Raw genomic sequence first — 72089 nt, 5'->3', positions numbered from 1 at the left:
ATACATCCCACCTGAACCTTACAAACCCACCCTTCCCTACCCTCAAAGATTCATCAAGCACAAGCTAGACAAACAATTTGGCAAATTCCTTGAAGTGCTAAAGAAGTTGTATATCAATGTGCCATTCACTGAGGCACTATCCCAAATGCCAAGTTATGCCAAGTTTTTGAAGGAGATTCTTTCCAACAAGAGAAGGCTAGAAGATTATGACACCATCAACTTGGGAGAGCAATGCAGTGCTATAATTCAGAAGAAGTTACCTCCCAAACTTAAAGATCCGGGTGTGTTTTCCATTCCTTGTCATATTGGTGATAATTGTGTGGCAAATGCTTTATGTGACCTTAGAGCTAGCGTCAGCCTAATGCCTCTTTCAATATATGAGAAGTTGAATATGGGAGAATTGAAGCCCACAAACATGTATCTTTCATTAGCTGACCGTTCAATTAAGTATCCGGAAGGCATTCTTGAAAATGTGCCTATCAAGGTTGGGAAATTCTACATTCCGGTGGATTTTGTCATTTTAGATATGGAAGAAGACACAAAAGTTCCTATCTTATTGGGAAGACCCTTTTTGGCAACAGCTGGTGCATTAATTGATGTGAAGGGTGAGCAATTGACACTTAGAGTGGGAGATGATCAAATGATATTCAACATCAATCCAGCCATGAAAAGAAAACATGAAGAAGTTGAGTCTTGTTTGCGGGTAGACATTATTGATGAGATTGTTCAAGAGCATTTCAGACAAAGCTACCCACAAGACCCACTTGAAAATTGCTTAGCCCATGGTGGGAGCATTGATGATGATAATCACAACATAGCTGCTTTTGCACAACACTTGGAGAGTTCTCCACCACATCCTGAAGCCACAATTTTTCAACTTGAAGGAGTGCAAAATTTGGAGATCAAACCACCATCATTAAAGGTAGAGGATGCCCCAAAGGTAGATCTTAAACCTCTTCCTTCCAACCTCAGGTATGCTTTTCTTGGACCCAATGAAACATATCCTGTTATAATTAATGCATATTTGACTGATATTGAGATTGACAAATTGTTGAGAGTTTTGAGAGAATATAGAAGAGTTTTGGGTTATGCAATTGATGATATAAAGGGAATTAGTCCAGCAGTTTGTATGCATAGGATTTTCCTTGAGCCAAATAGTAAACCTTCCATTGAACACCAAAGAAGATTGAATCCTACAATGAAGGATGTTGTGAAAAAGGAAATCCTAAAATTACTAGCTGCTGGAATTATTTACCCTATTTCTGACAGTGAGTGGGTTAGTCCTGTGCATGTTGTACCAAAGAAAGGTGGGGTGACAGTTGTTAAAAATGAGAATAATGAATTGATACCCACTAGAACTGTTACAGGTTGGAGAATGTGCATAGACTATAGGAAGTTGAACAATGCCACAAGAAAAGACCATTTTCCCCTTCCTTTTATGGATCAAATGTTAGAGAGATTAGCCAAGCATTCATTCTTTTGTTACTTAGATGGATATTCTGGTTTCTTTCAAATTCCAATACATCCTGATGACCAAGAGAAAACTACCTTTACCTGTCCCTATGGCACCTTTGCCTATCGAAGGATGCCATTCGGATTGTGTAATGCGCCTGGCACATTTCAAAGGTGCATGATGGCCATTTTTTCTGATTTTATTGAAGAAATTATGGAGGTCTTCATGGATGACTTTTCAGTATATGGCACTAATTTTGATTCATGCTTGACTAATTTGTCTAAAATTTTGCAGAGATGTGCTGATAATGATCTGGTGTTGAATTGGGAGAAATGCCACTTTATGGTCCAAGAGGGGATCATTTTAGGGCATTTGATCTCCAATAGGGTCATTGATGTTGATAGAGCTAAAATAGAAATTATTGAAAAAATGCCCCCTCCAACCACTGTCAAAGGAGTGCGAAGTTTCCTTGGACATGCTGGGTTTTACCGGCGATTTATTCAGGATTTTTCTAAACTTGCTAAACCCTTAACAAATCTTTTGAATCATGATGTTAAATTTGATTTTAATCAAGATTGTATGGTTGCTTTTGCAGTTAAAGACGGCATTAACAACTCTCCTATCATGCAACCCCGGATTGGACTTTGCCATTCGAAATCATGTGTGATGCAAGCGAGTTTCTCGTTGGAGCCTTGGCCAATAAAAGATAGAAAACCTTATGCCATTTACTATGCAAGCCGAACCCTTGATGAAGCCCAAGTCAATTACGCCACAACCGAAAGGAGTTCCTTGCGGTAGTATTTGCACTCAATAAATTTCGTTCTTATTTGGTCAACTCAAAGGTAATTGTTTTCACCGATCATGCAAAGAATAAAGTATTTAATGAGCAAGAAAGAAGCTAAATCTAGGTTGATTAGATGGATATTGTTACTTCAAGAATTTGATTTGGAAATAAGAGATAAAAAGGGTGTTGAGAATGTGGTGGCTGATCACCTTTCTAGGATAAAAGCGAAAATAAAGATGATGAAATTGTGCCAATTGATGAATTTTTCATGAATGAGCAGTTGTATGTGTTGAATTCTGCACTTCCATGGTTTGCTGATATTGTGAATTTCTTGTCTTGTGGTGTCTTGCCACCTGATTTATCTTGGCAGCAAAAGAAAAGATTCTTGCATGATGTTAAATTTTATTCTTGGGAAGAACCTCTTTTGTTTAGGAGATGTAATGATGGAATAATTAGGAGATGTATACCAGAGGAAGAAATAAATGATGTTATTTACCATTGTCATTCCTCTGAATATGGTGGTCATTTTAGTATCTCAAAAACTGTTGAAAAGGTCTTGACATCAGGTTTCTATTGGCCTAATATGTTTAAACATGTGAGAGACTTTGTAAGCAGGTGTGATAGGTGCCAAAGGGTAGGCAACATTTCCAAGAGAGATGAGATGCCCCAACAATCCATATTAGAAGTTGAATTGTTTGATGTGTGGGGAATTGATTTTATGGGGCCATTTCCATCTTCTTATGGAAATAAATATATCTTGGTAGGGGTGGACTATGTATCTAAATGGGTAGAAGCTATTGCTACACCTACCAATGATGCAAAAGTTGTGGTGAAATTTCTGAAAAAATTTGTTTTGACCAGGTTTGGTGCCCCACGTGCCATAATCAGTGATGGTGGTAGCCATTTTTGCAACCACCAATTTGAAAAATTGATGAGAAAATATGGGGTAAAGCATAGGATTGCCACACCATATCACCCTCAAACAAATGGCCAAGTAGAAATCACAAATAGAGAAATCAAGCAAATCTTGGAGAAAACTGTCAATAAATCCAGAAAAGATTGGTCCCTTAAGTTAGATGACACTCTTTGGGCATATAGAACAGCATTTAAAACCCCCATAGGAACTACACCTTATAGGTTAGTTTTTGGGAAATCATGCCATTTGCCCGTAGAGTTAGAACATAAAGCTTATTGGGCCATAAGAGCAATCAATTTTGATTTACAAGCTGCTGGACACAAAAGACTTTTGCAACTTGATGAGTTAGAAGAATTGAGACTTGATGCTTATGAAAATGCTAGGATCTATAAAGAAAGAACAAAAAAATGGCATGATAAGCATATCAAGAAAAAGGACTTTAAAGAAGGAGATTTGGTTCTCTTATTCAATTCAAGGTTAAAATTTTTTCCAGGAAAATTAAAATCAAGGTGGTCCGGCCCATTTAAAATTGTGAAAGTTTTACCTCATGGTGCTGTGGAAATTTTTGGTGAAAAATCTGGTAATTTCAAGGTAAATGGACAAAGATTGAGGCACTATTCAGTTGGTGAGCCAATCGAGAAGATAGCAACTTGCTATCTCTCTCATTCTCCATAACATCTTGAGTGAGTATGGTCAAGCTAAAGACCTAAACTTAGCATTTTTGTGCATAACTCCCAATTTTTCTTTCATTTGTTTTAAGTTTTTCTATACTCCTTATTCAGAGTTTAACATTGTTCTAATTTCCTTGTGATGGGATGCAATTCATTGCAAGCAAATGAGCAATAAAAATTTTATTTAGCTTTAAATTTTAGCTTTAAATTTTAGGTTTTTAATTTGTTCACTTATAATTTTCATCTCTCTTTTGTTGAGTATTTGCTGGTTCATATTGCTGGATTCATTGCCCTTTTGGTTAATTTTAAGAGAAAAATTTTTCAAATTTTAACATCTTGGTTTAACAAGAAAATTATTTGAAAATGGGTGTGTGAATTGGTGCTTTGAAAAATTATTTTGTGTAAGTATTTAATGAACATAACAGGTTGAACAATTAGAATTCATGTTATGAAGGTTTAATCATTTGAAATCTAATTTTGTTTCAATTTTTTTTAGGTGCTATGAAATTTGGTCAAATTGGGCAGCAGATTACATAACCGGATTTTGCTTGTGTCGCCGCTTGTGTTCGCTGGGCACCCTTTTGGAATAAAAACTCTCTTCACCGGAATGGGCCAGCAGCAAACCCAAAAGCCTATACCCAAGCCCACAACCCAAACCTAAAGACCCTAACCCGATAGCCCATTACCCTCATCTTCCTCTCGACATCGCCCCCGACACAACCCTCCCTGCCGTAACCTCCATTTTTCCCGTCACCTTCACCGGCCGCAACTCTTCCCATATTTCTCTTTCCCCGATCACGACCCTCCATTTCGCCATGACCGACTCTCCATTATCATTCGAAAACTCGCCTCCCCACTCCCCACACAACAACCCCCAAACCTCCCCACCCATGCACGCCGACCCATCGCCGGCCCATTCTGCTAATGCTCCGATCGCCACACTCAAAAAGAAAAAGGCGAAAAGTATCAAACCTCACAAATCGACGGCCGGCGTCAAGCGGAAACAACCCGAACCAGCCGCACAACAACCCCCAAGCCCGCCTCCAATGCCCGCCGCGCCTGCTGAACGACGTGGCATTCCGAAATCTGCACAAACGCCTGTACATCTAGAGGTAACCTTGCATTCCCTTCCTCTTTGCCTCTCGCTACACATTGGACACTACCATCACGAAATGAAGAAAAATAAGGCAAGGGTTGCAGCCGACAAATGATTCAAACAAGGTATTTGGATGTGTCTACACTTAAAACCTTGAAGATTTATGATGAAATGCGATCTGTTAGATGCTTTAGGTTGGGTGCGATTTGCACATAAACAGGAACTGGTCTACCCCATTTTAGTGCAGGAATTTCTGGCCTCCCTGTCCACTAATAAGCATAAAATTGCTTTGGACAATGACTTGACGATCCATTTTAGATGCCTTGGTCAAGATAGGGTGCTGTCTATGGATAATTTTCACCATATATTTGGCTTTCCACCTGATGGTCTGTTCAAAATACCTACTAACCAATGGGACTATAATGCGTATGAATTTTGGAAGCGCATTGCACCTTCAGCAGGCAATTTCAAACCAGGACACAGTAAGGCCTCCAAAATTGAGAATCATGCCTTGAGATTGCTTCAGCGCCTAATTGCAAATACAGTTTTAGGCAGAGGATCCAGTGTTGGCACAATGTCACAATATGATCTCTTCTTTTTGTGGTGTGCAAAAACTGGCAGAAAGGCTTCCCCTGGTTATTATTTCTGCCGCCATGTGATTCGCCAGACCACTAGGGGTACTGGTAGTATTGTCTTTGGAGGCTTGGTCACACCTATTGCACATTATTTTGGGTTTAATCCTCAAATGCACAAGTGTCCTGCTCTTCCAATCGGTTTGTTATTTTTGGATGGACCTCATCTAGCCAACCAAAAATTTTGTATCAAAATGAAGCTACCAAGCGATGAGATTCTGCACTAATGCAGACAAACCACCTGGTTCTCCCACCGCCATTAGTTCCTCCTCAAAGATCTCGAGCGACCATTTGTGCAGACCTCCCACACAACCTTCACGCCGAGCTCCACCAGCTCAACTCGCTTCATCAACGACCTGGACCATCCATAGCAACTCTTTTGACATTCATGGAGAATCTCGGTGATGAGATCTATTCTTTCGGCAAACTACAGAGGTCAATTTTCGGACACTACGAGATTTAGTGACATATATTTGGATCAAGTCTGAAATGCAAGATGAATTGAAAGTCGTGGCGAGCTAAGTCGAGAAGATCAAACAACCCAAGCAACGATTTTGAACATTCTCTCTCCACAGCCACCACAAGCACCACCACCGTCACAAGATGGCAAGGGCAAAGGACTTCTCATACCCGTGACGACTTTTATTCTCCATTTACATTTCATGTCTTTAATTTCGTTAATTAGTATTTTGAACTTGTTAATATTTTGCTTGTGTTGTTTTTATTTTAACCATTTACTTATTCAGTTTTTTTTAGTTCCTCATAACATACATTTTTCTTTTATATCTTTAGTACAATTGCTCACTTGCTTTGATTTGCTATTTCGGATTTACACTTGATGGCTATATTTTTGCGCTTAACTTCCTATTTCAACTTTTTGAGTTTAATTGATTTAATGGATTCCATTGCACTGTTTCTTTTGTAATGAGTGCAGCAGCTGTCCAAATTTTACCTAATTAAATTGGCTGCACTTCAATGAGGTAACACTTATCTCTCACTTGTGTCACTTTCAACACAAGTTGTGCTATCGCTTATGCAACAGGGTAATAATTTCTCTATGCACATATAGCCAAATTATCCCATTCCTTGCACATTTTTAACATTGAGGACAATGTTCATTCTGAGTATGGGGGAGAGGGTAAATTTTTTGCAAAAATTATTTTTCCTTTTTCATTTGCATATAGTGACACACTCATTACTTCATACTTGTACATATTCACATATATACACTGCATATAGCTTCATATATACTTAGTACTTAGTTGCATATAGGTTGACTATACATTTACACTCATGCATTTCATTTAAAATTTTTGGATTTTTAAACCAGTCTTTGAACTACATAAGCCACTTATTCAAGCAATCCAACTTGCCTTTAGATGGTTAGTGGAATGAAAGTTCCAGCTGGGTACAAAGTCTTAAGCATTATTCTTTCTCTTACTTAATAGCTGAAAATTAATACATTCATCTAGGTATGCATTACGATTAGTTATTTTGAGTTTTGAGTGTCTGGATAAGCCTTTAAGGAAGAAAATGGTCCTTGTCGTCTCACCATTCCTAGAACAAGCATCTTAGATCTTTCAAAGCGAAATTTTTAACTTGCATTTGATAAGAATATGATTTAGGCATTTATTCATATTTTAAACCTCGCATTTAGCCTTAACCTACCTTAATCTCATTTTAACCCTTGCAAACCCCCTTGAACCTTAATTCCCTAATTTCTTTGGAACCCAAATCATTTACCTAGCCATTAAACCTAAACACTACCACCTATCTATGAGAATAGTATTTTAGCAATTAAGTGCATAAAAAAATGATAATATAAAAATAAAAAAAAAAAAAAAAAAAAAAACTTGGAGGATTGAAACATCTTGAAAAGTGCTAGAGTAATTGTGAAAAGTTGATAAAAAAAATAATAAATAGTCACAAAAATATCCCAAAGGTAATTTTGGGTGTGACGTGAAATAGGGACACATACAAAATAAAAAAAATATATTATAAAAGTAGTCCCTTTATTGTGTTAGCACTTAAGATTCATTGTGAATTTCTTTCCTCTTGATAAAAAAAATTAGTATTATAAAAAAAAAAAAAAAAAAATGGATGCACTTTGAGTTTCATGATTAATATTATTCTCATATTTTGTTTACCTTATTCCCTTTCTTTGTTAACCACAATTTTACCCTATTAGACCCCATTACAACCCTTAAAAAAAGACCTAATGATTCTTTGAAAAATGCTTGTTACATTAGTAGAGTTAGATCTTTTATGCTTGCATATGGGTTTGGCAATATAATCTTCCATACATTACTCACCATCTATTTGAGACACATTGGCTATCTATTTCATTTAGGTTTGTTTTGGCACAATTGACTCTTGTAGTTGGTTGGTATTTGTTGCTTGGGTTGATTAGTTAATTCTTAGCTATTCTGTAATAGTTGAGAGTGCTTGCTTCATTCTTTGTGCTTTTGCTGGTGGGAATTTGGAATGTTGGTAGCTAGAGGTAAGTTGGTGGTTTGGATTAGTGAATTTTGTGTTTTCAAAGACTGATTCTATTCCCTTCCAAATGAGTTTTAATGAAATTTTGCTTGAGGACAAGCAAGAGTTTGAGTATGGGGGAATTTGATGCATGCATTTTATATCATCATTTAGGTATAATTTTTGCATATAATTTACCCTTATTCATAGCTATTATTTTAGATATTAGTATATATTTAGTCAATTTTACAATTTTCACATTTCTTAGTTTAATTTTTGGAATTTATTTGTTTTGTAGGTTAAATCTGGAGAAATTTGATGTATTTTGATCAGAGTAGCCATTTGGAGGAGATTAAAATCGAATTGCAAAAATTTTGAAGTTGAAAAAAAAAAAAAAAAAAAAATGGCCGAGAGCGACACAACCTGCAGCACAACCGAATTAGCTCATGTCGCAGGTTGTGTCGATCGTCAGATATTCACGCCGAGAGCGACACAACCCGCGACACAACTGACTCGGCTTATGTCGTTTTTACTGGAAAATTTTTGACGTGGCATTTCCGTTACTCCACCTTTTACCTCACTTTCTGGATCCGTCCCCCTTTTACCCATTCTAGAACAGTCCCCTTGCCTATATAAAGTGCCCTTTATTACTTTCTTTCCATATAGAGAGCAAGGGAGTCATTTTTAGAAAGATAGAAAGAGGGAAAAGGAGGAGCACTTTCTGCATCTTCTTCCAGCAGCAGCAAGGATCAAGTTTCTGCACTTTTCTGCAGAGATCCTGCAAATCTGCTGGTATTTTCTACCCCTTTAAGCTTACATTTCCATTATTTCTTCATTTCTTCATTTGGGTTTATTTTTAAACAATGATTTGTGAGTAGTTGATTGAGATTCTAGAGATGGGTTTGTAAATATTGATTTGTTTTGTGGTTTTGAACTGATTTAGCCATTTAAATGAAGATTGTTATATTTTGATTTATTGCTTGTGTGCTTATTTCCTTGCTTGATGAATGGGCCCTCATTAAGTTAAGTTTTAATCCTTAATAGATGGACTGAAAAGTGAATATTGGGGATGGATAATCTTGCAATAAACTTTATTTTCTTGGTGTTAGAAATAAGCTAAGAAGATTAAGGGGAACTTTCCAAAAATCAATTAGAGCATTAATTGGGTTTTTGTTAGATTTGAAATACCGTGAAAACAGGGTTTGATTTAATGAAAATCAATTTTGAGATGCTTGAAAAAGGTTTCAAAAATTTAAAAATTGATTTCCCTCAAAATTACAATTCTCATGTGTTTGGCTAAATTAGGGAAAAATCACATGCAAACAATATTGAAAATCCAATCTCTAGAATCAATTTATTTTTCATTGAAATTAGATATAAATTCTCCAAACCTCATAAATAGCAATTTCAATTTAAATCCAATTTAAATTTAATTCCAATTTAAATCCAATATCTAGAATTACTTTATTTTTTTTTAGATTTAATTCTTCTTAATTTCATAAATAGAAATTTCAAATTAATTTTTGGTAATCTAGTTTAATTAATTTTAGTTAATTGATTGATCTAGTTTTAATTCCTCAAATACCAATTTTAATTCCAAATTTCATTTTACATCTTTAATTTTTGTCTTAATTTTAATTTTTAGATTTTATTTTTAATATCTTTTAATTTTTGTCATTCTAATTAGCTTATACTTTTATTTCCAATTTAAGCACAATTCCCTGTGGGATCGATATCAATTTTTAAAACTATACTACTGTGACCCGTGCACTTGCGGACACACCGTATCAAAAACACAAGTTTATACCATTGAATTCAAAAATTTTCACCTAGGGTCACATGCATCATGCAAGATTTATTTTTATCTATTTGATTTCAATGATAAACAACATATTAAAACTCTTTTAATATGTTTTTGGATATGTATTTGCCATTTAAGATTTTAAAATTAATCAGATTAATTTTAGAACCCTAGATTAAATCAAGAACAATTACACTAACCTCTTGATGTGCTGCAGCGTGTCTGCGCCTTTGAGATTCGTCTTCAGGACACCAAATGTTGTCCCTCTAGCTTGTCCACACCAAGAACACCTATGGCAGCCCTTGAACAGCTTCTAAAGCCTTTTCTATTAATTAGAAATTCAAGTTCTGCCTTTTAAGAGATTAGAGATGTAAACAGGACACTAGAAACAATTTCTAGCGTTCTTAATTCAAGAGATTGATGGCTAATCTCTTTGAATTGATGAGAGATGAAGAAGAATGGCTGGAGAGGCTCAAAGTGGCGTGACAATTGAGAGGAGAGGCTGCTGGTCATGTTTTCTTTTCATAACCACACTTAAATAGCTAGGTTAACACATTAAACCCTAGCCACATGTCACCTTTTGATTAGCTCTAGGTTTAAGTGACCCAATCACATTGTGCCAAGTGTCAAACCTATATTTAATCTTGATTTTAATCATCTTACATGATTAAAAAAAATTTGGCAAGCTTATGTGTAATCCCATGTGTCACCATCTCATGGTGCCACGTGTCACACTGCAAAATGACCAAAATGCCCCTGTGTCTTAATTTTGAGTTCTCAACCCAAAATAATTATTTTTCTTCTTCTAATTAATTTATATCAAATATAAATTAATTAATTAATCTCTATTAATTAATTTCTCATTAATTAATCTCTATTAATTATTTTCTCATTAATTAAATTCATATTTAAACACTTTAAATATAAATTTAACTTATATTATACATCGAATAATCTAGATTTGGTTTCAAGTCATGCTAGGGACTTTGCAATCTAATTGCAAACCAAACCTATTTAATTAATCAATTAAACTCTTTAATTAATTAATTAAATCATATTTAAATAGGTGATAACTTGTGTATGTGTGTGACTTACTAGGCTCATCACTAATTGGCAATGAGACATGATATCAACTCTTAATATCATCATAACTCTTTCTTACCATAAATGATTTCTCTAAATCATTTTATGAACCTCATAGACCATGGTTAACACCTAGCATAGCATGCCATGGCCACCCAATTAGTAATAAGATTTACCTTAAATGAACCTATAATCATATGTTACCATGCACTATAATCTCTCTGTTACAAAATCCCAACTCAAGCTGGAGTCATGGTTTATGTCAAACTCCATTTGCTATGAATATTATGTTCTCTTTTAATTCCAGTTCTTGATTAAAAGATTTTTCTCATCAGAAACTCTTTTCTGAATAAATCTATCTGTCTGGCCAGAACTTGACACATCAAGAACAAATAAATGAACATAGGATTTTATCTCTATTTACTTAGAGGAACAGATTCAATCTTCATCAACCCCTACCTCCATATATAACTAGTAGGAGCCAACAGATTCCCATATAGCCATACAAAGTATAAATATGAAAGAAATAACAAACTCAAAAAACCTATATACAACATAAATGTGCTATATAATGTCTAAAGATTATATGCACTGATATGATTTATGACAAAACATTGACAAGAGTAAAATCCATTTGCTTGTCATAAGTGTCACTGGTTCGGCCTACTTATCATTTATAAGTGCCTATCATGTTTGTTATATGGCATGAGACTCACCATTCCATCTTATTTATATCTCATATAAATAACTTGGGAACAAACATGAATACAATCTTTCTGGATAAGTCATGTCCTTATTATGAAGTATCCTCGATTGTGAACCTATTTATGATACTTTGTGCTAGAAATATTGTCACTCATATTCTTAACAACTTAAGAATAATATTTCTAACAAAATATCAATGGACCATTTCTATTACACATAAATATATTATGTAAATGGAAAAGTGGAAATGCCTTTTATTAATAAAATATATACAAGATACATACTAAATGATATGCTCTAGGGCATACTACTAACAATCCTAAGTAGCTATAGTAGCTTGTGGAAGTGAGTCATACCACTCTAATGCTGAATCCCGAAGAAAGAATGGAAATAAGGTGAGCCGAATCACTTCATCTGAAACTCCAGGCTGCCTTTGTGTACCACATATTATCAAAAATTTCTTCAAATGAGAATGGGGATTTTCAAGTGAGCGACCTCCAAATTGTGAATTCTGAACCATTTGAATGAGACCAGTCTTTAACTCAAATTGATTAGCTCTAATGATAGGTGTATTATCTCTCACATCTGCACATCTAGGAAAAGCATAATCTAACATGGATCTTCTCTGAGGATCATTTTGGTTAACAACTTTATTATGCCTATTTTGCTCATTTCCTCCATTGTTTTTATCAATAGCTCTATTTTGATTCTCCATATTTTCAATTTTCTCCTCTTGCTCAAACCCTTGTTGTTCTTCTTTTTCTGCTTCCTTTCTCCTCTTAGATTCCTTTTTGTTGGCTCGACATAATTTTTCAATTTTAGGGTTGAACAACAATTGAGTATCACTTGTGCTTTTCAATCGTCTCATAAACAAGAAAAGTACCTGAAAAACACAAAGAACAATAGTGAAAATAAAAGAAAATAAAAATTCTAATCAGCTTAAAACAATTAAAATCCAACTTAAAAATAAACAATTCCTCGGCAACGGCGCCAAAAAACTTGATGTTAGCTGTGAAATAGCTTCCGCAAGTGCACGGGTCACAGTAGTATAGTTTTAAAAATATTGTTCCCACAGGAAATTGTGCATAAATTGAAATTAAAAGAATAAGCTAATTAGAATGGTAAAATTTAAAGATATTAAAAATGAAATTTAAAATTAAAATTGGTATTTGAGGAATTTAAGCTAAATCAAACAATTAATAAAATTAATTAAACTAGATTACCAAAATTTAAATTGAAATTGCTAATTATGAAATTGGAAGGAATTAAATCTAAATTCAATAAAAATTAAAGTGATTCTAGAGATAGGGTTTTTAATATTGTTTGCATATGGTTTATCCCCAATTTAGTCAAACACATAAAAATTGTAATTTTGAGGAAAATCAATTCTTAGTTGTTTGAAACCTTTTTCATGCATTTCAAAGTTGATATTCATCAAATCAAACCCTGTTTTTACTGTATTTCAAATATGATAAAAACCCAATTAAAACTCTAATTGATTTTGAAAGTCCCCTTAATCCTCTTAGCTTATCTCTAATACCAAGAAAACTAAGTTTATTGCCAGATTATCTATCCCAAACATTCATTTTTCAGTCCATCTGTCAATGATTAAAACTTAACTTAATGAGGGCTCATTCATCAAGCAAGGCAACAAGTTCACAAGCAATAAATCAAAATTCAGCAAATCTCATTTAAATGACTAAATCAGTTCAAAAACCACAATACAAAGCAATATTTGCAAACCCATCTCTAGAATCTCAAAGATCTACTCACAAATCATGGCTTCAAGACAAACCCAAGTATAAAAATGAAGAAATAATGAAAATCTAAGCTAAGACAAAGAAAAAACTAGTAAAATGATGAAGAATCTGTTGCTGGAGTGTTGCAGAAGGCGTCTTCTGCTGCTGCCAAAAAACTGATCTCACGTGCTCCTTCTTCCTCTCTCTCTCACTTACAAAATCTCCTTATTTTTCTCCTTATGGAAAGAAAGAGAAAAAGAAGTTTTTATATGGTGCAAAGGTCTGCCCTAGAATGGTGAAAAAGACAGAAGATTCTGGAAAAAATGATGTATTAAATCAGAGGGACAAAAATGCCACGTCAGCAATTTTTATTAAAACGTCACAAGCTGAGTAGGTTGTGTTGTGCCTTGTGTCGCAAGTTGTATAACTTTCTGCCCGAGAAAAACTTCATATCTGACAACGACACAACCTGTGACATAAGCTGTGTCATAGGTTGTGCAACTTTCTGTTTCTTTAACTCAACTTCAAAATTTTACAATTCAACTTTAATTTCTTCCAAATGGCTGTTCTGATCAAAATACACTAAAGTTTTTTCAAATTTAACTTACAAAACAAACAAGTCCCAAAAATTAAACTAAGAAGTGTAAAAAGGCGAAATTAACTAAATATACGCTAATATCTACAGTAATTATTATAAATAAGGATAAATTATGTATAAAAATTATACCTAAATAATGATATAACATCAGATTACAATCACATAATTTGTGCACTATACTTTGTACCACTTATGAAATCTATTTTGAACGTTGCATGAATTTATCTTTTATTAGTGGACCCAAAATTATGGGTTCCTTAATTTCTCATATTTTTCTTGTGTTTATAGATGACTTTTGACCTTGTTACATCAGAAATCGAAAACTTTTTGTTATCAAAAGATAAATAAATGGCTTTCTGTATATTTTTTTATATATTATAAAATAATTTTGTTACAGTAATTTGTTTAACTATAGACATATAAAATTATTGAAAAAACTATAAATTCTCTTATATGTTATATAATTAATTTTTATTTTCTTATAAGTTTATATTTATATTAATTTTAATTATTTAATTAATGTAGATAAAAGATTTCTTAATGTTTAAACTTCCTGTTAAGTTAATATTTCTAAATTTATATAGTTAAACAAGACGAGAACTCTTCTCATAATACATTGATTGACTATAATTAATTTCTATATTAGCTAAAAAAAAAGCTTAATGGAAAAAATAAATTCTTTATCTATCCAAACAAGTGAAAATCGTGATGGTTGGACTTTGAGTTTTATTATTCTAATTTTTTTTTTAATTATATATAGAAACATCAAACACCTAAACATTCTTAATTTATTACTTAAATATTTCGAGTGTTCGTATAAAAGTTAATAAATTTTAATTTATTTTATAAAATTAACTGAATTTTAATTTAATTTTATAAAGATTACCGTGATTCAAAATTAAAGGTTTTCAAGTTAATTTATTAATTTGACAATTATTATACAAATAAAATTATCTTATTTTATTAGTTTATTAAAAAAAAAAAAAAGATGCATAAAATGCATTCAACTATCCACTCGCCATTAAACCCCTCCCTTTTCTCTATTTTTTCTCTATCAATAATCACTGCTTAAGTAATTTTATTTGTAAAATAGTTGATATGTCAAAAGTTAATTTGATAATATTTAATTTTTAATTTCAATTACTTTTATAAAATTAAATTAAATTTTAGTGAATTTTATAAAAAAATTAAAATTTAATAATATTTTAAAAAATATTTATTAAATTAAACGAGCGTGTATGATAATTACCCTAATTTAAGTTTGAAGACTGAGAAGAACTAAAATTTCTAAGACTTTAAACTTTCTTTTTGGGGTAAAAAAAATTAAAACTTTTTAATGTGAGTTAATAGTAAAGATGAAGCTTCTTTAGATGGCATCACATGACAAGAAAGGAGAGGCTTGGCCCACTTTGAATAGAAGAAGGAAAACAGGCTGACAAAAAATTATATGATGCAATGTTAATTTTATATAGGATGGTCTATGTAGGATGATAAATTAATAATAAAATAATAATTAAATTATAATAAATCTTATAAATTTAATTTTATTTTAATTAAAAATATTTTTTTAAATAATAATTATTATTTTATATTTAATTATTACTTTTTAATTAATTTATCATTTTATATATAGAATCACAATTATCCTTATATAATATCTCTCTTTAAAGGGCAAGACCTGATATGGTCCAAGTCTTCGTCGTGTTGAGCCACTTTTTGTTAGAAAAAATAATAATAATAATAACACAGGTATAAATTGTTGACTCTTTTTTTTTTTTTTATCAATATTCAAGTATACGTAATAAATTAAAGAGCTATTTAACAGTTTAAAATATTGTATAAATTACTGACTTCTTTTGATTGCAAGTTTTGGATGTTCAAGTACAAGTAATACCAATGGAGCCTAATAGTGCTCTCATATATTGATATTTGGTAGTTTAAATTTTCCTTTGTCTAGATTGTCTCTCAACATGAGTTTTTAATTTTTTTTTTAATAAATTACCAATTTTCTAAAAAAAAAAAAAAGTAAGATTACATTTGCATCAGAAATCGAAAACTTTTTGTTATCAAAAAATAAATAAATGGCTTTCGATAAATTTTTTTATATATTATAAAATAATCTTGTTACAGTAATTTGCTTAGCCAAATATCTATAATGTATACGTATACAAATATGAATAAAAAAGACATATAAAATTATTAAAAAAGACTAGACTTTCTAAGTCATTCGTGATGATTCTAGGAACACACTTAAATTAATTGATTAATTGATTTTGATCATCACATTATAATAAATATAAGCTTTAATAATATTTTTTTAACATCATTTTACACATAATATTAAAATAATAAATAATATTAAAATAATATATTTTAATATCAAAATAATACATAACATACTAAATAAAATATAATATCATGCATAATAGTGTTGTAAATTAATATAAAAATATTGTTAAAAAATTTGGATTATGAGATTTATAAAAAATTTGCCAATAATTTTTATTAATAATATATTTTAAATTTTAATAGTATATGAGATATATTGTTAAAATCTAAATTTGTTATATTGTTATTTTGATTAAGTATATTTTTTATATTAGATATTTAATTATAATTATTAATAAACTTATGTGTTTTTAAATTATAATATTATTATATTTTAATTTTATTTATTTTATAATATTTTTATTAAAATTTGCAATATATTTACGTAATCAACTGATAAAATGATAGTCAAACGCTCAAACTATACTCAAGTAAAATCTCTGAAATAATTTTCTATTACTCTCCTTTTGTTTCTCTTACTTCCTTTTTCACTCCTTCTTCTTTTTTTGTTTAAGTTTTTTTATTTGATTTTTAGTTTATTGACTTAATTGTTTCCTTTGATTATTTGATTTAATCTATAAAATAAAATTTTCTATTTTAGTAAAATTATTATACAATATGTTTTATATAAGAATAGTAATGTTATTTCATGTCAACTTTAAAGGTTAAAATATAAAATTTTTAATGGAGAGGCCATATAATAATTAAGTAAAATCAAGATATGAAGATGTCATAATTCAAATTTAAAACTATAAAGACCTATTAGTAATTATGGTGATCAAACCTCAAGGTATAAAATAATTAACTGAAAATAAATTTAATTAATAAAGCTTCATTTATTTTACATAAAATAATTTATATAAAAATATTATTTAAAAAAATTATTTTCTATCATTTAACATTAATAGAAGAAAAGCTGTTAATTGTTGTAACATGAATAATAAAGTAAAAAAAAAAGAGACTCCATTTGTTTTGAAAATATAACTAAATCAACATATATATGAAATTTATTAAAAATTAATCAAACCATTAGAATTAGTAATATTTTTAATTAAATAATAATATTGCAATAACTTTTTATGTAGGTTTTTTTATAGTTACAAAATTATAACAGTCAATCCTTTACGAACTAACAACGGATGTCCCATTTCGTTGTTAATTTGGCAAAAAAGTTTTAATGATCATTAACAAAATTTGCAAAATCACCTTTTTCTTTTTTGTAATTTTATGAAAATAGCTATGGATTAATAAATATGTTGCTAAATTTATATTCAAATATTTTCATAATATCAATTTATAATAAATTTTAGCAAAAAATATAAATTTCGTTGCTAATAGCAATAGATTTAAATATCGTTGTTAAAATGTTACTCCATACAATTTTATTTTAAAATGGTAACAAAATTATAAATCGGTTACAAAATTCATTATTATTAACAACGTATTAAAATTGGTTACAAAAATTTATTACTATCTACGATTTTTGTTAATGAGATATTATTATCTGTGTTAATTCAAATTTGGTTGAGCACAAATAATTAATGTCTAGCCCAAGAAAGTTATGATATAAGTTTTTTTTTTTTTTTTTGATAAAAAATATTTTATAGTTGGGTTGCATCAAAATTTATGCGTGACAAAGTTTAAACCAAATTAATTACATTATTTTTTAATTTATTAACTCAGCCCAATTTAATTAAAAAAAAACTCAAATAATTATTTTTTAAAATTTATAATTTTATTAATAAAAATAACTACGAAAAACTTAACAAAATAGGTTCAAATTAAACTTAGTTGAATAATCAACCCATACATCCAATCTAAAATCTAAAATATAAGTAAAAAAAACTTATGCAATATCAAACTAAAGAACTTAAAATGAAGAAGTATTTTTTTTTTTAAAGAAGCTCAATCCCATTAAAAATTAAATATTTTTTAAAAATTACAATTTAATTCATTTGTTTCAATTTTAATAATACAAGTCAAATTGAACAAATTAATTACAATGTTTTTCCACTAATCAAAATTGAGCTTCTCATTTTGTCTAATAGAATAAAATTTGGCTTATAATTTTTAATAACTTCCCATCAATATAATTTTGTTGATGCAAATCAACAAGAATTAAATTAGAATTTAAATTTTAATCTATTAAATAAAATTACAATAAACATACTAAAATTGATCAAATTGAAACTGTTGGATTCAATTGTAATCTCATTTTACCTTTTTCTGTACTTAGGCATTTTAAAAATAGAATTAATAAGAATAAATTATCAAGCCAACTTCAAATGGATTACGTAATTTGCAGTGAGCATTTGTTGTGCGTGTAAGACAGGGCAATGCCAACAACTTTAACAATATTTACCTCTTTACTCTAGGACGATGAAGCTTAACTTAGAAAAACTAACTTATAAGTATATGTTTATAAGGTAATTTAAATTTATAAGCATTTAAAATTTTAAGTAGCTAAGTGATTGATTAAAGTGTTTACAAATAATTAATATACATTTAATAAAAAAATAGCTTATAAGTATATTTATTATTAAAATGACTAAAAATGATATTAAATTATTTTCTCAAATAATAAATGATAATAGATAAATAAATAAACCCTTAGATAAATGACACATGTAAGCTCATAAAGTATTTATACGTATGTTATGAGGGAAATTAGTGAATGTGATATGGAGAAGCGTATGACTGAGAAAAGAATTGGATATCTTTAGGTCAAAAACATATGAACTCTCAAAATAACAAGGACCCATCCCAGAAGAATTTGGACTCTTCTTACGCCAAAGAAACAAAAACCTGCTTAGCAGTACCACTATCCTTATTTCTATGTCACCCATAATCCTAAACCAAAGATGGGCGCTAACCAACCCTCACATCAAAGCAATCGTATAGTTCTATAATAGAAATCACGGACCGTTGACGACCTCTCTAGATGGACTCACCATGACAATGTCAACCCACATTGTGAGTTGATGTCACAAAATTAACGTAATCAGGAAGATATGTAGACATCGGAATTAACATCAATCATTGCCCCGATTTCATTGCGGTCCGCCCATAGAGGCAAGGATTAGAGATTCAGAGCTACATATGCCTAGTTCATGTTAATCTCTGACTTGTTTGAGTCCTACAACATTTCGTTAAAAGGCTGGCACGTGCACTTGTCCAAGGCAAACCAATCGGAAGTGAAGTCTAATATGCTCACTCGACTGGTTAATGTATTTCTTTATTGGACCCTGTGTACCAAAACCATTATTACAAAAGACAGTCCAAGTGAGCTCTCAACCAGATTTCAGTGATTAAGACAGCCTATTTGTAATGACTTTACATGTGTCAAATAAATATGAGTGCATTAGTTCTATAAATAAGGATCTCCCATGCAGGAAAAACATAATTTTTTCGATGAGCATATGGTATCAGCCGGTCAGAATCAACCCCCTTTAATCTCTTAAGATTAGTTTTAGTAGTTGAAAAAATAGTCGCATGACCCTTGAAAGTATCATACCACTCGAATTACTCAAATTCATCTCAGCTATGTATCCTCATCCTTGACACTACCTGAATCCTTATTTATTAATAAATTATATTAACTAAATATTTTATTATAATATTATCAAAATATATGTCAATCATATTACAATATAATTTAATTTTAAAATAAATAAATATTTTATAGGCAATTATTTTATTAAAATTAATAAAAAATAATCTCTAAATTTATTAAAATTCATGTAAATAATTTATTTAAATTATTGCAGGAAAATAATTTTTTTAAAATGAATATGAAAATAAATATAATAATTGCTCAGGTGTGGCCACTTAGTGGAGCTGCAGATCACATCCATATAATGGATGATCTTCTTCTTATTGAGAGTTTGGCCTGCAGGGAAGCTCTCCAGCTCGCCACTTCAAAAGGGTTCAGTAGAGTTATTTTCGAAGGCGATTGTCAGGTTCTTACTAATGCTCTTCAAGACGATCAAATTCCAGTGGAGATCAGTAGCATTGTGCATGACATTCATGAGTTAAGCCTTCTTTTAGACTTCGTTAATTTTCGTTTTGTTGTCAGAACTGCTAATAGAGCTTCTTATACATTAGCACAATTAAAACTACATGATGTGTCATTTTCAATTAACCCTATGTACCAACAGCAAGTTGTAATGGGCAGATTGCCCCGTTGATTTCTTAATACAATTTGAATCTTCAGACAAATAAAAAAAAAAAAAAATATATATATATATATATATATATATATATATATATATATATATCTGTACTATTTTTGTGTTCAAATTCTAAAAAAAAAAAAAATTATCTGCACTATTTTTGTGTTCAAATTCTATTTTTCATTGTTAATCCCAGAATAATTCTGTTATTATAACAAGCCATTCTTATTTTTACTTTATATCTGTAACCTGTAACACTATATATAACTCATAATAATTAATGAAAAATCAAGCCATTTTTGCATATCAATTATTCTACTAGTTTCAATTCTTTATAAGAACATATAGTGAAATTATAAACTTAAATGAGAGTAATATAATAAAATATTTAATCAAACTAATTTGTAAACATCAAACTAAAAAATTCATCTCCCTTGTATTATTTTTCTTTAGCTATAAATTGTAAAAATGTCTTAAACAAAAAAGTCAACTTAAAATTATAGCTCACAGTTGATCTACTTATGAGTTAAGTCAATACTCCATAAATTACTCAATGATGTAAGAATTGGACAGGACCAGAAAGATTTTTTTTTTTAGCTCAAATTCCCAATAAACTTTGAATCTCCAATTTCTTCAGGGATGTGACCGAAAAGTTGACTGTTGAAAATGTTTAACACGGTGAGGTTCTCAAAGTAGTCTAAAGTTGAAGAGATGGAACCTGTTAGGCAGTTGTTGTCCATGTAAAGTTCAATTAAATTGGAGAGCTTTTCAATTTCTTGAGAAATTCATTGTGGTATAATGTTCTACTATTTAATAAAAGGACAATATCTGGTGAGACCTCTCCAGACAATAGATTAATATGCAAGTTAAGTTTGGCAAATTTGCATGAAGTCCTAATTTATGCTGCAAGATTGTTGTGTCGTGAAAATAATATAATATTTATTTTTAGTTTTCTCTTCTATAAAACGAAAGTTAAGCGAGAGAAAGGGATCAAGTTTTCACTCTAAGCCACAATGTATAGTACAAATTCTAGCCAGTATAGGTGAAGTCCGCGTGCCATGTGAATGCTCGGAAATTCATTAAGAATTTTTCTGACACAGTGATCTAATTTTCTAGGTCTAATAATTAATTATAGTGTTGAAAATGGGACGATGAGAAGAATTCACTTATATGAATAAACCTTTTACTGGAAGGGACTAAACAGTAATTTTTCAGCGCATGAGACAGACACGTCACACACTTACTTTTTCCCACTCACGTTTACACATTGAACACGCGCAAGACTTCCTCTCCTTGCACTCGCACGATTGCACGCACTCACTTCCTTTTTCTTCGCTTGCAGTCACGAGATATTTTAGAGTGAACCTGATAAACTAATGATAATAGATTAATAATATATAAGTGTAATTATTAATATTTAAAAAGAAATTGATAGTTATAGGTTTTAAAATTTATTTTCATATATTTATTTATTATTAATTTATCATTCTAAATAAAATCATGATTGGATTCTATTATCACTTAGATATCAGGACACTCTCACAGTCACACCGAAGTGTTCCTCATCTTCTCCGCTTGTGCTCACCAACTCTCGGGACACTTGTGACACCCACTTCTATTTCTAGCCTAAATATGTGGCACCATCTAGCTACTTCTCAAATGTGGGTATAGAGGCTCTCCAAGTCCGTAATGAAATTTCAACAAGCTTCTTCAATGGCGGTGGGTCTAGAGTCTTCGACAATGATCGTCATTTTTTGAATTTTCTGCAGCTTTAAAAATATTTTAGAAGGAAAGAGGAGGTTATGAATTCTTCAATATATAGTACACAGCTAAAATTAATAAAATAAGAATAATTAGAAAAAAAAATAGAATAGGAGTAATGTCATTATTATTAATTTTAATCATTTGGCTTATTTATTTAATTATTATCAGGCAATAATTATTCTCCAGTGTAGGAAAATAATTACTTTGCTATGAAGGGCGGGAATGAGATAAAAGTTGAGTAGCACTAGCTCTTCAGTTGGCATATTTCATGCGTAGTTTGAAAAGACTTGGGATACAAACTGCATAGCCGGCCTGGCTTGTGGGTTCATATGTAAGCATAAAAATGCCAGAGTCATAGTGAACGACAATTTGTCTTCAACTTCATGTGTTGGAGGAGATAGCCTTTGGTCCAACATATTGCTCATCACTACCTCAATTTCTGCAGAATGAGATAAAAATCTAAATATCAAATCCCCTGGATGCTTTCCGTTAATGATTTCCAATGCCAACACTCCAAAGCTATAAACATCGCATTTTTCAGTTACCTTCATTGTGTAGACAAGCTCTGCAATGCCAAAGATCCATGTAATTTATATAAAAGAGAATTTTTAATGCCATCTCAATGTTTAGTGGAGTAACTACACAGTACATCACCTGGTGCTATGTATCCACATGTGCCTGCTAGCGTAGACTGATTGGAAGAGTCTGGGTTGAGAAGCTTCGCTGTGCCGAAATCTGAAACATGAGCTTCAAATTCTGAATCCAGCAGAATATTCTTGCTTGATATGTCTCTGTGAATAATTGATGGTGAGCACTCATGGTGCATGTAGGACAAGGCATGTGCCACACCCTTTAGGACATTCAACCTTCTTTCCCAATTCAATTCTTTTGCAGCTTCATCATTGCTCAAGATTGTGGCCAGGCTGCCCCTTTGCAGGTACTCGTACACCAAAAACGAGTGCCTTGGGTGTGAGCAAAAGCCGTAGAACTTCACGATATTTCGATGTCTTATCTCTGTTAATGCCCTTATCTCATCCAGAAACTCCTTCTGTTTTGCCATCTCACCATGATTTAGCGAATGGAGTTTCTTCACAGCCAAAGTATTTCCTTCTGGCAACTCTGCTTTATAGATCCTTCCAAATCCACCCTCTCCGACGCAGTGCATATCATTAAAATTATTGGTTTGTCAAATAAGATAGAAAATGATAGGAAAGAAAATTGTATGTATTCTTCAAACGTGATGTACATAATTTATACACAGAGACTGCACTAATCAATACATTTACAGCACTAACTACTCCCTTATTATAGGCTAATATAAAGCTTATTACTATATTTATACAGCAGCTAATTTAGGTAAAGATAATTACATAAAGGGTAACAAATATCTTTTCCAATACTCCCCCTCAAGTTGGTAAGTGGAGATCTAACACTCCCAACTTGCTGCGTAAAAATTCAAAGGTTTCTTTGCCTAAGGGCTTAGTAAAAATATCTGCCAATTGCATCTTAGTTGAAACATACGCCGGACGAACAATTCCTGACATCATTTTTTCTCGAACAATGTGGCAGTCTATCTCAATATGCTTTGTCCTCTCATGAAACACTGGATTTGCAGCAATGTGAAGTGCTGCTTGATTATCACAGTAAAGTGGCGAAGGACCTACTTGTGATACTCTTAAATCATGAAGGATATACCTTAACCAAGTTAGCTCCAAACAAGTATTCGCCATTGCTTCGTGATTCTGCCTCAGCAGATGATCTAGAAACATTTGTCTGTTTTTTTGATTTCCAAGATATGAGAGAAGGACCAAGGAAAATACAATATCCTGATACCGATCTTCGAGTTGTTCGGCAACCTCCCCAATCAGAGTCACAAAATGCTTTTAATTGCAAATTATTATTAGATGGCAAAAATAATCGACTGTGATTTCCTTTCACATATTTGAGGACACGAATTGCCGCATTCCAATGAGATTTACATGGCTCATGCATAAATTGGCCCAACACACGAATCGAATAAACAATGTCCTGGTCTAGTCACGCTTAGATAAATTAATCGCCAACTAACCTTCTATATTTGGTAGCATCGTGTAATTTTTCATTGTCATCAAGATCCAATTTGCAATTTTGTTCCATCGGAAACTTCTCCGGTTTAGCACCTGTGAGTCCTGCGTCGTGTAGCACATCCAAGGCATATTTTCTCTGACATAAAAATGCCTTGATTGGAACGGTAAAACTCAATCCCCAAAAAATATTTGAGGTCGCCAAAATCCTTCAAATGAAAGTGCTGAAGTAAATAAGATTAGAGTCTATTAATTTCCAGTTCATCATTCCCTGTAAATAATATTTCATCAACATATAAAAAAATAACAGTAATATATGATGCATTAACTTTGGTGAATAATGAATAGTCAGCTTTAGACTGTATAGCCGCTTCTTGTAGAACATTGGATAATGTAGAGAACCAATTTCTGGAGGCCTGTTTTAAACCGTAGAGGGACTTATGAAGCCGACACACTGTGTTCTCCCCCTGTCGGCGCAATCCAGGTGGCGGTTGCATATATACCACTTCATTTAATTTACCATGTAAAAATGCATTCTGCACATCTAATTGATAGGTAAACCAGTTTCTGGCAGCAGCAACAGTCAAAAGACATCTCAAAGTGGTGAGCTTAGCAGTTGGGGAAAAGGTTTCCTTGTAATCGATCCCTTCAACCTGTGTATAGCCCTTAGCGACTAATCGAGCTTTATAGCGTTCAATAGTTCCATCAGAATTATATTTAATTTTATAAACCCAACGACATCCAATAGGCTTAATACCATGAGGTAAAGGAACCAATGACCAAGTGTGATTCCGTTCTAATGCTTCAAGTTCAGCAGTCATAGCCTTCTCCCATTGGGGATGACCGGCGGCCTGATCATATGTCTGTGGTTCTGTATGAGTAGAAAAGAAAGGAAAGATGAGAGTGGATACCTTGTACCTGTTTGTGAAACCCTTTTACCGGTAGGATCATTGGTTTGAGTAGACAGAATGTAAGAATCATGCCATGCAGGTGGATGTTTATCTCGAGTGGAACGGCGTGGAGGATCAGGTGGTGATATATTGGCTTGATCAATGAGTGGCTGGGCTTCGATAGGTGCAGAAGGATTTGGTGATGGACTGTGAATGGAGGAATCGATATTATTATGGAAGGTATCATCTAAATTTGTTGAGGAAGGATCAAAATTTATTTTTGGTAAGGTGGCAGGATCTATGGCAAGATTTGGCAATAATGGTGGAGGTGAGGATAATGGTGAATCAGTTCTAGAAGAGGAATGTAATTCAGAAGTCATGAATGGGAAGATATTCTCATTAAAGGTAACATCTCGGCTGATAATAATTTGATTAGAGACAAGATCAAGTAATTTATATCCCTTTTGATGATGTGGGTAGCCAAGAAAAACACAGCGTGTAGCTCGGGGAGAAAATTTTTGCTTAGGTTGGACAATAGTGGCATAGCACTCACACCCAAACACACGGAGATGTTGAAGAGGAGGTGGCTTTTGGTATAATTTTTCATAAGGGGACTGATTAGAGAGTAAGGGTGAAGGAAGCCGATTGATTAAATATATGGCTGTTAAAACACATTCTCCCCAAAAATGAAGTGGCACATTTGATTGAAAAAGTAAGGAGCGAGCAACATTTAAGATGTGACGATGTTTTCGTTCAACGACTCCGTTCTGCTGCGGAGTATAGACACATGTATTTTGAAACTCAATACCATTTTTTTGTAGAAAAGAAATTATGGGAAGAAACTAAGTACCATTGTCTGTACGAAGTATTTTAATAGATTTATGAAATTGATTTTGAACAAAAACCACAAATCGTTGTAACAAAGATGTTGTTTCAGATTTATTGTGCATTAAGAAGACCTAAGAACAACGAGTGTAGTCATCGACAATGCTAAGGAAAAATCTCGCCCCTGAATGTGTAGGGACTTTATGTGGTCCCCAAACATCACAATGTAAAATTTCAAAAGAACTTTTTGTAGATATAGAACTTGTAGGAAAGGGCAGACGAGTCTGCTTTGCTAAAGGACAAGTGTTACATTTATTATCAATATTGCTGGAAAGTTTTAAAAAAGATAGAATGGGTGCAAGTCGTGATGAGGATGGGTGACCCATTCGCAAATGCCATAGATAAGAAGACTGAGATGTGTGATATGCAGCTGGTGAAGGGGTTGAAGGATGTATGTAGTAGAGTCCGCCATTCTGTCTACCCGAGCCAATCATCTTCCCCGTAGCTGTGTCCTCAGAAAACAGAAATTTGGAAAAAGAATAACACAACAATTGAGTGCATTAGTGATTTTACTGGCAGACATTAGATTCAATTTGAATGAGGGAACACACAACACATTTTTTAAAACTAGTTGAGAATTAAAAGACATTGTGCCAGTATGTGTAATGTTGACAGTGGCACCAGTTGGCAAATTAACAAGAGGAACAGAAGGAAGCTGAATTTGTGTGAGAAGAGAAGGATCAGAGGTGATATGATCAGTAGCCCCGCTGTCCAGAATCCAAGGCTTAACAACTGAATTTGAAAAAGCATTAAATGGAGAGATTATACTGCGCATTAGCGAATATATCTCCATTGCGAGAATTTTATTTTGATTAATCATCACAAAGCTGTGCTAATTTTTGCAATTGTTCATTGGTAAAATTAACTGGAAATCCGGAGCTTTCCGTACTATTGTCTCCCCCAATTGTTGTTTCAACAGCATTGGCTGAACGTCCCCCAGTTCGATTGTTGCTAGATTGTATGGATCTAGCATTTTGGTTAGCCTTTTTGAGTCGACAACGATCTTCTGTGTGCCCACTATTGTCACAAAATTTGCAATGATATTTTAACTTGCGACACTCATCAATATTATGGCCTGACCTGTTGCAGTGTTCACAAAATTTTTCTTTAGCACCTTTTTGTGTGACTGACCGACTCTGAACGACAGCTGCTACAAAGAAATTCTCAGTGATGCTTGGACCAATCTGTTGCTGGGTTTTTTCTTGAATAATCATGGAGTATGCTTGACGAACGTTGGGTAATGGTTTCATCAGCAATATGTTGGATCTCACAATCTTGTAAGGATCATTGAGCCCCATGAGAAATTGCATCAATTTATCCTCCTCTCTTTCGGTCTGGTGATCATTGGTGCGATTGCAAGTCACTGGTGTACGATGAATCTCTAATTCATCCCACAAAGCTTTGATTTTGATGTAGTAGGCTGCCACGGACATTGTACCCTGAGTGATTGTTGCTATTGCTTTTTGGATTTGGAATATAGCAGCAGCATTCTTCTGAGAAAACTGATCCCGAAGATCATCCCACACTTGTTTGGCTGTCTCGGCATTCATGAGGCCGGATGCTATATCAGGTTCGACTGAATGAGATATCCATGAGAGTATCATGCTGTTACATTGGTTCCATTTTTCAAATTCGGTTGGCTGTTCCGTGGATGATGGCATTTTGATAGATCCATCAATGAAACCCAATTTTTTCTTGGCAATGAGAGCATGCGTCATACTTTTATACCAGGATTGATAATTTGTTCCGTTTAACTTAGTTGGAACCAACAAGTGTCCTGGTTGATCAGAATGGTGGATGTAATATGGATGTGATGGATCCATAATGTCTGATTTGGATTGGTCTGAAACTTCTTTTGACATTGAAAAACGAGCGGAAGAATGTGAACAATTTTATACAGAGTACCAAGATCGGCGCTCTGATACCATGTCAAATAAGATAGAAAATGATAGGAAAGAAAATTGTATGTATTCTTCAAACGTGATGTACATAATTTATACACAGAGACTGTACTAATCAATACATTTACAGCACTAACTACTCCCTTATTATAGGCTAATATAAAGCTTATTACTATATTTATACAGCAGCTAATTTAGGTAAAGATAATTACATAAAGGGTAACAAATATCTTTTCCAATATGGTTGCTTGTATTATTTCTTTATACAATGTTTTTCCATCAAAAATTGACATGGCAAGCAAGCCTTCAATATTCATTTCTATTTCTTTCTTTGAGCCTCTCTTCCTTACTTGGAACCTGACAAGTAGAACAACCAAGACACAAAAAAGAGTTACTGTTACTGAAACAGGGAGTAAAATTATAAGCATAATTTTCCTGCCCTTCCTCGAGACTTGTTTTTGTCCTGAACAAGGCTCCAATCCACTAGCATTGCCGCACAATCCTTTGTTCCCACACAAAGCTTCTATAGAAGCATATTGAAACGCTTTGCTGTTGGGAATTGGACCCTGCAACTGGTTGTAGGACATATCAATTTTCCACAAACCATGCATTTGTTCAAAAGCGTTGGGGATGAAACCAGACAGATTATTATGAGAGAGTATAAGTTCCTCCAAGGTTTGAAGTTTTGTGAATTCTTTCGGAATCTCTCCTGTCAGCAAGTTATGACCCAAATCTAGCTGCGACAGTTGAATCAACTCTCCCAGCTGCGATGGAATTGCTTTTTTCAACTTGTTGTGGCTAAAATTCAAGTAGTGTAGTGTCACCAAGTCCCCTATACTTTCTGGGATTGACTTGCTCAATCTGTTAGTGGACAAGTCCATATACTCAAGATTGGTCAGAGATCCAAGTTCTGATGGTATGGCTCCTGAAAGTTGATTTTGTTTCAGAACCAGCTTCAGCAAAGACGTTAACTTTCCAAATTCCTTCGGAATCTCCCCAGATATATGATTTGAAGAAAGATCAAGTTCGCATAGTTGCGTAAAATTTCCGATCTCAGGTGGTATCATGCCCATTATACTGTTTCCTGCAATCACTATGGCCTCTATTTGTGACCTCTATTTCCATATGTTTGAGATCAGACCAGAAAATTTGTTGCGACTTAGATCCATCCTTTTGCAACTTCGAGTTGACAACAAAATCCTCAAATGGGTTTCCTTCGAGTTGGTTACTATTGAGTAAAATATAAACTAAGCTCGTGCAATTTCTCAAGCTTTCTGGGATTGGACCTCGCAAATGGTTATCGCTTGCATTCAAAAAGCTCAGTGATTGGCCTTTGCAACCATTAGAAGGCAAAAAGCCAATAAACTGGTTTCCAGAGAGGTCTAAAACTGTCAAGTAGCTCAGATTACTCAAGGAAGCAGGAATATAACCACTAAGGTGATTACCACGTAGGTGCAAATGTCGTAACTGGCTCGAGTTACCCAAGGAAGCAGGAATTGGCCCGGAGAGTTGGTTATTACTGAGGTACAAAAATTTTAATTCTCTCAAATTACCCAGGGAAGCGGGGATAGTACCATTAAGTATATTTTGACTCAACTCTAGATCAACAATAGACTTCAAGTTTCCCAGCTCATTAGGAATTGGGCCAGAGAGTTTATTTTCATAGAGATGAAGAATGGTGAGATTTGTCAGACTAGATAGTGTTATGGGAATTGGACCAGAAAGACTGTTGGTATCCATGTGAAGTTCAACCAAATTGGTAAGGTTTCCCAATTGTTGTGGAATAGAACCAGAAAGTTGATTGTCATAGAGAAACAACCGAAGCATCTTCGTCATATTACCCACGGAAGCAGGAATATGACCATCTAGATTGTTGACGTACAAGGCAAGCTCAGTAAGTGAAGTTAACTGGCCTATTTCTGGAGGAATTGAGCCATTTAAATGATTTGCAGCAAGGTGCAGGGTATCGAGATTTGTTAGGAGGCCAATCTCTGGAGGGATGCTTCCAGACAAGAGATTATATGACAAATCAAGATAAATGAGTTTGGAAAGTTGAGTGATTCCAAGTGGGATGGTGCCAAAGAGTAGATTTATGCTAAGATCAATATAAGTAAGATCAGGAAAGGAAGAGAAGGAAAACTCATAGAGCATACCATTTAAACCTGCGTTTGTAAGGTTTAATCTCTCGACCATTCCTTGTACGTTGCAAGAAATTCCAAGCCAATTGCAGGGGCTTGTTCTTGGACTGGAATTGTTGGCATTTTCAGGATGGAGAGGCCATGTTGAAATGTTAGAATCTTTAAAGTTGTGAAGGTTGGCTGCCCACTTAAGAAGAGCATTAGCTTCTTGAGTGGAGTCAGAAGCAACGCTGAGTGAGGAATGTAATAGAATGAATAGAACAAGGGAAATTTGCAAGGCTAGATTTTCCAAGATGAGTCTTGCCATGGCCGCTGTTTTGCTCTGTTTCGGAAATTATACTTCATTGCTCTATTTATGTACAGCTGTGCCTCCCTCTCCTTTCAAGAGCAAGACCCGATGGTCCAAGTCTTCGTCGTATTGAGCCCACCTCCCATATAGTCCAGAAAATAATGGTTACTTATTTAACAATTTTGTATCGAGACTTTGACAAACTTTTAAATTTTATCAAATAAAAAAATAACATTTATCATCAAACTAATTGATTTTTTTTAATTAATTGTAACTTTAATTAATATTCAAGACGCGATAATAACTCATTTAAAACTTGAATATATGTCTCTTATTTGATAAAATCATAATATTTATGTTGTAAAAAAAATGATAGTAAAAATTTTTTGAGTGGCCTGATTCATAATTCCAAAACTATTAATAAAATATTTAATTTATTTTAGGTAATTTTATTATGTATATTTTCTATCATTATCTAATAGTTTACTTTAGGGATAAGTAGAATTGGATTTAAATCTAAAAAACCAACTGAATCAATTTAATTCAAAATTTTGTTCCAATTTTCTCGATAAATCAATTTAATTATTTTTAATTTTAAAAATTAGATCTATTTAATTTTTTGAAAAAAAAAATAAAACAGGATTGAATAGTTTTTTTAATTAATTATTCTTAAATCATAAATTAGAGTTAAAATATGAAATTAATTTTAAAATAAGTTCAAAATGAAAATTTCAACTCAAATAAACTGATTTGATTCGATTTCACTTTTTACTAAAGTAGTGATGCCCCCGTCAAATAACGCTGGGGATGAAGTTCAAACACACTCACGTGCATGCATTAAAATTTCAAAGTCTGCAGTCGTTTGCTTTTGTTAATGTTACTAACTTTTTCATAATTTCTTTGGTCTTTTAGCAGAAAATTTTGACCAAGCAAAAAATTAAAACTTGAAATTTTATTAAATTAAAAATTACGTGAATTAGTTTATTTATTTTTTTATTATTTTTTTGTCTAATATTTATTTTTTTTAATTAATTAAACTTTAGTTTGAATTCAAAATGTGATAATAACTCATTTAAGATTTTAATATCCAAGGTTGTAAAGATATACTTTTAATGCCTCTTATTTGATAAAAACAAAACATTTATGAAGGAAAAAAGATGATATTAAAAAATTATTAGTGCCTTAAACTTTTAGGGGATATTTAATTTATTTTAAATTTGCCCCTAAAACTATTGCGCCACACAAAAAATACAATTGGCCCCAATATTGATTAAAGAGGTAAATTTTGAATTCAAAATTTTTACATTTTGAGTTCATGTAGTTAATTTTGTCACTTTAGTTTCTAAATTTTAAAAGGTAAAAAATTAACACATTTTAATTTGTTAAATTAAAATTTAGAGACAAACTTTTTAGTTTTAGGAAGATAGATATTTGTTTTAATATTTTTAAATTTTTGGAGGTAAAAAGAAAAAAAGTTGCAGTTAAAATAACATATTTATTTGTTTATTGGAAAATTAAATTTATTTATTTTTAACCCTTCCAATTCAATAGGATTATTTGAAATCTTCTTTTCACATTTTTATTAATTCACAAAAATTATCAGATTTTTTGATTGAAAAAACTAGTTAAGAAAAAAAGAGTACTCTGCAGCTACGGTGAATTTATTTTGAATTTCCAATGAATTTATCTTTAATCAGTAGTCTCCTAAACTAGGTATTCCCTTCTCATATTTTTCTTGTTTATAAAATTCCTATAAAGTTAATATTTCTAAATTTTATATTTATTGACTATAATTTCGCTCTTAGCTAAAAAGTATTTTTCTAATAAAAAAATTTAAACTAATTTTTTAAAAAAAATCTTTCTCTTTTATTTGTGAGAAGAAGAAATTATTTTCTAAATTTTGATAATGTTATTAAAGGTTGAAAACACTTATATATATATAGTTATTTATATATCATTATTTTAATACTATAATCAAATAATGAAAAATATTTTCATAAAATATTTTCTTAAAAAATATTTTTCATAAAAATTATTTTTCACTTATAAATTATTTTCCATGAAACAAACTAAGTTTAAAACTCACTTTTCTAATATATAGTGCTTTATACTTTAAATATATTAATATAAAGCTGTAGTTAAAAATATATTTATTTTAATTAAAAAATTTAAAATTAATTTGAAATTTAATTTAATATATTTTAATAATTATAAAATTATTTTTTAATATTTAAAATGATAATTTTTTAGAGAGTTCTTTTTTAACTATGAATCTAAATGTGAAATGAAACTTAAATTTCTGCAGATAAAAAAATGCCTTCCAAGTCATCCGTGACGGTACTGTGAAATAGACTTTTACTAATTTATTTTGATGAGCTTTTTTATTAGGCATATTTTTTTTTTTTATATCAGATATTTAATTATAATAATTAATAAACTCACTAAAAAAAAAATAGATTAGAGGTCATCAAAATCACCCCCTAAAATCTTAAAAATCGTCCCCTAAACTTTAGGGGATGACCAAAATTGTTACTATTATATGTCCTCTTAGCGAGCATCTCATTTCTTTAGAGGACGACTTTAGAGAGTCATTTTCATTTTCAGGGATGAAAATTGATAAGTGCATAATTTATTAATTTTATTCTCATCACATTTAGTATTTTTAGTGTGTTTTTATGTTTAATTCAGATTGGTTAAAATATATTTATCATTTAGACATATTTTTAGATAGTTGTGGAATAATTGTGTTAAATGGAGAAATTTTCAGTATTTGACTTTTGCTGTATTTTTCAGGTGTTTCTAAAGTTGTGGGTCTCCAAATTGAGTGCTGTTTAATCCATTGAAAAGCTAAGATAGAGCACTTCAAAAGATAAAGAGGGACCAAAGCCAAATCAGTCTTCAAGGTTGACAAAATGAGCTATTGATCTATTGCAAAAGCCTAGACTTGATGTGTCACGACTAGTTTCAGTATTTATTTTGTATCTGGAGTTTCAGACGTCCAAATGAAGCAAGCCCAAACCCAATTAAACCTTAAGAGCCACATCTACAACTTCTATGAAGGGCTGGACACAAGATGAGGCCATTTTAATTGTCAAAAATGGCAATGAAGTCGTCACTATGGGTTGGACTGTTTGTCTGAACCAGTCCCGATTTTTGAGCCATAACTTGGGCTGTAGACCTCGGATTTGGGCGATTAAGTACCCGTTGGAAAGCTAAGAAATAGAGCTACAACTTTCCTGAAGAGGGCAGAGGTAGATTCGAAAAGAAAGTCATTGAAAATCAGCCTTAATTTCAGAAACGTGAATGCAGGCTGAAAATCTATCTTTTGAATTTCAAAACTTTTTCTAGTTTGGTTCCTATCTTTGGAGTTAGGTTTTTTACTATAAATACGTCTTTGGGCAACAGCTAAGAGCATCCCAATTCAGACCTTCGTTTTCCATAGAACACCTTCATTCTCCATTCTTTTCTTTTTAGATTTCTTCTTTATTTTTCTTTATTTTTCTGTAAGCCATGAACATGAGTGGCTAAATTTTTAATTCAGTTCAAGGGATTCAAGTTCTTTTGCTTGATTTGTGAGACCAAGTTCTTAATTTAATTTATGTCTTTTTGAATATCTATTGTTTTTGATCTGTTGAATGATTTTCTAAAAAGGCCTATTAGTTAATTGTTTGATTTGATCAATTGCTAGTTCATTTCATAATCTGTAATTGTTGTGTAAGATTGAACATGAGTAGCAATTAGGTTTTATTGATTATGATCCAAGTTTTTGATAATAACCTAAGAAAACAATAGGGTGGATTAAATGATTTATGCTTCATAAATTGTTGTTCAGCTTAACTACTTCCTTTTCTTAAAACAGTTATTAATTTGATGAGGATTGCTTAATACCAACTCAGTTAATAATTAGAGTCAATAAGAGTGCTGGGCTCGAATTGATGAGTATAGGGAAGTTAGGGGTTTACCTCGCTGTTTGGTAAATCTACGTTAAGTATTCAATAAGATATAATTGTATTTCTTTTGTTTATGATCAAATCAATGCATTGGAATGCGAATTACCTTAGGTTGAAGTTTGTTTAATTGGAGAGTTTCTTATTTTTAGATCTTAATTTTGGATTTTTGATTTCTTCTTTGGATTGCGAATTAACCCCCCCAACCTTTGTTTCTTTTTTCCATTACACAAGTGCACGAAATTTAATAATTCATTCTCTAGGGTTCGACCTAGATTTACCACTTACTACAGAAAATATTTCATAATTGGTGATTTCAGTTAATTTAATTTCCGGTGGATTTGACAACCATCAAGAATTTTGGCACCGTTGCCGGGGACTGAAATTTATTGGATTTTGTGTTTTTGGTGTTAGGATATTTTGTTATTAACTCTGTTTGTGAAGTGTTGCTATTTTCAGATTTTCGAAAAAAAAAATTATGGTTTTACTGTTCATTAAGAATTTTGGTTGAATTTGGAGGGTGGCCCATACCTATTTTGAAGGAAACGACGCTCTGATGAAGACCAATATTTTGGCCCCACCCTCTTAAGGCCAAATTCAATTGTTTTCTAGGGTTTTGAGGCATTTTTCTATTTTTACTTTGATTTCTTTTTTTTTATGACAAGAATTTCTCAATCTGGTGAGTTGATCTTAGATCCAGAAGTAGAAAAAACAAGTAAACAATTGAGAAAATTGACTAAGCAAGCTAGGCAGATTTCGAGTACATCTGAAGGAATCCAATCTCTAAAGGAGTTAAGTTTGGATTCGAATTCAGAGTCAAATTCCGAAAACGAGACCTTGACTGCTGCTAGGACTTTGAAAGAGTTGGCTGCTCCTGATTTAAACCAATAGCCTTCGTGTATTCAATACTCTACTTTAAATGTTGCTTTTGAGTTAAAATCTGGACTAATCCATTTGTTGCCTAAGTTTCATGGTCTTGCAGGTGAGGATCCACATAAGCATTTAAAAGAATTTCATGTTGTGTGTTCCAGCATGAAACCTCAAGGAGTTTTAGAGGATCAGATCAAGCTTCGAGCTTTCCCTTTCTCACTGGAGGGCACAACTAAGGATTGGTTGTATTATCTTCCTTCTGGATCTGTCAACTCATGGAATGGGATGAAGCAGATATTTTTGAAAAAGTATTTTCCTGCTTCCCATGCTGCCAATATAAGAAAAGAAATTTGTGGCATTTGGCAGTACAATGGAGAGAGCTTGTATGAGTACTGGGAGCGATTTAAGAAACTGTGTGCAAGCTGTCCCCATCATCAAATAAGTGAGCAGCTGTTGATTCAGTATTTCTATGAGGGATTTCTACCAATGGACCACAGTATGTTAGATGCTGCTAGTGGAGGAGCTTTGGTTGACAAAACACCAGATGAAGCAAGGAGGCTGATTGCTAACATGGCAGCAAACTCTCAGCAGTTTGGAATGCGAATGGATCACACACCCATGAAGGTTAATGAGGTAAGTACATCTAACATTGAGAAACAAATTTCTGATTTAACTTCTTTGGTGAGACAGTTGGCTGTAGGGAAAATGCAAACTGTTAAGGTGTGTGGGATTTGTTCGTGTTCGGGTCATACTACTGACATGTGTCCTGCATTACAAGAGGATGAATCAATGCAACATGTTAACGCAGTGGGAAATTATGGACAGCCACAACACAAGTATGATCCCTTTTCCAATACTTATGATCTAGGATGGTGAGATCATCCCAATTTGAGTTATGGGAATTAACCAGTACAAAACCGATACCAGCAGTAAAGACCACAAGTGAATCAACCACCTTCACCTCCGCCTCCCTCAAATCAAGGTATGTCACTTGATGAAATTATTAAGGCTTTGGCTAACAATACCCAACAGTTTCAACAGGAGACCAGAAATAGCATTCAAAACATAGAGAGGCAGATTGGTCAGTTAGCCTCATCTGTGAGTAAGTTGGAAGCTCAAGGTTCTGGAAAGCTTCCATCACAAACAGTCATGAATCCTAGAGAAAATGCGAGTGCTATACTGTTGCGGAGTGGGAAAGAAGTTGAAAATTAAACTCCACATGAGTCAACGAAAAAGAAGAAGCAAGGAGAAAAAGAGTCTAAAGTTCCTGAAGTTAAGGTAAATACTGAACCTAAACTGAATAAGGTTAATAATTCTGTTCTTCCTCCATTCCCCTGCAGGTTGGCCAAGACGAAGAAAGAAAAATAAGAGAAAGAAATTTTGGAGACTTTCAGGAAGGTAGAGGTTAATATATATTTACTTGATGCGATCAAACAAATTCCCAGGTATGCTAAATTCCTTAAAGAGTTATGCACTACAAAGCGCAAGTTGAGGAATAATGAGAAGATCAGTGTGGGGGAAAATGTGTCAGCATTAATTCAGCGAAAATTACCCCCTAAGTGTAAGGATCCAGGTTCGTTTTCTATTCCCTGCAGAATAGATGATTCTAAATTTGAAAGTACAATGACAGATTTAGGAGCATCTACTAATGTTATGTCAAATTCAGTTTTTCAAACTTTAAATTTGGGCCCTTTGAAAGAAACCAGTGTCATTATTCAGTTAGCTGATCGTTCTAATGCTTACCCATTGGGAGTAGTTGAGGATGTGTTGGTGCAGGTTGGAGGATTGATTTTTCCTACATATTTTTACATTCTGGATATGGAGGATGATAGTGCTCTCTCATCAAATTCAACTTTGATTTTTTTTGGAAGACCTTTCCTAAAAACTACCAAGACAAAAATTGATGTGGATGAGGGTACCTTAACCATGGAGTTTGATGGAGAGACTGTCAAATTTAATATCTTTGATGCCATGAAGTATCCTGCTGATAATCATTCTGTCTTTTCTATGGATGTTTTTGATACATTTGTGCAGGATAATTTTGAGTTAAGCATGGAGGATGAGTTAGAAAGAAAATCACAATTGCATGAATTAGAGGAAATTCGCCTTAAGGCTTATGAGAATTCTAGGATCTATAAAGAAAAGACAAAGGCATTCCATGACAAACTAAGGAAGCAGTTTGTGATTGGGCAAAAAGTTTTATTTTATAATTTCAGATTGAAGCTAATGCCTGGTAAGTTGCGTTCTTATTGTGTTGGACCCTTTGTTGTTACTAATGTGTTTCCTTATAATGCAGTTGAAATTCAAAGTTTAGGAACTAACAAAGTGTTCAAGGTCAACAGTCATGAACTCAAGCCATGTTATGAGGGGTTTGAGGAGCATTCAGTGGATTAAGGAGCTTTGCCATATCGAGCTAACGACGATAAACAAAAGCGCTTCTTGGGAGGCAACCCATGGGTGGCTTGTTAGCCACAATCAGATTTGTTTTCTTTCCCTTATTTTATTTTATTTTCTAGCATTTTTTCTTTTTCTTTTGCATTTGGGCTTTACATTGGGGACAATGTAAGTTTTAAGTGTGGGGGAGGAGAAATTTGTTGCTGTAATTAAAAAAAAAAAAAAAATCGTTCTCATAAGCTTGATTCATTAACTCCTGGAGAGAAGTGCTTTGTCCTTGAAATGACTTTTCTATTTTAAATTGAATTTTTGAGATTTTAGGCAAGGTAATAGTAACTTTAATGATAGATTTTCCCTCTTCTCCATACCATAAAGCAATTTTTTCCTACATAAATCATTTAGGCTTGGTTTAATGGTGAAATGATTAGTTATGTGTGCTTTAAACTAGTGTCATGCATATTTCAGAACTTTGTTTAATCTATTAGGGCACTTTATAATATGTAGATACATAAATTGGGAGAAATAAAATGTAGAACTTAAAAATTGCTCTACTATTTTAGTTAAGCAAACTAACCAGGGGTCTTCATGAACCCCATGTCGATTCTCAGGCTAAAAGCTACCTAAGATATGAGCAAGGTACTTTTCTGAAGGTGATGGTTGAAAAAAAAAAAAAAAGTAACTGTGACAAGAGAGAAGTACCAATTTCAAATACACTTAAAAAAAAAAAAAGCCTATTTCTATCTCCCCTAAGATTTGCAAAGAGCTATAATTATTATGCCTTGATAAATTAGCCTTGTGTTTTGGTATGTAATTTAAAATTTTATGGAACTTTAATTGTGTGAGTTTAATTGATTTCAAGCCTTTTGTTTTGTGTTAGAAAATTGTTGATATATTGGTATGGTGTTGATAGAATTTATTATGATGATTATTACCTTACTTGCCTCTTCTTTCAAACTTTTAATCTTTTGTTAGAGAATATTGTAGGGTGAAGTTAAGGAACTTCTAAGTGGAGTTGATTGAGAGTTTTAAGTCATGCATGAGGACAAGCATAGAATAAGTGTGGGGGAATTTGATAAGTGCATAATTTATTAATTTTACTCTCATTAAATTTAGTATTTTTAGTGTGTTTTTATGTTTAATTCAGATTGGTTAAAATATATTTATCATTTAGACATATTTTTAGATAGTTGTGGAATAATTGTGTTAAATGGAGAAATTTTCAGCATTTGACCTTTGCTGTATTTTTCAGGTGTTTCTAAAGTTGTGGGTCTCCAAATTGAGTGCTGTTTAATCCATTGAAAAGCTAAGATAGAGCACTTCAAAAGATAAAGAGGGACCAAAGCCCAAATCAGTCTTCAAGGTTGATAAAATGAGCTATGGATCTATTACAAAAGCCTAGACTTGATGTGTCACGACTAGTTTCAGTATTTATTTTGTATTTGGAGTTTCAGACGTCCAAATGAAGCAAGCCCAAATCCAATTAAACCTTAAGAGCCACATCTACAACTTCTATGAAGGGCTGGATGTGAGATGAGATCATTTTAATTGTCAAAAATGGCAATGAAGTCGTCACTATGGGTTGGACCGTCTATCTGAACCAGTCCCGATTTTTGGGCCATAACTTGGGCTGTAGACCTCGGATTTGGGCGAATAAGTACCCGTTGGAAAGCTAAGAAATAGGGCTACAACTTTCCTGAAGAGGGCAGAGGTAGATTTGGAAAGGAAGTTGTTGAAAATCAGCCTTGATTTTAGAAACGTGAATGCAGGCTGAAAATCTATCTTTTGAATTTTAAAACTTTTCCTAGTTTGGTTCCTATCTTTGGGGTTAGGTTTTTGACTATAAATACGTCTTTGGGCAGCAGCTAAGAGCATCCCAATTCAAACCTTCATTCTCCATAGAACACTTCATTCTCCATTCTTTTCTTTTTAGATTTCTTCTTTATTTTTCTTTATTTTTCTGTAAGCCATGAACACGAGTGGCTAAGTTTTTAATTCAGTTCAAGGGATTCAAGTTCTTTTGCTTGATTTGTGAGACCAAGTTCTTAATTTAATTTATGTCTTTTTGAATATCTATTGTTTTCTGAGTTAATTGTTTTTTATTTGTTGAATGATTTTCTAAAAAGGCCTATTAGTTAATTGTTTGATTTGATCAATTGCTAGTTCATTTTCATAATCCGTAATTGTTGTGTAAGATTGAACATGAGTAGCAATTAGGTTTTATTGATTATGATCCAAGTTTTCGATAATAACCTAAGGAAACAATAGGGTGGATTAAATGATTTATGCTTCATAAATTATTGTTCAGCTTAACTACTTCCTTTTCTTAAAGCAGTTATTAATTTGATGAGGATTGCTTAATACCAACTCAGTTAATAATTAGAGTCAATAAGAGTGTTGGGCACGAATTGATGAGTATAGGGAAGTCAGAGGTTTACCTCGCTGTTTGGTAAATCTACGTTAAGTATTCAATAAGATATAATTGTATTTCTTTTGTCTATGATCAGATCAATGCATTGGAATGCGAATTACCTTAGACTGAAGTTTGTTTAATTGGAGAGTTTCTTATTTTTAGATCTTAATTTTGGATTTTTGATTTCTTCTTTGGATTGCGAATTAACCCCCCCAACCATTGTTTCTTTTTTCCATTACACAAGTGCACAAAATTTAATAATTCAGTCTCTAGGGTTCGGCCTGGATTTACCACTTGCTGCAGAAAATATTTCATAATTGGTGATTTCAGTTAATTTAATCTCTGGTGGATTCGACAACCATAAAAAATCGCTCCATTTTTAGGACAAGAGTCATCCTTATTTTTGGAGACAATTATCATCACCTAACATGGAGATTAGAGTCGTTCCTATATTAAGGCAACTATTGCCACCTAATAAGGGGACTAAAGTCATCCCATATTAAGGGATGATACTCGTCCCCAATATTGTCACCTAATATGGGAACTAGAGTCATCCCATATTAAGGGATAATAGTTGTCCCCATATTTGGGGACGATTATCATCACCTAATGTGAGGACTCAAGTCGTCTTCCTGTTGTATGGATAATCATCCCTATTGTATATGGAACAATTATCATCCTAATTTATAAGAATGAATGTCCTTTTCTCAGAAGAAGTGATTACTGTTGACCCCATATATCATATTATAAGGGAACACTAGATTTAATTGTCCCTAAATTTAATGTTAATTTAATATATTGGGCATGAATGTTGTCTTTAATATTATTCAATAGAGGATAATTGTTGTTGTCAAATACAAACGTGAATATTCTATTAAAATTTATTTTAATTTATTATACATTTGGTATTAAGGTAAAAGTAATTATCCGCACAATCACAATTGCTATTAGAAGTAGTCCCTTGTAATTGAATAAAAAGTAATAATAAACATTCACATATTTAACAAACTAAATATTTATTAGTAAGATGTTTTAAAAGATTATAATTGTTAAAAAATAGTATCAAAAAAGGGAAATATTCTCATATTCTAAACAAAATGACACAATGCATCTACACTAATTATCAAAGAGAGCTTTACAACTTAACTCAACTGCCTTCACATAAAATATAGTCACAAAAATCTACGAACGCAGACATGATTACTACTGCAGAAGATTTCTCCACACCAACACAGAGAATAGGGTAATACATTTCCTTATCAAATTCTAACAGTTCACTCAAGTCCTGAAAAATTGAAAGGCAAGATTTAGAGTACAAGTAAATGTCAATAAATTTTATGTATTATTTGTTATGCTATCTAACTATGTGGCTCATTAAGTATTAGTATAAGTATCATGAAAAAACACATATAATTAACATTGCAAATAAGTAAAAAGGAAAAATTAAATAAATTCATAATGAAAAGAAGAAAAGGAGAAATTGACCTAATCTTTCTCTAGTAGTTTACAATGTAGTAAAGTTCTCATTGAAACCTCACCAACTCTAATCTAGCTAGTCCTTGCTCGTTGGAAAAGATAATCTCTATCTATTATAGCAAGCATGCAAATCTAAGCACACACACAATTGCATAATCACACAATATGAAAAAGAGAAAATAATAACACATAATTTACGTGGTTATATCGTAAGGTCTATGTCCACGAGCAAGACGAGAAAAAAAATTTTGTGATGAAAAAGAGCAATATTCAATCACTCAAAATTTTTAAACCCTAATCCCAGTGTGTTTTATCAATATCTCACAAATTTACCGTAAATGACAGAATATTACAATATTTATACTGGTCCATACCTCACAAACCTTATTCTAATCAGGTCGCAGCGTTAAACTTTTGTGACGAGTCACAATTCAAGTCTGTAAAGACATATCCAAAATATAGGCCATATTAACATAACACTATCATGTCTTATCTCTCCCTCTCTCTCCCTTTATTTCTTTTCTCTATCCCATTCTCTTCCTATTTTTTCTTTTACGCCACCAGACAACCAAAATAAGAGAGATGCGATAATAAATAGATGACAATAAGGAGTGAAAGTGAATGGGTGATAAAGAAAAAAGAGAAAGTAGAGAACAAATGGAGGAAAAGATGAAAGAGGCAAAAGTGAGGAGTGAGAATAAAAGAGAAAATTTATCCATTTTATTTTGCAAATTTAATTTTAAAAAATAATTGTTTTGATTGTATAAAAAATAATTATTTTGTTTTATAGAAATATAATAAATAGAAACAAAATTTTTGCAAAACAAAGATATTTTAACTTAAATTTTAATTGATTATTTGTAATTGATATCAATATTAATTTTAAATATTAAACTTTGAAATATTATTTTATTAAAAATTTTAAGAAAAATTTCGAAGGTAGATTATATTAATTACTCATTGTTTTCTCCTATTAAAAAAATAAGAATAATAATTTCAATATGCATGCTCGTAAAGGTACGAAATAAAAGTACATGAACGAAATAAATTAAAAGCATTTTTAGATCTCATTGAAGATAATGAAAAGACTCCACCAGAAGAAGTAGGGATCAATGATGTACTTGTTCAAGAAAGTGTTCCTCTTCTTCTTGTTTCTCCTCCTCCTTCTCAGCCTAGCCATATTGAGGTTTCACCTCAACCTGAAGAAACCATGCCTAAACTAGTAAGAGGGAGGCCAAGAACCAAAACTCCTCCAGAATTAAAGCCACACCGTGGCCTTGGATGGCTACGACTTTTTAATGATATACCTTCTTGGCTGCCTTTGGGTTGGAGGGTTATAAAAAAGGTTTGGCAGAATTGTTTGAGTGTAGGACACACTGATAAGGTAATTAAATTGATTTTTGATGGCCTTTCAATTGCATGCATTAATTTATATATACGCTGCTCTGAAATTATGAAATTGCATTTTAATTATTTGAAAATTATTCAATAATTTATTTTCTTTTCTTTAAAAATGAACTTCAAATTATTAGAATATGTACTCACTAATTTTTTTTTTCATTTAATTGAGCTAATAAAAAAAATCAACTTTGAAAATTTGAAGGGGTAGTGGCTCTGTTTCAACCTCAAGTTTGGTATTAGATGAATGCAATATTTAAATATAGGCGTTTGGTATATTTAACTAAGAATTTGAATATTTTTAAAATATTTTTTTATTACTAAAAGGAAAATTAAAAAATTTGTTAAAAATGTGGGATCAAATTTTTTAATTTTGTTAGGTTAATAAAAATTAATTTTTTAAAAATTAAAATATGGACTCATTAATTTTTTTAATTGGGCTGTTAAAAAAATTTAATTTACCAAAATATTGGCTCATTAAATTTTTTTATTTTATTGGGCCAATAAAAAATATCTATTAATGACAATTATAACATTTAGATATATGAGGCTTCTGACGGATATAAAAACTATAGACCTAGGTGCTTTTGTACCTCGCTCATAATTTAATTATTTTTAAATCATATTTTATTATTTAAAATTAAATTTAAAAAATATTCATGATTAATTTTTTAACTGAGTTGGGCCAATAAAAAAATACTTTAAATTATTAAAATATAAACTTATTAAATATTTTATTTAATTAGGTTAATAAGAAAAACAACCTTTTATAATTTTGTTAAGATTTTTTTAAAACTAAATGTAAGACACAGTTAAGAATATACTTACATTTAAAATATTCTAAAGTAAAAATAAAATTTTTAAGGGTCTGTGACTTTGTGTTAACACCCAAGTTAGGTGTTAAACGCATGCAATATTTAAACTTAGACGTTTTGTGCATTTAACTCAAACTTTGAATTTTTTTTAAAATATTTTTTATTACTTGATGGAAAATTTAAAAAATATAGGTCACCAATTTTTTTTTGGTTGTTCAATAAAAACTATTCTTTTAAAAACTAAAATATAGATTCATTAATTTTTTAATAATTGAGCCAATAAAAAAATTTAAATTACTAAAATATAGGCTCATTAAATTTTTTGCTTTACCAAGTGCATATTTTAATAATTCTAAGAAAATACATCAACTTAGCCAGTCCCTTCAAACTGAAGTTTTTTTGGCACTGATATATATATATATATATATATATAGACACACACATAGTTGGCAGATGAGAATGGCCCTTGTTGAAATCCAAAATTTAACAGGGAAAGCCATTTAAAGAGAATTAATTAATCAAATTAAAAAAAAATTAACAATAGAAATTATCCCGGTGAAGACATTGTTTGAGCAAGTTGATTAGTAATTATATTCACCTTTGGGCTACTTGGTTGATAAATTGATGTATTTCCTTGACTAGTATAATTAACTAACACTGAAGATGAGTAAGGTGATGATGGACTTAGATTTAGATAACCCTTGCTTAATTTTGGAATGGTACAATGCTCAATAATCCCATAAAAAATATCATCTTTTAACATTTTCAAGTCATGCCCAGACACACCTATTGTTTCTTTCCTTTTGCTCATTTTTGCACCAAACAGACAGAGATCTAGAGAGAGGGAAAGGGACAGACAAGTTTTGTTTAGGTTGGTGATATAAGGAAATCGATGATAGGATGCAAAATTTAAAGTGAATTAATAACCTTATATAGGCAGGGAGTATACAAGAAATACACATGCCTTTTAATTTTTTAATGAAGATGAGTAAGGTGATGATGGACTTAGATTTAGATAACCCTTGCTTAATTTTGGAATGGTACAATGCTCAATAATCCCATAAAAAAATCATCTTTTAACATTTTCAAGTCATGCCCAGACACACCTATTGTTTCTTTCCTTTTGCTCATTTTTGCACCAAACAGACAGAGATCTAGAGAGAGGGAAAGGGACAGACAAGTTTTGTTTAGGTTGGTGATATAAGGAAATCGATGATAGGATGCAAAATTTAAAGTGAATTAATAACCTTATATAGGCAGGGAGTATACAAGAAATACACATGCCTTTTAATTTTTTACTAATCTTGGACTTGTATAGGTGTCATGGTGAAGAAATTGACTTAGCAGTATCATGGTTGTGGTTTTGTTGGAAACCTAGCTCCATGGTTAAAACCACCCTCGTGAGATTAACTCCACATAATTGCCTTATACAATTAATTCTTGAATTGAGATTATCCTTACCATTTAAGGCCATTAATTCTTTTATTTCTAATTCTAATTTATTCCTTTATCAATTTTGGGGCCAATGACATATGCAATGATGAAAAAGAAATTGTGTGGTTCAAAGAGGCATATGCAAATATATTATCACTCCATTTTGCTGCATATTCATTGTACTTCAACCTGTTCTTAATTATATGCAACTTCAACTTAGCCATCCAAGAAAAAGCTATTCAATTTAATATAATTTCCCCTAATATTTGAACATTCATTTAAAATTATTGACAGTTGACTTCATGACCTCCTATATTTATCATTTATTTTTTAAAATTTTAATGACTTTTTAAAATTTTAAAGACTTTTTAAAAAGATCAAATTGAATAATATTGATTAATAGTTTATATTAATATATCTTATTTAATTTAAATAATATATTTTCCGTAAATTTAAATTATTCATTTAGATTATTCACAATTTAATATTTTTTTAAATTACGTTTTATTATTTAAAATTAAATTTAAAAAATTTTGGTGACCAATTTTTCAACTGAGTTGGGCCAATAAAAAAATGTTTCAAATTATTAGAATATGGACTTATTAAATTTTTTATTTAATTAGGTTAATAAAAAAAACAACCTTTTAAAATTTTGTTAAGATTTTTCTAAGACCAAATGTGTGACATAGTTAAGAACTTACCTATATTTAAAGTACTTTGAAGAAAAAATAAAATTTTGGAGGACCTGTGGCTCTATGTCAACCCCCAAGTTAGGTGTTAGACCCATACAACATTTAAACTTAAGAATTTTGCGTATTTAAATCAAAATTTGAATTTTTTTAAAATATTTTTTTATTACTTAATAGAAAATTTAAAAAATGTAGATCACTGATTTTTTTTTTTATTTTGTTAGGTTAATAAAAACTAACACTACAAGAAATTAAAAATATAGTGACTACAATTACCGACTAAATATATGGTTAATTAGTCGGTAATTTCCGTTACCGACCAAATTGATATTAATCAGTATTTAAGTTGTCGCTATTAATTACCGAATAAATTATTAGTCGGTAATTACCGACTAACATTTAGTCGGTAAAATGTGTGCATTGGTCGGTATTTTTTATAGGCTAATTATTGGCAATAGGGGTTAATTCTACTATTTACCGACTAAAAGTTAGTCGGTAATTACCGACAAAACGTTTAGTCAGTGAAATACAAATTATATTTTAATTTTCATAAGTTACCAACTAAAAGTTATGGTCGGTACTTTTTTTGAATTATTTAAAATTAAATAGTGACATTACAGTTTGTAGGTAAATTTAGTCGGTAATTTATAGATGGTCGGTAAGGAGAGAAAATAGCCACTATTTACCGTCTATATCTTAGTTGGTAATCACTGACTGAATGAAGTTAGTCGGTAATTTATCAATATATATTTTATTTTTAAAAAACGTACCGACTAAAGTTGTGGTCGGTAATATTTTTTATTTTTAAAATTAATTACCAACAATAAAAAATAGGTCATTATGTATTTATTTTAATTTGAAAAAATGTATCAACTATATATTTTAGTCGGTATTTTTAATTTATATATGTAATTTTTAAATTTTCAATTTTTAAAATATTTTAAAATTAAATCAAAAGTTAAAAATTAATAAGAAAATGCTAATAATAATAATAATAATAATAATAATAACAATAATAATAATAATAATAATAATAAAATTCAAAATAGAAATAATCACTACATATAATAAATTAATATAAAATTCATAGAAGTAAAGTAAAGCATACTAAAGTTTAATAAGTCAAATATAAAATTCTAAACCCTCAATTTTGTGGAGGTGGAGGCAGAGATGTTGGTAGGTCTCTGACTAATCTCATCATTTCTTCCATCATAAAGCTTCTCATGCATTCCATATTCATCTCCATTTCCAACTTCATTTGATCCATTCGTTCTGTCATTGCTTGCCTCTCATCCTCAAGCTGTTTCTCTAATTCTTATACTCGTCGTTGTAATGCAGCATTTTGATAATTGTATGATACAGACACCTTGCTAGAAGATGCTCCAACTAATGGGTAAAAAGTAGATGATTCAGATCAAGGCCATACACTTTCCGTCTCTTCTCCCCGCCTCCGACTACATCTAAATAAAGTTGGTTTTCATCAATGTTACCAGGTGTGGTTTGTGTTAGCTCCTCCCTCCTAGCTGCTATAGCATCCTGTATGTAATAAAAAAATGAAAATTTTTTATAAATAATTCATCATATAATACAATAAAAAAGTTATAGTTAAATAAATAAAAGAGTACCATACATGCATCTCTTTGGATTTTTGGTCCACAAAAGTTTCCTTCTCATGCTTTCGAGTGTGAGTATGGACAAACAACTCAGTTGGAGTTGGCTTTCTACCCAATTCTTTCTCCTAGAAAAAAATAAAGAGTTATCAAAAGCTATTTATTATATTCATAAATAATAAATTATTGAAATTTATTAAGAAATGAAAATAAAAATGGGCAGAGTTTCCCTTATATTTTGACATTTCCTCCTGCTAGAAATTAACAAAAATCTTACAATTCAATTGCACAATAATCTATAATATTTTTCATGACAATTTTATCACATTACATCATATTTCCATCAACAACCATCCATAATTTTTTTTTCCTTATGTGAAAATACTAACCAATTTATCAGACCATTCAGCATATGTTATGGATCCACTTGTGTGGGTGGACAGTCCATGAGCATTTGCAGCACCACGGCTGTTTCTAGAATATATCTCTGACCGTTGAATGACCTTGGGGTCATTCCAATGCTGCTCAAAATTTGCCCAAGTTTCTTCAGAAATATACAAGGGCCTTTTCCTGAAATTCTTTAAATCTGCAATCATGTCCTTGTACCTTTGATCTCCATGCAGCCTTTATCCCTGCTTCTTCGAAGGACTCCCAACAACATTTTTTCTACAATAAAAAATACATATTTATAATGATTAAGGATCAAAATATGACCGAACATAAGAAAAACAAAATTGATGTTACCTTAAATTCTTTCCAGTAAAATTCTTTTGTCTCTTCCGATATAGCCTTCCAGTTGACACCCTCAGTGTCAATCTGTTGCTTAAAGGTATTTGTAATCATCCGAGCGATTGTAGATCCACCCGTTAACCTGAACATATGGAACAAAATATTTTCAATAAAAGGTACATTTGTATTACATAACCTTGATAAAATAATTAAAATATAATTATTTAACTCACTTGCCATCACAAAGTTATAATCGTCGTCGCCCTAAAGAATCACTCTCACTTCAAAGGATGGATGAGAATCTTGTGAGATAAGAACTGCAGACTCATGTAAAGACCTTGGTGCATTCTCTAAACCATCCACAGCTGCAGTCTCTCGGCTAGCCACTGGTGCGTTGAACTGCACTGATGGCTGTGACTGAGGTGTCAAAGGCTCACCTCCTTCAGATGGTGCAGGTGTTCCCATTTTAACATCATGAGAAGCATCTGCTTTGTGTCTGCTCCTAACCATATCTGTAAATTAGATAAACATAGTAAGAAAAGTTAATTTATACTAAAATTTATTCTATTTGTACCAAAAATCTAGCAAAACCTCCCCTTAAAATTGGATGTTCCCAAAATCTCAACAACACAACCTGCAAATAATAGTTACAACAATAACAACAACAACAACAACAACAACAATAATAACAACAACAGCAACAACAACAGCAACAACAACAGCAACAACAACAACAACAGCAACAACAACAACAATAATAATAATAATAATAATAATAATAATAATAATAATAATAATAATAATAATAATAATAATAATAATAATAATAATAATAATAATAATAATAATAATAACAGTGCCATCCTGACTTACACATTTATTATACACATCTCCTTATCACAAACAGTTCATAAAGTTAAATTATAACATAATATACATGAATAATATGATAATATAACAATCATTACGTTAAAGTTAAACTATATATTACTTTTGAAATTTAGATCACTGTCCATTACAATACAATTTATTCACTATCATCTTGACTATCATCATCATATTCATGGAGTTCTTCTTCATCGCTTTCTATTGTATGATTTAGATCTGCCTCGTCCAATTATTCCTCCTCTTCAACGGTTGTAAGCTCTAGTAGTTAACCACTTGAATCATCTAATGGTCCAATCTGTTGATCTTCTACTTCTGTATTAACTTGTAACACTTCTACTATCTCGTCTTGAAATGCTTGGTCTGGTATTTGCTCTGTTACATTTGTCTGAGGCATGATGACAACAGACCTAGGCTTCATTTTGCGTGTGGCATACCAGTCAGCTTTGTCTCATCTTAAACTAGGATAAAGGATGTAAACTACTTGTTCCGCTTATGAAGCAAGTATGAATGGTTCATATTTATTTAATCTTTTTTGGTGATTGATATCCACTAAGTTGTAGTGTTTGTGAACCTTAGTACCAACATTCAGAGTTAGATCAAACCATTCACACTTGAAGAGAACAGTTCTCTTTATTGGTAATGCAGGGTACTCAAGTTGAACTATCTCTTTCAAGATACCATAGTAATCATTGGAGTTGTCACCATATGTTGAACCCCTAATGCAAACTCCGCTATTCATTGTGGATCGATTAGCACCATGACTGCTTGTGTGAAATCAATAACCATTTATGAAATACACAGGATATGATTTCACACTTCTTAATGGTCCCTCTGCTAAATCCTTAATGAATTTATTATAAATATTTGAATGCCTTGCCTGATAAGTTAAAGAGAATTAAAATCGTTATTATTACGTATTATATTTTTTAAAGATTGATAATGAAATTAGTTAAACAAATAGATACTTACATAACATTTGAACCAATCTGCAAATCTTTTTTCTAGTGCTTCATCAACTTCTACATCACTAATATTACGTGATGTTTGCTGCAATTCAGTTAGGAACAAACTACATACACAATTAAATTAGGCCATTTTTAGAAGGAAAGGAAAATTCACAAGGAATTCTGGAAACTTAACTTAAATTTTGGATAGTTGATAAACTTACTTCACATATGTGTCAATTTCAGGGCAATTTAGTAGAACATATATTTGGGCAGCCTTATATTCATCATCAGCCAACACCCTTGTTTTCACTCTACCATATGGTCGACAGGGATACTTGAAAATTGATAAATTTCCTTTGAAATCAGCATCATCCCCACCATCATCATTCCGGGTTATTTGTCGATCCCATGTTATTACATGAGGCTCAAAGTAATGAGCACAAAAATTAGATGCTTCTTCAACTAAGTATGCATTACAGATTGAACCTTCTACTTTTGCTTTGTTCTTTACATTTTGCTTTAGGTGGTGGAGAAATCTAAAAATTTTTTTTTATGGCAAATGGCTTACAAAAAGTTGATGATACATTTCATAACATTTAAAGAAAAATAAGAAGTATCTATTACCTTTCAAAAGGATACATCCATCGATATTATACCGGGCCTGCAATTTTTGCTTCATATGGCAAGTGGATGGGAAGATGTTCCATTGAGTCAAAAAAGTTAGGAGGAAATATGCGCTCTAATTTGCAAATAATAATGGGAATTTCTGCTTCTAGATGCTCCATATCTTGAACCTTAATATTTGTAGAAGTAAGATGTTTGAAAAACAAGCTCAACTCAGTTAATGCTTGCCAAACTGTATTCGGAAGGAGCTCACGAAATGCAATAGGTAATAACCTCTGCATAAATACATGACAATCGTGGCTCTTCATGCCAAAAAACTTGTACTTCTGCACATCAACACACCTTCATAGGTTGGACACATACCCATCTGGAAACTTAAGGTTTTTTACCCGTTCACATAAAACATGCTTCTGTTGTTTATCGAGAACCCGTTTGCACATTTCTTTCTAATTCTTTTCTATGACATAAATGTGTCATATCTTCCCTAGCTTTTGCATTATCCTTCGTTTTCCCTTCTATATTCATCACTGTATTAAAAGTATTCTCAAAGACATTTTTCTCGATGTGCATGACATCTAAGTTATGTCTAGTGAGATTGGAGGACCAATATGGTAAATCCCAAAATATACTTTTTTTCCGCCAACCTGTGTTTCTGGTTATGACAGAATTAACTGCTTCACCATTAATGTTTATTACTCTCCTCAACCCCAATTCCTCTATCTGTAAAAAAATGTCTTCGCTACTTAGAATTGGAGGAGACTCAGACATGCATACTTTTCTTTTAAGGAAATTTACCCTGTTTCGTCTAAATGGATGGTTATCTGTAAGAAACTTACAACGATTATCAAACCAACTAATTTTTCCTCCATGACTCAGTAAAAATGCATCTGAATGATCCATACAGTAGGGACATGCGGTGCTCCACCCAGACAACATTGAATAAGCAGAGAAATCACTAATTGTCCACATTAGAGCAGCTCTCATTTGAAAATTTTGCTTCTTAGATACATCATACGTTTGCACACCCACTTCCCATAACTGAGTTTGTTCAGCAATTAATGGCTGCAAATAGACATATAATCGTTGCTTGGGATTTTGTTGTCTAGGTATTATTGTCGATAAAAACAAATAAGGCTCCTTCATACATGTACCAGGAGGCAAGTTGTAAGGCGTAATTATTACTGGCCAACATGAAAACTGCTGTCGTGACTGTCCAAATGGTTGAAACCCATCAGTACATAATCCCAACCTCACATTTCGACTTTCAGCTGCAAATAGTGGATGGGTCCGATGGTCTAGAATAAAGACCTAAAATAAGCGGCTATGATCTCTTTCTTCCTTTTTATTTTATTGTTTACATTTTTCTTTTCTTTAATTTCAATTCTTATTTTATATATATATATATATATATATATATATATATATATATATATATATATTTTAATTTCTTTCCTTTTTTTTCTTTTATTCTTTTAAAATGATAATGCTTCTAATTAAAATCATGGAATAATATAAAAATAATAAAAAATCAAAATTTAAGTAAAATTTAATAAAAAATCAATATTGAAAATAAAACTGAAATCGAACATGCTGACAAATTTTGTTTAACATCAACTAACTCATTCCCTAAGATTTTTTCTTTTAAAATAATATATATATATTTTTTAAAGAAATACCAAAAATCTTAATGATAAGTCAAGCTTTTTTCATCAATGATTTTCCTTCCCATTAATCCTATCTTTATATAAATATCATTTATTTTTCTTCAAAAAGTGGTGATATAATTCAATTTTTTTATATTAACAATTTTTATTTTAAACAATCTAATTTAATTCAAATCATAAACTAAAGAAAGAAAAATTAAAAGTGTATTTTAATTATTGAATTATCTAAGCCCAAAATTGAATTAGCCACTTCTAAATATATGCATCATAATTTTATGAGGTGTTAATTGAATTAGCCACTTCTCTCAAATGAAAATTTTTTATTTTTATTACCGACTAAAAAAACGTAGTTGGTACATACCAACTAAAAATAATTTAGTCGGTAAAATTCTTTCGAATTATTAGATTTTAGTTTTTTAAGATTTAGCTTTACCAACTAAAAATTCAATTAGTTCGTAAATACCAACTAAACTGTCATATAATCGGTAAAATTTTCCTCGAATTATTTTTCTTGAATTATAAAATTTTATTTTTATGCGCTTTAATTTTGCCGACTAAAAATAAATTATTTGGTAATACCAACAAAAACTCTATTTAGTCAGTAATATTTTCCTCAAATTAAAAATTTTTATTTTTTTTACCTTTAACTTTAACGACTAACCAAAAAATTAGTTGGTAAATACCAACTAAAGAAGCATTTAGTCGATAATATTTCTCTCAAGTTACAAAACTTTTAACTTGATGAGCTTTAATAGTACCGACTAAAACAACTTAGTTGATAAATACCAACTAAAACATAAGTTAGTCGGCATTATTTCTTTCGAATTATTATATTTTATTTTTTTAAGATTTAGCTTTACCGACTAACAATTAAATTAGTTTGTAAATACCAACTAAACAGTCATATAGTCGGTACGATTTTCCTCGAATTATAAAATTTTATTTTCATAAGCTTTAACTTTACTGACTAATAGCAAATTAGTTGGTAATACCAACTAAAACTCTCTTTAGTCTGTAATATTTCTCTCAAATTAAAATTTTTTATTTTTATTACCTTTAACTCTACCGACTAACCATATCATTAATTGGTAAATACCAACTAAATAATCATTTAGTCGATAATATTTCTCTCAAATTACAAAACTTTTAACTAAATGAGCTTTAACATTACTGATTAAGAAAAGGCAGTTGGTAAATACCAACTAAAAAAACTTAATCAGTAATTACCAACTAAACAAAACGTTAGTCAGTAATAGCTCTTTCGGATTATTAGATTTTACTTTTTTAAGATTTAGCTTTACCAAATAAAAATTAAATTAGTTCGTAAATACCAACTAAACTGTCATATAATCGGTAAAATTTTCCTCAAATTATTTTTCTTGAATTACAAAATTTTATTTTTATGCGCGTTAATTTTACCGACTAAACATAAATTAGTTAATAATACCAACTAAAACTTTATGTAGTCGGTAATATTTTCCTCAAATTAAAATTTTTTATTTTTATTACCTTTAACTTTACCGAGTAACAATAAAATTGGTTGGTAAATACCAACTAAAGCACCATTTAGTCGATAATATTTCTCTCAAATTACAAAACTTTTAACTTGATGATCTTTAATGGTACCGACTAAAACAACTTAGTTGGTAAATACCAACTAAAACATAAGTTAGTCGGCATTATTTCTTTCGAATTATTAGATTTTACTTTTTTTAAGATTTAGCTTTACCAAACAATTAAATTAGTTAGTAAATACCAACTAAACAATCATATAGTCGGTACAATTTTCCTCGAATTATTTCTCTTGAATTATAAAATTTTATTTTCATGATCTTTAACTTTACCGACTAATAGTAAATTAGTTGGTAATACCAACTAAAACTCTCTTTAGTCTGTAATATTTCTCTCAAATTAAAAATTTTTATTTTTATTAGTTTTATTTTTACCGACTAAATATAACATTCGTTGGTATTTACCAATTAAATGACAATGTAGTCTGTATGATTTCTCTCTAATTGTAAAATTTTATTTTCATGAGTTTTTCAGATTTACCGACTAAATAATATATAGTCGGTAACTACCAACTAAATATTTTTTAGTCGGTAGTATTTTTTGAATTATAAAACTATGACGTTATGAGTTTTGAATTTCACCAACTAAAAAGAAAATAATCGGTAAATGCCAACTAACAATTTGATTGTCAGTAATTACCGACTATATATTTAGTTGTAATATTTACTATTTCATTATTTTCTTTGCTGTGCATTTTTTGAACCAATTTTACCTACTAAAAATTTTAATTGGTAATAGTTAGTCGGTAATTTAGTCAGTAAACATTATTTTGCATTTTTATTTTATTGTCATAGTTATTTAGTTGGTAATAAATCGGTAATTTATGACCATATTTTATTAGTCGGTAAAGTTAGTCGCTGTTTTTTAAATTTCTTGTAGTGTAATGGATAAATTTTGACAACTATCCCTGAACTTATCTAGTTGTAACATTACAGTCCCTCAACTTAAAAATGTAACATAAAACCCTATCAACTTTCAAATTTTGCACAGTAAAATCCCTCTAACCTCTAATTATCAGTTTTTCAGTTAGACACTGACCTGGATAGTTTCAGCATGGAGCTTAGTCAATATTTCTCTTTTCTCTCTCAAGCTATGTGTAAATTAAATCCTTTTTCTCTCTATAGAAAAAATAATTTTCATGCGTAAAGAGAATAATTTTATACTTTGCATAAGAGAGGAGAGAGAAATATTGACTAAGTGCCATGCGAGAGCTATTTACATCAGTTTCTAACTGAAAAATCAGTAATTGAAAGTCAGAGAGATTTTACTGTGCAAAATTTGAAAGTTTATAGGGTTTTACGTTACATTTTAAAGTTAAAAGACTGTAGTGTTACAACTATATAAGTTCATGGATAGTTGTTGAAATTTATCCAAAAACTAATCTTTTAAAAATTAAAATATGGACTCATTAATTTTTTAATAATTGAGCCAATAAAAAATTTTAAATTACTAAAATATAGGCCCATTAAATTTTTTGCTTTACCAAGCGCATATTTTAATAATTCTAAAAAAAATACATCAACTTAGCCAATCTCTTTAATATGAAGTTTTTAGGTATAGTTGGCAGATGAAAATGGCCCATTTAACAAGAAAGACATAAAAAGAGAATTAATTAATCAAATTAAAAAAAAAACTAACAATAGAAATTATCCTGGTGAAGACATTATTTGAGCAAGTTGATTGGTAATTATATTCACCTCTGAGATACTTGGCTGATAAATTAATGTATTTCCTTGACTAGTATAATTAACTAACACTAAAGGTGAGCAAGTTGAGAGATCCACATAACCCTTGTTTAATTCTAGAAGGGTACAATGCTCAATAATCCCATTAAAAATATTATTTTTTAACATTTTCAAGTCATGCCCAGACACACCTATTGTTTCTTTCCTTTTGCTCATTTTTGCACCAAACAGAGAGAGATCTAGAGAGAGGGAAAGGGATAAAGAAGTTTTGTTTAGGTTGGTGATATAAGGAAATCGATGATGGGATCCAAAATTTAGAGTGAACTAATAACCTTATATAGGCAGGGAGCATACAAGAAATACATATACCTTTTAATTTCTTACTAATCTTGGACTTGTATAGGTGTCATGGTGAAGAAATTGGCTCGGCAGTGTCACACCTTACCCCTCTGTAAGGCATAATATGATCCCGTAGTATACCTAATGAATTACTGAACTTCGCCCACCGATAATCCATTAAATATACTACAAGGGATTTTGAACCAATTTCTATTCATTTTAAATTGTAAGGTAATGTTGAATACTTATTAAAAGCTTTTAATTAACGTTTATGTCATGAGTCAAATTTTTTATTAATTCAAGATTTTGAAAATTTTATAAAATTTTGGCAGAGTGCCGTCTATAATTTGAGAAAATAGTTCTTCAAAAGCCGGTTAAAACACTCCCAATATATGTGTCTTAATCACAACTCCAATATTTTCAATACAATTCAATCTTAACAACACAATTTCAAGCAATTCATTATTTGAAAAATTCAAAAAGAAACTTAAACATTTCATTAGTAAGAATTAACAGGTTTACATTACAAATAATTACACTGATCAAAACTAAATTTCCAAAATCTTTATACAACTGCTCAAGTCTATTATATACATACACACAGATACATATACATTAAAAGAAAATTTACAAGGGTATAATTTATATACCAGGTAATGACTCCAAAACCACTCCAAGTCACAAGCAGCCTACTCTACTGTTTTATCTGTCTCTTTACCTGCGACAGCATAAATAAGCTATCGCTGAGCCAAAGACTCAGTGGTGCACAACTTAAAGAAATAATAATTTACACATTAACATAGGATAAATTTCAACAACTGTCTCTGAACTTATATAGTTATAATACTATAGTCTTTTAACTTTAAAATGTAACATAAAACCCCCTAAACTTTCAAAATTTGCACAGTAAAATCTCTCTGACTTTTAATAACTGATTTTTCAGTTAGAAACTAATGTGAATAGCTCCTGCATAGTGCTTAGTCAACATTTCTCTCTTCTCTCTTATGCAAAGTGTAAAATTATTTTCTTTACGCATGAAAAATTATTCTGTTTATAAAGAGAAAAAAGATTTAATTTACACATCGCTTGAGAGAGAAAAGAGAAATACTGACTAAGCTCTATGCTGGAACTGTCCAGGTCAGCGTCTAACTGAAAAAGTGGTAATTGGAGATTAGAAGGATTTTACTATGCAAAATTTAAAAGTTGATGAGGTTTTATGTTACATTTTTAAGTTGAGGAACTGTAATATTACAACTAGATAAGTTCAGGGACAGTTGTCAAAATTTATCCCATTAACATAAATCATAATTTTTCAAATTCAATCAATTGAAATATTAACTTATATAAAATCATGCTTTATTTTTAAAGCTAGAAAATTACTTAAATATACCAAATTCTATTTTCTAAATCATAGAACAAGAATTTCGAAAAGTCACACAGTTTTGATCATGACACGATTATCAATTCGTCCCAATAACCAAAGGCTAATGGGGAATGCAAAGGCTAGCTAGCACACGTATATAAGTACTCATTCAATTCATCCTCAACTGGCACACACTTCAACACTTCAGCCAGAGAGGGAATACAAATCTAATTCGTCCCACTAGGCAAGTTAGTGAGGAATTCAAACATATAGTCATGACAACTGTGATTTCAAACCATTTCTATAATTTTCCAAGCATCAAAATATTCATCAATTCACATTCTCATTTCATTCAATATTTTTCCAAAATTGGGCTAGCAACACATAATTTTTGTCAATCAAAGTATTCAATATAATAAAGAACATAAATTATTTTCACAACTCATTCAATACCAAATTCAATGAAAAAGAAAAGAGAGTTAGTTGTTGTGCACAAACCTCTTTAATTAGTCTTGACTTGATCCAACCTTTCCTTGTTCCTTGGATGGCTTCTTACCAACTGAAACACATAGTTAAAGTATTTAAATATCCACCCAAGTCATTTCTACTAATTAATCCAATAAATTGAATTTTACATACTTAATTTCACTTATAAATTCTCCTAAGGGTTGAGTTTTTTGTATTTGATAATATTATGGTTACTATTCGCATTATTCACTCAAAATGTTGACTTTTTCATAATTAATAGGTATACCATTTCTAAACACATGGTCATACCACATTTTGGATCATAATTTTGTTGGCATTGGTTGCCGATTGAAATTCAAGGCCTATTAGAATTAATTCTAAAATTTTAGATTTGGTCACCAATGTTTACTGTTCCATTGAACCAATATACAATGGAAATTTAGCTAAACTTTCTTCATCAAAGTTGTTTCTTAATGTGTCTAGTTGGAGTTTTGTAGGTCAAGTTATGTTATTTTTACCATAACTGGCCGGATTGGTCTTTTTCAGATTTTTTTGGGCAAAATGTGATTCTAGCATATTGAGTGAGCTAAATTTAGTTAGTAATTTGAATAGGTTATGGTTAGAATTTGGGTTTGTATTCTTCATGAAAGTTGTTCTAATATGTCTAAGCTTTCCAATGGTTTAAAAATCAGGTCATTTTGACCTCTCTACACAAAGTTATGACCATTTGAATAAGTACTATTCATTTGATCAATTTTGTCCAGTAACAGGGTACTAATTTTGCATTCAAGCAGACTTTATGTAAACTTGGGGTCAGTTTTTGGGCAAGGTTTCTACATGAAAAATGTTGCATTATGACCCTATTTTCATCTTCAATTGGCCTCATACCAATTGGAGCAACAAAATTCAACTTATAGCCTTTTAAGTAGACAAAGGTCAAGCTGCCAGAATTCAACAACACCACATTCACAAATCATTTCAATTCCAATTATCAAATTGCACTTATAAGTACCCTAATTGACCAAATTGAGCATCAACAATACCAATTGGTCATCAATTCTCAAAAATCCTCAATCTCCCCTAAAACCCTAATCACCAAGAACCCTAAATTTTTCAATTGTCTAACTCATGCAATTCCAAGTATACTAATTACCTATCCTTAGTCATTTAAGCTTGAATACGCATTTAACTGAATTAAAACACAACAACTCCCCTTAATTCCTATGGCTACCGAAAATTCCTCTCTCCTCAACATGCATGATTTTCATGTTTCTTCATATAAATTCATCAATTTCAACTTCAATTCAATCAATTATTCAAAAAGAAATGGCTTGGATTCACTTACCTCTTTGTTGAATTTCCAAAGCTTTCAATTCTTCAATTTTCCTCTTCCTTTTTACTCCCAAATGATTTAACAAGGTCTAGGGATGAGGTTTTGTATTGGGATTTAGGGAATTTATGGAAGAAATTTAAAGAATTTCAAGCTTTTCAAACCTTAACAACGGTGGAATGAAAGATGAGAGAGAGAGAAGAGAGAGAGAATTTGGCCAAGGGGTTGAAGAAGACCATAAATTTAATTTTTTTTTCCTTATTTGTCTCTTTATGTTAACATTATTTCAAAATTTCCTAATTTTAAATTATAGCTTTTTATGATGTCATGTTTGCATAGGTGTCATGTCATAATTCCCTTTATTTAACTTTCTTTTCCTTTCCTTTTTCCTTTCTTTCATACACCTCTGATGTTTTTAATTATTTTTCATAATTTTTAATTTCCTACATTTTAATGGATCTTTAGGCCAAAAGTTACCTCTAAGGGTGAATTGACTATATTACCCCTTATCAGTCTGATTAGTTTTTCCAATAACACTAGGTTGCTTCCTGAATTCTATTTCAGTTGTTTGAACTTGTTCTTTATTCTTTTCTATGGTTTTCACATTACCATTAACTTCGCAATTATCCCTTGCCCTGGGGTGTCACAGGGTCCCACACGAATTTAGGGTAGCAACTTAGCTCACAGTCACTTCTCGTTTTGGTCACTCATCGCCGGGACCTCAGCTCATTTAACTGATTATTCTTTGTTTTCTTATTTCCATTTCACCCTTATATGATTTCTATTAATTTTTATTTATGACTTTTTTAGATGATTTAAATATGATTCTAAACATCCTGACTGTCCGGACAGACACTAGTTACCGGAACAGTAGAATGTATAGACTACTTAATATAGGGGTCTTACAAGCAGTGTCATGGTTATGGTTTTGTTGGAAACCTAACTCCATGGTTAAATCACCCTTGTGAGATAACTCCACGTAAATGACTTATACAATTAATTCTTGAATTTGAGATTATCCTTACTATTCAAGGACATTAATTCTTTTATTTTCTAATTCTAATTAATTCCTTTATCAATTTTGGAGCCAATGACATATGCAAAGATGAAAAAAAATGTGTGGTTCAAAGAGGCATATCCAAATATATTATCACTCCATTTTGTTGCATTTTCATTGTACTTCAACCTGTTCTTGATTATATGCAACTTCAACTCAGTCATTCAGGAAAAAGCTATTCAATTTAATATAATTTCCCCTAATATTTGGACATTCATTTACAATTATTGAAAGTTAACTTCATAACCTCCTATATTTATCATTTATTTTTTTTTTTACTTTTTAAAAAAATCAAATTGAATCATATTGATTAACTTTTTATGTTAATAAATATTATTTAATTTAAATAATATACTTTCCGTAAATTTAGATTATTCATTTAGATTATTCACAATTTAATTCTTTTTAAATTATGTTTTATTATTTAAAATTAAATTTTAAAAATATTGCTGCCAATTTTTCAACTGAGCTGGGCTAATAAAAAATGCTTCAAATTATTAAAATATGAACTTATTAAATTTTTTTATTTAATTAGGTTAATAAAAAAACAATCTTTTAAAAATTTGTTAAGATTTTTTTGAGACTAAATATGAAACACAGTTAAGAACATACCTATATTTAAGGTACTTAATAGTAAAAATAAAATTTTGAAGGGCCTATGGCTCTGTGTCAGCCCCCAAGTTAGGTGTTAGACGCATGCAACATTTAAACATAGGCATTTTGTGTATTTAAATCAAAATTTGAATTTTTTTAAATATTTTTTTATTACTTAATGAAAAATTTAAAAAATGTAGGTCACTGATTTTTTTTTATTTTGTTAGGTCAATAAAAATTAATCTTTTAAAAATTAAAATATAGACTCATTAATTTTTTAATAATTGAGCCAATAAAAAATTTTAAATTGCTAAAATATAGGCCAATTAAATTTTTTGCTTAACCAAGCGCCTATTTTAATAATTCTAAGTTGGCAGATGAAAATGGCCCTTGTTGAAATGCAAAATTTAACAGGGAAAGCCATAAAAAGAGAATTAATTAATCAAATAAAAAAAAACTAACAATAGAAATTATCCTTGCGAAGACATTGTTTGAGCAAGTTGATCAGTAATTATATTCACCTCTGAGATACTTGGCTGATAAATTGATGTATTTCCTTGACTAGTATAATTAACTAACACTGAAGGTGAGCAAGGTGAGGATGGACTTAGATCCACATAACCCTTGCTTAATTATGGAAGGGTACAATGCTCAATAATCTCATAAAAAATATTATCTTTTAACATTTTCAAGTGATGCCCAGACACACCTAATGTTTCTTTCCTTTTGCTCATTTTTGCACCAAACAGAGAGAGATCTAGAGAGAGGGAAAGGGATAGAGAAGATATAAGGAAATCGATGATGGGATCCAAAATTTAGAGTGAACTAATAACCTTATATAGGCAGGAAGCATACAAGAAATACGTATGCCTTTTAATTTCTTATTAATCTTGGACTTGTATAGGTGTCATGGTGAAGAAATTGGCTCAGCAGTATCATGGTTGTGTTTTTGTTGGAAACCTAGCTCCATGGTTAAACCACCCTCGTGAGATAACTCCACGTAAATGCCTTATACAATTAATTCTTGATTTAAGATTTTCCTTACCATTTAAGGCCATTAAATCTTTTATTTCTAATTCTAATTAATTCCTTTATCAATTTTGGAGCCAATGACATATGCAATGATGAAAAAAAATGTGTGGTTCAAAGAGGCATATCAAAATATATTATCACTCTATTTTGCTGCATATTCATTGTACTTCAACTTGTTCTTAATTATATGCAACTTCAACTTAGCCATCCAAGAAAAAACTATTCAATTTAATATAATTGCCCCTAATATTTGGACATTCATTTACAATTATTGAAAGTTGACTTCATAACCTCCTATATTTATCATTTATTTTTTTTTAATTTTAAAGATTTTTTAAAAAAAATCAAATTGAATCATATTGATTAATAGTTTATGTTAATATACATTATTTAATTTAAATAATATACTTTCTGTAAATTTAGATTATTCACAATTTATTTTTTTTAAATTATGTTTTATTATTTAAAATTAAATTTAAAAAATATTGACAACCAATTTTTTAACTGGGTTGGGCCAATAAAAAAATGATTCAAATTATTAAAATATGAAATTATTAAAATTTTTATTTAATTAGGTTAATAAAAAAACAAACTTTTAAAATTTTTTAAAGACTTTTTTGAGACTATAAACGTAAGACACAATTAAGTACATACCTACATTTAAAGTACTCTAAAGTAAAAGTAAAATTTTGGAGGACCTATGGCTGTGTATCAACCCCCAAGTTAGGTGTTAGACATATGCAACATTTAAACTTAGGCATTTTGTGTATTTAAATTAAAATTAAAATTTTTTAAATTTATTTTTTTATTACTTAATGGAAAATTTAAAAAATGTAGGTCACTGTTTTTTTTTTTTTTTTTTGGCTCAATAAAAACTAATCTTTTAAAAATTAAAATATGGACTCATTATTTTTTTAATAATTGAGCCAATAAAAAATTTTAAATTACTAAAATATAGGCCAATTAAATTTTTTTCTTTACCAAGCGCATATTTTAATAATTCTAAGACAATATATCAACTTAGCCATTCTCTTCAATTTGAAGTTTTTAGGTATAGTTGGCAGATGAAAATGGCCCTTGTTGAAACACAAAATTTAACAAGGAAAGTTATGAAAAGAGAATTAATTAATCAAATTAAAAAAAGAAACTAAGAATCGAAATTATTCTGGTGAAGACATTGTTTGAGCAAGTTGATCGGTAATTATATTCACATTTGAGATACTTGGCTGATAAATTGATGTATTTCCTTGATTAGTATAATTAACTAACAATGAAGGTGAGCAAGGTGAGGATGGACTTAGATCCACTTAACCCTTGCTTAATTCTGGAAGGGTACAATGCTCAATAATCCCCCTAAAAAAATATCATATTTTAACATTTTCAAGTCATGCCCAGACACACCAATTGTTTCTTTCCTTTTGCTCATTTTTGCGCCAAACAGAGAGAGATCTAGAGAGAGGGAAAGGGATAGAGAAGTTTCGTTTAGGTTGGTGATATAAGGAAATCGATGATGGAATCCAAAATTTAGAGTGAACTAATAACCTTATATAGGCTGGGACCATACAAGAAGTACATATGCCTTTTAATTTCTTACTAATCTTGGACTTGTATAGGTGTCATGGTGAAGAAATTGGCTCAGCAATATCATGGTTGTGGTTTTGTTGGAAACCTAGCTCAATGGTTAAACCACCCTCGTGAGATAACTCCACGTAAATGCCTTATACAATTAATTCTTGAATTGAGATTATCCTTACAATTTAAGGCCATTAAATCTTTTATTTCTAATTCTAATTAGTTCCTTTATCAATTTTGGAGCCAATGACATATGCAATGATAAAAAAAAAATGTGTGTTTCAAAGAGGCATATCCAAATATATTATCACTCCATTTTGCTGCATATTCATTGCACTTCAAGCTGTTCTTGATTATATGCAATTTCAACTCAGCCATACAAGAAAAAGCTATTCAATTTAATATAATTTCCCCTAATATTTGGACATTCATTTAAAATTATTGAAAGTTGACTTCATAACCTCCTATATTTATCATTTATTTTTTTTTTAAATTTAAAGACTTTTTAAAAAGATTAAATTGAATCATATTGATTAACATTTTATATTAATATTTATTATTTAATTTAAATAATATACTTTCCATAAATTTAGATTATTGACAATTTAATTCTTTTTAAATTATGTTTTATTATTTAAAATTAAATTTTAAAAAATATTGATAACCAATTTTTTAACTGAGTTGGTCCAATAAAAAAATGCTTCAAATTATTAGAATATTGACTTATTAAATTTTTTATTTAATTAGGTTAATAAAAAAATAACCTTTTAAAATTTTGTTAAGATTTTTTTTAGGCTAAATGTGAGATACAGTTAAGAACATACATATATTTAAAATACTCTAAAGTAAAAATAAAATTATAGAGGGCTTGTAGCTCTATGTCAACCCCCAAGTTAGGTATTAGACGCATGCAACATTTAAATTTAGTCATTTTGTGTATTTAAATCAAAATTTAAATTTTTTTAAAATATTTTTTTATTACTTAATGTAAAATTTAAAATGTAAAATTTAAAAAATGTAGGTCACTGATTTTTTTTTATTTTGTTAGGTCAATAAAAATTAATCTTTTAAAAATTAAAGTATGGACTTATTAATTTTTTAATAATTGAGCCAATAAAAAAAATTTTAATTACTAAAATATAGGCCCATTAAATTTTTTACTTTAGCAAGCGTATATTTTAATAATTCTAAGAAGAATACATCAACTTAGCCAATCTCTTTAATCAGAAGTTTTTAGGAATAGTTGGCAGATGAAAATGACTCTTGTTGAAATGCAAAATTTAACAGGGAAAGCCATAAAAAGAGAATTAATTAATCAAATTAAAAAAAAAACTAACAATAGAAATTATTTTGGTGAAGACATTGTTTGAGCAAGTTGATCAGTAATTATATTCACCTCTGAGATACTTGGCTGATAATTGATGTATTTCCTTGACTAGTATAATTAATTAACATTGAGGGTGAGCAAGATGAGGATGGATTTAGATCCACATAACCCTTGCCTAATTCTGGAAGGGTACAATGCTCAATAATCCCATCAAAAATATTATCTTATAGCATTTTCAAGTCATGCCCAGACACACCTATTGTTTCTTTTCTTTTGCTCATTTTTGCACCAAATAGAGAGAGATCTAGAAAGAGGGAAAGGGATAGAGAAGTTTCATTTAGGTTGGTGATATAAGGAAATTGTTGATGAGATCTAAAATTTAAAGTGAACTAATAACTTATATAGGCAGGGAGCATACAAGAAACACATATGCCTTTTAATTTCTTACTAATCTTGGACTTGTACAGGTGTCATGGTGAAGAAATTGGCTCAGTGGTATCATGGGTGTGGTTTTGTTGGAAACCTAACTCCATTGTTTAAACACACTCGTGAGATATCTCCACGTAAATGCCTTACACAATTAATTCTTGAATTTCAGATTATCCTTACAATTGAATGCCATTAATTTCTTTTATTTCTAATTCTAATTAATTCCTTTACCAATTTTGGAGCCAATGACATATGCAGTGATGAAAAAAAAATGTGTGGTTCAAAGAGGCATATCCAAATCTATTATCACTCCATTTTGCTCCATATTCATTGTACTTCAACCTGTTCTTGATTATATGCAACTTCAACTCAGCCATCCAAGAAAACACTTATCAATTTAATATAATTTCTCCTAACATTTCGACATTCATTTAAAATTATTGAAAGTTTGACTTCATAATCTCCTATATTTATTATTTATTTTTTTTATTTTTAAAGACTTTTTAAAAGATCTGATTGAATCATATTGATTAATAGTTTATATTAATATATATATATATATATATTTTAAATAATATACTTTCCATAAATTTAGATTATTCATTTAAAAAAAGAGTTTATTCATTAAATACTTGTATGCCATTTTTCTTAAATTGTCAAGATTGATCTTTATTAATGGAATTAATATCATAATAAACTGCCGCAAAATAAAAATATGCACTTTTACTTGTATAATCAAGTTTTGTTGCACTGATCAGTTAAAAGTAATGTATTCCCATAACAATTGAGATTATTTTTTAGCACGTGTCATTTTATTATATTTCTATTTTTGTGAATTATTTAGTTCTATTATTTTTCTATAAGCCAAATAATTGATTCACTATTTTCTTTTGATACTAACCTTTGAATTTATAACAAGTATTCATTTTATTTATATATAAAATAATCAAATATTAATTCAATTACTTAATTAAAATTTGAAATTTTTTACAATAATTAATATTATAATATAACTAGTACAATATAATATATAGATATTTGAAATATTTTTACATCCATTATTTTACTTTTGTTAATTTTTCATATCTACAATAAAATTGTAAAACAAAATTTTTTTAAATATGATGATTTATTTTCTTTGACAATTATAAATTGTATTAGTCTTAATTTAAGAGTTTAAGCCAATTAATATAATTAGTGTTAAATCATTTATAAGATATATAATCAATATTGATTACCTTTAGTTCAAAAATAAATATTAAGAATGATAACTCATTATAAAAAAAAAATATAGAAAATCTATCGTACTCATTAGAAATTATAAAAACTTAAAATATAAAAGTTTTTAAAAGTTATTCTTGTGATTATAATAATCATAATAATATTTATATGTATATTTAAAAATATATTAATTATATCCAACACATTTTTCTATTTATTGATTATATTAATAAAGAAAATTTTTAATAAAAAATTATTTCTATAACATTATGATATTTATATTTATCAGGTTGGCAAATTAGGTTGCTCATTTTTATTATTTTAAACTAATATTACTATTACTTAAATTGTTGTGTATAATATTTTGGATTATAAATAGACAAAATACATTTTAATAGTAGTTTTTTTTATTTTATTAATCATATCCCACACATTTTTCTATATATTAATCATATTAATAATGAAAATTTTTAATAAAAAATTATTTCCACAACATTCCATAGAGCTTTACTACGTGTGTATATTATTTATTCTATTCTTGGCTCAAATGCTGTTGATTCATATGCCGAGCTCCAGAAATATATATATATATATATATATATATATATATATATATATATATATATATATATATATATATATATATATATATTACAATTATTTGAAGTTAAAAAACTCTTATTAGTTGAGATAACAGAGGAGGAGGGGATGAATCATATGTCTATATATAATATTATGCTGATTTCAAAAAAAAAAATAACGTTTTCAGCAAAATCCTAGAAGGAGATGATGTTTTAGGTATAGGTAGTCACAATATTATAATATAACAAGCAAGATCGTATTATTCTAAATGGGAAAAAAATTTATAACATTTATATCTATTATTGTATAATAAATTTTTTATTTACTGTATTTTACATTAAGTTACAAACTACAGAAAAAAAAATGTAATTTGAAACACATTGTAAAAGCCTCTTTATTTTGTTCATTTATATATTTTATTTATTAATTACTACCTTCTTACAAAAAGTCAACTAAATTAAACATATGATGAAATTTTTAATTTAAAAGCCAATAGAAATGATAATTATTTTCATTAGTTTAATTAAATATTGCATATTGCATATCCTTTTAAATTATAAATTTGGTATCTAACTCTTAGTTTTATAGAAATAGGAATTACAAAATACTTTGTCCCTATTAGATTTAATATTATCTAACAAGGAACTACAAAAATGATTGGTCTTCCATTTTCGTTAGTTTTACAGTGTTTAGGGATGCCATATACATACATCCCCTTTATATATGAAATTTATATTGTTGGAGACAAAATTTTTAAATGGTTCACTTCTGTTGTTCTCATAAAATATTTTTGAGGATTATATATTTTTTTAATCGTCTCTAACTATTATTAATAGGGACGATTAAGATATTATACATATACATAGCCAATAATTGAATCACTTATTTTTTGTTATCATTTTGCAAGGCCCATAAAAAGAGATTTTCTCAGGTGTTTTGAACTCTTCAGATCTCTAATATTTATCTAACATTTTCTTCACATATAATTCAATACCTATATGGTCTTAATTTTTTTCTTTAATCTTGAGAATTTATAAAAAGATGAAAGAGAACTCTAATTGTTATTTCTAGACTATTTATATAACAAGACAAACATTTAATTATATTTATTTATTTAATTAATTCCAATTAAAATTCAAATTAACAACCTCATAATCTGAATATAATTTCAGTAACATTAAATTAAATAAAGTTCATTAATAGCACTTGACTGTTGAATCATTAACTCAGCAACTTTGCATTTTTATATCATGTATAGATGGATTTAGAATGGATAGTCGGTTGAGATTCTGGATTGCTGTATAAACATGCAGTTGTAATTTTCATGATTGTCATTAGTTCGTTTTGAACTTGAGGGGAAGGAATTGGAAGGTTTTGATCTAAAATATCTTTCAGGAGTGGCTTCTGAACTAAAGGGAGGACAAAAAAGATGATTTCGCTTGGACATTTTACTTTGATCACTTCTAGTGCTACCACTCCAAAATTATACGCGTTAAATTTTTCAATCACTTTCATTGTGTAAGCAAGCTCTGCACACAAAATTAGATAATACAAATAAATTTATTAAATAAGAGTTTGTAATATTCCTAATTTTTTTTATTAATTTAAGTTTGTAATATTCTTATTTTTTTTATTATTAATTTAAGTCCAGTTGATATTTAATTTTGAGATTTCAAATAACCAATTACTATTAAATTAAAACTCATTTATAATATTACTAACTATTAATTATATAAAAAATAATTAACCATTTTTAATCTACTATAACAAAATACTGATTAATTTTCAAATGTCAGAAATTTTTACTTTTGAACACAAAGCTAGTTCACAAAAAAATCCTAATAAAAAGAACTTTTTATAAAATTGCAATTTAATTTAATGATTTCAATTTTAATAATTTAAGTCAAATTGCACAAATTAATTAAAATTTTATTCAATTAATAAAAAATTGAGCTTTTATTTTATCTAATTGAGTAAAATTAGACTTATAATTATCAATCTCTCTCAACTCTATAGTTTTGTTGATGCAATTGATGAAAATTATTAAAATTAGAATTTAAATTTTAATTAATTGAATGAAATTACAATAAATATATTGAAATTGATCAAAATTGAAATTTTGTGAAAAATTTTGACTTTTCTATAATTAGACGTTTTAAAAAAAGGAAATTAATACGAATAAATTTTCAAGCTAAATTCAACAAAATAGAGCAAAAGTTAGTGTATTGCCATGTGCAACATTCCTGTATGTCCCTGCCATTGCAGTCCAATGGGATGAAATCAGAATTTAGAAGCTTGACAATGCCAAAATCTGATACATGAGCCTCGAATTCGGAATCAAGCAAAATGTTTTTGCTTGTTATGTCTCGATGAACAATTGGAGGTGAGCAATTGTGGTGCATGTAAGACAGGGCATTGGCAACACCTTTAACAATGTTTGCCCTCTTACTCCAATCCAAATTTTTAGCTTTTTTATCCTTGTCTAGGATTGTGGCCAAGTTACCGCCTTCAAGGTACTCGTAAACCAGAACTGAGTGTCGTGCATACGAACAAAAACCATAAAGTTTTACTATGTTCCGATGCCTTTTCTCGGTTAATGCCCTTATATCGTTGAAGAACTCTTTATCACATGTCTCCCTTCCCGAAGCAGTATACAGTATCAAAACTATCGGTAGCTTTTATGATTTCGTCATGCATGATTCTTCCAACTGAAATTGATAACGAAAATTCTTCATCTCCTTGATCATTTTGTTTTGCTTCTAGATCTTGTTTTCTTTTTTGTAAACAGAATAAAACTCTCAAGAAAGCGAGAAGTGAAAAAGCTCCGCAAAGAGACGAGAAAACTATTATTATGGCTCCTTTTGGAGGTATGTTTTTTGATTGGAAAATTGCACGGTGACAGTACTGGGACATCCCCACACAATCCTTTGTGCCCTCAAAATGCTTCGAGGGAAGCATTCTGAAATGTTTTATTGGAAGGAATGGGACCTTCCAATTCGTTGTAGGATATATCGATGGACGACAAACCTTGCATATCTTTGAAACTATCTGGAATAGAACCAGACAGGTTATTGTGGGATAGATTCAGCATCTCCAAGCTCTCTAAACTACTCAATTGTGATGGTATCTTTCCTATGAGAAAGTTGTGGCTTAAGTCCAACCCCGATAAGTGAGTTAACTTCCCCGTCTAAATTGGAATATCTTGGGTAAACTCATTATCACTCAAATTCAAGCAGATGAGTTTAGCTAAGTTTCCAATGTTTTCTGGAATTGATTGGTTGAATCTGTTTGCCGACAAGTCCAGATACTCAAGATCAGTTAATGATCCAAATTTTGAATGTAGGCGATCAGAGAGTTGATTGTCGTTTAAAATCACCTTAACCAAAGAAGTCAATTTCCCCAATTCCTTGGGGATGCTCCCAGCTTTTTTATTCGATGAAAGATCTTTTAGCTGAGCTGCATTTCCAATTTCAAGTGGAATTGTACCCGTTATTTTGTTGCCTGCCATCGTTAGAGTTGTCAAATTTTGACACTTTCCCAGTTGGATGATATTTCCCGTTCGAATTTATTGTAGCTTAGATCTATAAATTCAAGGTTTGGATAGAAGCTGAAGTCTTCGGATATATTTCCAGTGAATTGGTTTCTTCCTAGCCGAACTCTGATGAAGCTTTTGCAATCTCTAATGCCTTCTGGAACTGGGCCGTCGAGATTGTTGCGTTGTAGTTGACAGTGGAGTCCTGAAGCTTTTTTTTTTTTGGCAAATGGTCTGGGGCAAACGACCAATCAACTGGTTTTTGTCTAGTTGAAGTACTGTTGGAGTTGATGAGATTTAGTAGGTAAAAATATGTGTACAAGTAAAGAAACAGCCATACCCAAGCATGGTGCAAGTATGGGCTATGTTAACTAAAGAAAGCATTCTTTCCATATAAAAGGAAGAGAGTGCTGCTGCTGGAAAGAGGGAGAATTGCTGCTGGAAATAGAAAGAGCAGAGAGACTTTGAAAGAGCTGGAAAGAGAGTTTTAGAGAGTTGAGAAAATGAGAAAGAAAAGGAAGAAAAAAAACTTTGAATTTGTATATGTTAATCCTCCATTTTGGTGATGAATTTATGGTTTTCTTTCTCCTACTTGTTCCAGCATAAATCTCTCTTAAATTTCTTAGTTTTTTCTTCCTTCAAATCCAACAAATGGTATCAGAGTTTTTTTATCTTGAGGGACCTGGTTATAGTTTGCTTTTTTCAAGAATGAGATGGCAGCAGCTACATAATTATGCAAGCTCATGATAGCCTGCAAGAGGAGGGTTGTTCCAAGAGGAAGAAATTTTGTTTTGAAGAAAGAAGAACAATGGTGAGCAAGTGCACCCAAAAGAAGGAAAAAATGGTGAGAAAGTGCACCAGAAAGAAGATGAGTATTGTGGTGAGAAGCTGCACCAGAAAATCAATCAAGAATTGTTGGAGAGAAGGGCTCCATGAAAGAGTTGGACAGATATGCTCCACCAACAACAAACATGGAGAGAAGTACTCCATCAAAGCAAAAGAAAATCATCAAACTTGGAGAGATGTGCTGCAAAACAACCAAACAAATCAGAAATTTGAAGATACTAGAAGACTTGACTGAATTCACAGCTCCAACAAAAATCTCATCAATGAGGAGTGTTGGAGTTGATGAGATTTAGTAGGTAAAAATATATGCGTATAAGTAAAGAAACAGCCATACCCAAGCATGGTGCAAGTATGGGCTATGTTAACTAAAGAAAGCATTCTTTCCATATAAAAGGAAGAGAGTGCTGCTGCTGAAAAGAGGGAGAATTGCTGCTGGAAATAGAGAGAGCAGAGAGACTTTGAAAGAGCTGGAAAGACAGTTTTAGAGAGTTAAGAAAATGAGAAAGAAAAGGAAGAAAAAAAACTTTGAATTTGTATATGTTAATCCTCCATTTTGGTGATGAAATTATGGTTTTCTTTCTCCTACTTGTTCCAGCATAAATCTCTCTTAAATTTCTTAGTTTTTTCTTCCTTCAAACCCAACAAGTACAGTAGGTTTTGGTAGACTTGCTATCTATTCAGGAATTTGCCCGGAGAGTTGGTTGTCACTAAGATACAAATATTGTAACTCGCTCAACTTACCCAAGGAAGCTGGGATAGGACCACTAAGTTGATTTTCACTCAACCTCATATCAGAAATAAACTTCAAGTTTCCCAACTCATTAGGAATTGGGCCAGAGAGTTTATTTTCATAGAGATGAAG

The 72089-nt window shown here is 30.7% G+C and overlaps 5 protein-coding genes and 1 non-coding gene across 6 annotated transcripts in view; all 6 read right to left on the bottom strand.

The window, feature by feature from the left end:
- Positions 1 to 22324: 22324 nt before the first annotated feature.
- LOC110651911 (MDIS1-interacting receptor like kinase 2-like) lies at positions 22325 to 23395 on the bottom strand. The gene is made up of 2 exons (XM_058131292.1): positions 22872 to 23395; positions 22325 to 22782 (listed from the first exon to the last, which is right to left on the bottom strand). The coding sequence occupies exons 1-2, from the start codon at positions 23380 to 23382 to the stop codon at positions 22484 to 22486; spliced, it is 810 nt and encodes a 269-aa protein (XP_057987275.1). The 5' UTR covers positions 23383 to 23395; the 3' UTR covers positions 22325 to 22483.
- Positions 23396 to 26867: 3472 nt separating this feature from the next.
- LOC131171148 (uncharacterized) lies at positions 26868 to 27773 on the bottom strand. Its single transcript, XM_058130609.1, has one exon. It carries the CDS (start codon positions 27771 to 27773, stop codon positions 26868 to 26870), a length of 906 nt encoding a protein of 301 aa, XP_057986592.1.
- A 1236-nt stretch (positions 27774 to 29009) lies between these two features.
- Positions 29010 to 30401, bottom strand: LOC131171147 (MDIS1-interacting receptor like kinase 2-like). Its single transcript, XM_058130608.1, has one exon. The coding sequence runs from the start codon at positions 30399 to 30401 to the stop codon at positions 29010 to 29012; it is 1392 nt and encodes a 463-aa protein (XP_057986591.1).
- Positions 30402 to 35533: 5132 nt separating this feature from the next.
- On the bottom strand, positions 35534 to 35640 carry LOC131171478 (small nucleolar RNA R71). Its single transcript, XR_009142138.1, has one exon. It is a non-coding gene; the product is annotated as a small nucleolar RNA R71 (small nucleolar RNA).
- Positions 35641 to 69035: 33395 nt separating this feature from the next.
- Positions 69036 to 69940, bottom strand: LOC131171146 (MDIS1-interacting receptor like kinase 2-like). Its single transcript, XM_058130607.1, has 2 exons — positions 69877 to 69940; positions 69036 to 69379 (listed from the first exon to the last, which is right to left on the bottom strand). The coding sequence occupies exons 1-2, from the start codon at positions 69938 to 69940 to the stop codon at positions 69036 to 69038; spliced, it is 408 nt and encodes a 135-aa protein (XP_057986590.1).
- Positions 69941 to 71900: 1960 nt separating this feature from the next.
- The window catches only part of LOC131171145 (MDIS1-interacting receptor like kinase 2-like), an 882-nt gene continuing 693 nt past the window's right edge, over positions 71901 to 72089 (bottom strand). The window contains exon 2 of the mRNA XM_058130606.1: positions 71901 to 72089. This exon is cut by the window's right edge and continues 475 nt beyond it. Coding sequence (XP_057986589.1) covers positions 71901 to 72089 — 189 coding nt within the window.

Source organism: Hevea brasiliensis, chromosome 12, assembly GCF_030052815.1.
Source record: "Hevea brasiliensis isolate MT/VB/25A 57/8 chromosome 12, ASM3005281v1, whole genome shotgun sequence".
NCBI classification, from domain to species: Eukaryota; Viridiplantae; Streptophyta; class Magnoliopsida; order Malpighiales; family Euphorbiaceae; genus Hevea; species Hevea brasiliensis.
This window is presented reverse-complemented; position numbering and strand designations above follow the sequence as displayed.

Bases quoted from the DNA above. Each gene is read 5' to 3' on its own strand.
- LOC110651911 (XM_058131292.1), bottom strand. From the start codon at position 23,382: ATGCACTGCGTCGGAGAGGGTGGATTTGGAAGGATCTATAAAGCAGAG. The intron at 22,783-22,871 runs GTGATGTACTGT...TTGGCATTGCAG, and splicing joins ATGTGGATACATAGCACCAG to AGCTTGTCTACACAATGAAG.
- LOC131171148 (XM_058130609.1), bottom strand. From the start codon at position 27,773: ATGACGCATGCTCTCATTGCCAAGAAAAAATTGGGTTTCATTGATGGA.
- LOC131171147 (XM_058130608.1), bottom strand. From the start codon at position 30,401: ATGGCAAGACTCATCTTGGAAAATCTAGCCTTGCAAATTTCCCTTGTT.
- LOC131171146 (XM_058130607.1), bottom strand. From the start codon at position 69,940: ATGCTGAATCTATCCCACAATAACCTGTCTGGTTCTATTCCAGATAGT. The intron at 69,380-69,876 runs GTTTGTCGTCCA...CACGACACTCAG, and splicing joins TAGTTTCAAAGATATGCAAG to TTCTGGTTTACGAGTACCTT.